The 72,089-nt window shown below is 44.2% G+C and overlaps 1 protein-coding gene across 1 annotated transcript; it reads left to right on the top strand.

Moving 5' to 3' along the window:
* The first annotated feature begins 24,629 nt into the window (after window positions 1–24,629).
* On the top strand, window positions 24,630–34,875 carry CISH (cytokine inducible SH2 containing protein). The gene is made up of 3 exons (XM_050957910.1): window positions 24,630–25,485; window positions 30,817–31,043; window positions 31,572–34,875. Exons 1-3 carry the CDS (start codon window positions 25,439–25,441, stop codon window positions 32,072–32,074), a joined length of 777 nt encoding a protein of 258 aa, XP_050813867.1. The 5' UTR covers window positions 24,630–25,438; the 3' UTR covers window positions 32,075–34,875.
* Window positions 34,876–72,089: the final 37,214 nt, after the last annotated feature.

Here is a 72,089-nt window from a genome sequence, read left to right as displayed (position 1 = left end):
CTTAGATACAAAATTTTTCTGCATCTGCCTCAAACTCTTTACAAAGACAAGAAAAAATAAAACAAAAAAACAAAGTGAGTAGTTTCTCTTACCCACAGATTCCATGGAAGCCTATCAGCAAAGCTTGGCCCCACTTCTGTTCAGTGGCAGTAACACAGGTTGATATGATGCAAAAATCTTAGCTAATTGGAAAATTTATACCCTTCCCAGCATGCCTGGCCCTGGACTAGAACTATGTTTCCTGGGATCTCAGGGAAGACTCTGACTGGAAACTGAGGAGAGTCAGAAGTGCCAGCCTACTGAATTCTAGCCTTTTGTCCTAAAAACAAAAGCTCAGTACGAGCTGTTTTATGAACTCCACGCTGCTTCTTCCTGACCACTTCTTCCCCATCAGCGTCCATATTCACATTCACACAGCTATTTGTCACAAGCTCACCTGAGCCAGTGGAGCATCTCCCAAAGTATGCTTCCCTAGTCATACAACAGTCAAATGAATATTCAACTCAGGGTGGCACACCTAGGCTCTTTCTTCCACCAAGTAGTCTTTCACTGAATGAAACAAAGGTGCAGTTGGAGATTAGCCCTGACTAGGCCAGGCTTGTTTGGTTAACAGGGAGCAAGCCTTCCTCCCTGGTCCTAGCTTTGCTGAGAACTCATCCTTTAGAAGCAGCAGCCAGCCTTTTTTATCCTTCTAGTCCCTGGAGGACCAATTCTCATTGGTTCCACCTACATCTGTCCTGGGTGGCCTTCCTAGGCAACTCCTAAACTCAGGGAGTTTTTCTCCCTAAAGGATGCTTTGGGGTAGGATCCGTGAAGGGGAGGAAAGACACCTGGTACAAGGCATCACAATATTATTCTAGGAAAACCTAAGACAGGGTGGTACTATCTTAGGAGATTTCCCTTTATAACTCTGGGCTCATACACTCTATTAAAGGCAGGCCCACTAGTCATCCATAAGGCTCTAATATTTCCCACTCTTGCTCCTCTATTGATGGCTACCCCATTCTGAGGTCAGAGATATCTCACACCAACTGCAACATCTGTGAGGTAGCTATCTCACGTGGTTGGGTTGTGGGGCTACGGTGCTGACACGGGCTTGTGCCTGGGACCATGCTAGTGTTCACACCTTGCTGCAAAAGTTATGGGACCTGGAAAGGCACCTGTGCCATGGCAATCACACATATCTAGTCAACAGTACCGGTAATGGAAACGGCATAGGAGGAGGCCTGAGTGTTCAGTTCAGAAACATCACCACGGAGGACAGCATAACAAGCTGGCCTTCTGCCCCACTGGCAAAGGGCCGGTACCGTACCCAAAGCCTATTTCCTGGTAGTTTTATTTTCCCCAATACAGGTAAAGTTAACAAAATCAGTTCCTCAGTCCACCCTGGGCTATGGCTCCCAGAAGGTTTTCCCAGTACCACTCAGCCTTTCCTGCAGGAAGTTTCAATGTTCTGTTCACACAGCACCATCCCCAGGGCTCTCTACCTAGAAGCTCCTTTCCCCCGCAGGAAGTTCCCATTGCCTCCGCTCCCAGGGAACAACCTGCTGCTTCTTGCAGCAACCTTGCTCTGATTCATCAGGTCTCTCTCAACAGGCTCCCGCTGCTTCACCTCCCAGGGGACTCTGGCAGTCACGTCAGGGAATTTTTCAGACCTGTCTCCCAATTCCCAGGGAGCTGGCAGTTAGCAGCCCCTCATCCACTCTCTCAGATATAATTCACTCACACTTCCCCTCTGCAAGGCCCAGATGCCTTCTCTTATAGCCCAACCAGGGGTCAGCTGGCCAGGCACAGTTGCAATGGCCCTGCTCCCTCTTACAGGGCCAGTGCCACTCTGTGATAATTTACATGGGCGAAGGAAAATGGGGGTCAGGAATTGAAAGTAAGGGTCATACTTCACCATTCCCTCCTGTTTTCCTGCCTGAGGTGACCCAAGGGTTAATGCAAGCAAAACTTGGCCTCCTGTTACCAGGATCAAGATTTAAATGTACAATCTGACGTACCTCCATCCCTCACCCACTTGCCCTAAACACCAATGCCAGCTGAGGAGCTTTAATCCCATTGGGGCAGAAACAGGGGGAGACAGGCTGCAATATGTGTCCAGCAGATCTCTAGAGGAAAGGGCCCTAGATTATAAATCAAGAGATGTGGGTTCGGTGCCTGCCTCTGCTCCATGGTACTGTCTAACCTTTCGCAAATCACTGCCTCTCTTTCTCTTCACTTTATCTTGTCTATTTAGACTCAAACCTCTTTGGGGCAGGGACTGTCTCTCACAGTCTGTGTACAGCACTTCGCACACTGAGGCCCCAATCTCAGGTGGGGTCACTGGGTGCTACTGTAGCAAAATTTGTATGTGTGTTCATGGAGTGAGCTGGGGTAGAGGTGGGGGCATTATATAGTTCCAGTTAAAAAGAAGGAGCAGCTGGGAAACCAGCAATAAAGGGGAAACATTTCCCAGGGGTCTCAAGTGATCCTCACAAAGCTCCCAGTCAAACTGTAGCAGCTTGTGCGTCATACCACACACTAATGGAGCATGAGCAGTGACTCACAGCAGCATCAGCCTGCCCCTGATGAAGTGGGGCTATGTGCTCCATGGGACTGTATAACTGAAGGTATGGCAGCACTGTTTGAACAGGCTTGGCATGGCCTTCTGCATCCTCCTGAATTTGTTTCTTTAGAAACTGTGATTCTTGTATGAGATTAACAAGAGGAAAAGTTTCTGGAGGGGTGGTTTCTGTCATTTCTTGTGTCGTTAGCATTATCTCTCCTGATTTCTGTCTCCTTGGATTTTACTCTGTCTCTAACCTCTTTCTGTCTTGCTTCGATCTGTCCTCTCCTATCTTCTCTTCCAATGGCCACCTCATCTCACTACCTTGTCTCCAACCCATATAACAGGGGTGGCCAAACTTAGTGACCCTCCAAGCCATATTCAATAATCTTCAGAAGTTTGAGAGCTGGGGCGTGCCCCATGAGGCTGATACCCCTCTCCCCACTGGGCAGAAGCCCCTACTCCACCACCCTGCTGCAAGGCAGAGTCCCGAGCTCCCTTCCCCCCAAGTCTGGTAGGTGGAGAATAGGTGAGGGCCCCCTCCGTGAGCAGCACTTTAACTGTAAAAGAGCCATATGCGGCTCACAAGTCATGGTTTGGCCACTCCTGCCATATAATGTTAGTGGTGTTTTTAACAGCAGACAATAGCAGCACACTGCGGTCATCTCTCAGATTACATTGTATGCCAAGCTTGCCCAGAGGAACTGAATGTAAATTCTGCACAGATGGTTGTGGCGCAGTACAGTAGGCTGAAATGACCCAGTTCCTGTGACTGAGATCTCACATTCATAACCTGCAGGGATGCTCTGCATCACAGAGAGACATCTGTGAACAGGCTGCCAAACATGTATGTGCATCTATCATGTCCAGAGCTGTGCTAACATGCAGAGGCTTCCATCTCCTTGCCACCTCACACTACTAGACCACATGGCAAATGTGCTGACCTACAGAGCCAGCTGACACTTTTGGCATCTGCCACACACAGCCTGCAGGACTTTTGTGCTGGCTCCAGCTAGCCTCAGTGCAGTGGCTGTCTCTCATCTTCGTCTGCAGAGATACTGGACAGGCAAGAAACTCAAACAAATGGGATTCTGTTCTCATCGTCTGACAGGACAACTATTACAGAGTGACTGCTATTCACTCCACAGTTACGGTTGCAGCTAAGTTTCTGTTTAAAACTGAATTTTTGCATCCTCTCTAAAATCCACAGGAAATTTAAAATCAGCTTGAAAATTGGTAGGTCGGGTCTGGAGCAAGGGAAACTTAGAAGTCCTTTGACCAAGAGGTTACCAAGATAAGGCACTCTAAAAATCAGCTGTTTTAAAGGTAGAAAATTCTTTGAACACTTTGTGTGAACAGCTATGGAAAAAACAATGAGTAGGAACACAGCAAACATATCTCATTAGATTCTCCTTGATAAGATCCAGTGTGTGGTTGCAAAAGCAAGGTCTACCATTTGAAATATAAAAACCTACCAGATCTTGTTTTTGGAACTAAAAAGCAACATAATTAGGGGAACTACACAAAAATGAGGAGGTTAGTGAAACAGAAATTTAAAGGTACAGTGCTCAAAGTGAAATCCCTGCAAGCTGCGTGGAAATGGTTTAAAGACACCATAATAGAGGCTCAACTCAAATGTAAACCCCAAATTAAAAAAACACGGTAAGAGAACTAAAAAAGTGCCACTGTGGCTAAACAACAAAGTAAAAGATGAAGTGAAAGGCAAAAAGGCATCCTTTAAACAGTGGAAGTTAGATCCTAGTGAGAAAAATAGAAAGGTGCATAAACTCTGGCAAATGAAGTGTAAAAATATAATTAGGAAGGCCAAAAAAGAATTTGAAGGACAGTTAGCTAAAGACTCAAAAAGTAATAACAAACATTTTTTTAAGTACACCAGAAGCAGGAAGCCTGCTAACCAACCAGTGGGGCCACTGGACGATGGAGATGCTAAAGGAGCACTCAAGGATGATACGGCCATTGCAGAGAAACTAAATGAATTCTTTGCCTCGTGTTTCACGGCTGAGGATATGAGGGAGATTCCCAAACCTGAGCCATTCTTTTTAGGTGACAAATCTGAGGAACTGTCCCAGACTGAGGTGTTATTAGAGGAGTTTTTTGAACAAATTGACAAACTAAACAGTGGGGCTGTCAAGCAATTAAAAAAATGAATTGTGTGATTAATCGCACTGTTAAACAATAATAGAATACCATTTATTTAAATATTTTTGGATGTTTTCTATATTTTCAAATATATTGATTTCAATTACAACACAGAACACAAAGTGCATAGTACTCACTTTATTTTTATTACAAATATTTGCACTGTAAAAAACAAAAGAAATAGTATATTTCAATTCACCTAATACAAGTACAGTTGTGCAATCTCTTTATAATGAAAGTTGAACTTACAAATGTAGAATTATGTACTAAAAATAACTGCATTCAAAAATAAAACAATGTAAAACTTTAGAACCTACAAGTCCACTCAGTCCTACTTCAGCCAATTGCTCAGACAAACAAGTGTCTTTATATTTGCTGGAGATAATGCTGCCCAAGTCTTTTGCATGGCGTTTGCATGGCACAGTTGTAGCCAGCATCGCAAGATATTTACATGCCAGATGCACTAAAGATTCACATGTCCCTTCATCCTTCAACCACCTTTCCAGAATACATGCGTCCATGCTGATGACAGATTCTGCTTGATAACGATCCAAAGCAGAATGGACTGATGCATATTCATTTTCATCATCTGAGTCAGATGCCACCAGCAGAAGGTTGATTTATTTTTTGGTGGTTCGGGTTCTGTAGATTTGGCATCAGAGTGTTGCTCTTTTAAGACATTTGAAAGCATTCTCCAAAACCCGTCACTCTCAGATTTTGGAAGGCACTTCAGATTCTTAAGCCTTGGGTCGAGTGCTGTATCTATCCTTAGAAATCTCACATTGGTACCTTCTTTGCATTTTGTCAAATCTGCTGTGAGTGTTCTTAAAACAAACGTGTTGGGTCCTCATCCGAGACTGCTATAACATGAAATATATGGCAGAATGCAGGTAAAGCAGTTACAAATTTAATTAATGCATTATTTTTTTAATGAGCATCATCAGCATGGAAGCATGTTCTCCGGAATGGTGGCTGAAGCATGAAGGGGCATATGAATGTTTAGCATATCTGGCATGTAAATACCTTGCAACGCCGGCTACAAAAGTGCCATGCGAACATCTGTTCTCACTTTCAGGTGACACTGTAAATAAGAAGCAGTCAGCAATATCTCCCATAAATGTAAACAACCTAGTTTGTCTTAGCAATTGGCTGAACAAGAAGTAGGACTGAGTAGACTTGTAGGCTCCAAAGTTTTACATTGTTTTGTTTTTGAGTGCAGTTATTTAACAAAAAAATCTTCATTTGTAAGTTACACTTTCACAATAAAGATATTGCACTACAGTATTTGTACGAGGTAAATTGAAAAATACTATTTCTTTTGTTCATCATATTTACAGTGCAAATATTTGTAATAAAAAATAATGATATAAAGTGAGCACTGTACACTTTGCATTATGTTGTAATAGAAATCAATATATTTGAAAATGTAGAAAAACATCCAAAATATTTAATACATTTAAATTGGTATTCTATTGTTTAACAGTGTGATTAACTGTGATTAATTGTTTTTAATCATGGTTAATTTTTTTGAGTTAATTGCATGAATTAATTGCGATTAATCAACAGCCCTACTAAACAGTAATAAGTTACCATGACCAGATGGTATTCACCCAAGAGTTCTGAAGGAACTCAAATGTGAAATTGAAGAACTAATAACTGTAGTCTGTAACCTATCTTTTAGATCAGCTTCTGTATCAAATGACTGGAGGATGGCTAATGTGATGCCAATTTTTAAAAAGGGCTCCAGAGGCGACCCTGGCAATTACAGGCTGGTAAGCCTGACTTCGGTAGCGGGCAAACTGGTTGAAACGACAGTAAAGAACAATATAGTCAGACACATAGATTAACATAATTTGTTGGGGAAGAGCCAACATGGTTTTTGTAAAGGGAAATCATGCCTCACCAATCTACTAGAATTCTTTGAGGGGGTCAACAAGCATGTGGACAAGGAGGATCCAGTGGATATAGTGTACTTAGATTTTCAGAAAGCCTTTGACAAGTTCTCTCACCAAAGGCTTTTAAGAAAGTAAGCTGTCATGGGATAAGAGGGAAGGTCCTCTCATGGATCAGTAACTGGTTAAAAGATAGGAAACAAAGGTTAGGAATAAATGGTCAGTTTTCAGAATGGAGAAAGGTAAATCGTGGTGTCCCCCAGGATTCTGTACTGGGCCCAGTCCTTATCAATATATTCATAAGTTACCTGAAAAAAGAGGTAAACAGTGAGGTGGCAAAATTTGCAGATGATACAAAATTGATCAAGATAGTTAAGTCCCAGGCAGACTGCGGAGAGTGACAAAAGGGTCTCAAAATCGGGTGACGGGGCAACAAAATGGCAGATGAAATTCAATTTTGATAAATACAAAGTAATGTACATTGGGAAAACATAATCCCAACTATATATATAAAATGATGGGGTCTAAACTGGCTGTTCAACTCAAGAAAGAGATCTTGGAGCATTGTGGATAGTTCTCTGAAAACATCTATCAACAGTCAAAAATGCAAACAGAATAGATAATAAGACAGAAAATATCATATTGCCTCTATATAAATCCATGGTACGCCCATATCTTGAATACTGTGTGCAGATGTGGTTGCCCCATCTCAAAAAAGATATATTGGACTTGGAAAAGGTTCAGAAAAGGGCAACAAATATGATCAGGGGTATGGAATGGCTGCCATAAAAGGAGAGATTAATAAAACTGGGACTTTTCAGCTTGGAAAAGAGATGACTAAGGGGAAATATGATAGAGGGCTATGAAATCATGACTGGTGTGGAGAAAGTAAATAAGGAAGTGTTATTTGGTCCTTCTCATAACACAAGAACTAGGGGTCACCAAATAAAATTAATAGGCAAGAAGTTTAAAACAAACAAAAGGAAGCAATTTTTCACACAACACACCATCAACCTGTGGAACTCTTTGCCAGAACATAAGAACAGCCATACTGGGTCAGATCAAAAGTCCATTTAGCCCAGTATCCTCTCTTCTGACAGTGGCCAATGCCAGGTGCTCCTGAGGGAATGAACAGAACAGGTAATCATCAAGTGATCCATCCCCTGTCACCTAGTCCCAGCTTCTGGCAAACAGAGGCTACGGACACCATTCCTGTCCATCTTGGCTAATAGCCATTGATGGACCTATCCAAAAGAGCTAGATAAGTTCACATGTTAAGTCAATGTTCAGTTGCAGGAACTTAGCAGGGCTTTCTCTGCAATTGATCCCTCAGGCTGCCAGGCCTGCTGTGGCATCAGGCACCAGAACTGAGAGCAGGGAAACAAATCTCTTCTGTGCTCTTAATGCTCCCCCTGTTGGCACCCAGGTGGCATGGAGAAGGAGAATTCAGCCTGATTCCCTAATGCAGAGGAATGAAGAAGACAGTGACAAAGGGGAAGAAATGTGGGGGGGAGGAACCTGAACCCCAGGGGAGGAACGAAGATAGGAATCTGGGGAAAGGGGGTTAGGAGCAGGAGGCAGGGACAGAAATTAGTGGGTGCTAAGCCAAGCTCCTCCCCACTCCCTCTCCCCCCAGCGCCTCTCACCCACCCATGGTCCTGCTGATCAGCTCCTCCATCGCCCTCCCAGCGCCTGCTGGCCCATGTGATCTGCTGTTCTGTGGTATGCAGGAGGTGCTGGGAGGGAGAGCAAGGAGCAGGGATGGGGCGCAGTAAGAGGAGAGGGTGGAAAGAAGCAGGGAAGAGGCAGGGTGGAGGGGGGATGGGAGAGGTGGGGCGGGGGCCTGGGAGAAGGGATGAACTGGGGGTAGGGCCTGGGGCAGAGGGGAGGGGTCGAGCACCCTCCCCCTTCCTGGTAGAAATGAAGTCAGCACCTATGAGTACAGGTACAAAGTAGAGACAGGGGCAGGAGCAGAGAAAGGGAGTAGGAGTCAGGTGAAGAGACAGGAGCAACTTTTCCTATGTCATATAATCCATGTAGTCTAACTGGGTGCAGTAGGATATATTTCTGTACCTGCTCATTGTTTACCCATATCTGTAAAATAAACATTTGCTGACTAGCAGGCAGCTTCCCCAGTGTTCTGTGACCTTATTATTGAAACAATCCATCACAGCTCAAGCATAAGAATGGTCTTCCAACAATGGCTAGTGCCAGATGCTTCTGAGGGACTGAACAGAACAGGACAATTTTGAGCGATCCATCCCCTGTTGTCCAGGCCCAGCTTCTGGCAGCTGGAGGTGGGACTGCATCCTGGACCATCCTGGCTAACAGTCATTGATGGACCTATCCTCCATGAACTTATCTAATATTTTTAATCCAGTTATAGTTTTGGTCTTCACAACATCCCCTGGCAACAAGTTCCACAGGTTGACTGTGCACTGTATGAAGAAATATTTCCTTTTGTTTGTTTTAAGCCTGCCGCCTATTAATTTCATTTGGTGACCCATACTTCTTGTGGTATGAGAAGAGGTAATAACACTTCCTTATTCACTTTCTCCACACCAGTCATGATTTTATAGCCTTCTCTCATATACTCCTTTAGTCATCTCTTTTCTAACACGAATAGTCCAACTCTTTTTAATCTCTCCCCTTATAGAAGCTGTTCCATAACCCTGATAATTTTTGTTACCCTTCTCTGTACCTTTTCCAGTTCTAATATTTCTTTTTTTGAGATGGAGTGACCAGAACTGCATGCAGCATTCAAGGTGTGGGTGTATCATGCATTTATACAATGGCATTATGATATCTACTGTCTTATCATTAAGGCTGCATCTCTGTCACAAAGGTTGCAGAACTCATGGATTCCATGACTTCTGTGACCTCCGTGACCTCTGCAGCGGCCAGTGTGGTTTACCCCAGGGCTACCCAAACAGTTGGCCCTGGGGCCAGCTGATCAAGTGACCCCCAGGGACAGCCACACAAGTTGCTGCTGGAGCAGCCCCGCAGCCAGCCACTCAGGTGGCCCCAGGCAGCTGGTGCCATTGGCCCTGAGGATCGCCTGAGCAGTGGCCTCGGAGGTGGCCAGAGCAGTGGCCCGGAGGGCGGCTGCACCAGCCGCTGGCCCCTGGCCCCGGGGACCACCCAAGTAGCAGTCAGTGGGGCTGGCTTTGGGGGCCTCCCAGAGCAGTGGCACTCAGGGGCCCCACAACTAAGATTTAGTCAGGAGTATTTATAGTTAAGGTCACGGACCGGTCACAGGCCTTGATTTTTTGTTTATTGCCCGTGACCGATCCATGACTTTTACTAGAAATACCCCTGACTAAACTGTAGCCTTACTTATCATCTGTATCTTTCCTAATGGTTCCTAACATTCTGATAGTTTTTCTGACTGCTACTGCACATTAAGCAGATGTTTTCAGAGAACTATCCATGACGACTCCAAGATCTGTTTCTTGAATGGTAACAGATAATTTACACCCCATCATTTTGTATGTATAGTTGGGATTATGTTTTCCAGTGTGCATTACTTTGCACTTATCAATATTGGATTTTATCAGCCATTTTGTTGCCTAGTCACCCAGTTTTGTGAGATCTCTTTGTAACTCCTTGCAACCAGCTTTGGACTTAACTATCTTGAGTTATTGTGTATTGTCTGCAAACTTAGTCCCCTCACTGTTCACACCCTTTTCCAGATCATTTATGAATAGATGGAACAGCACAGGTCCCAGTAAGGACCCCTGTCATAAACAGATAGTTAAGGGTTAATGCCTCTTTTACCTGTAAAGAGTTAAGAAGCTCAGTAAACCTGGCTGACACCTGACCAGAGGACCAATAAGGGGACAAGATACTTTCAGACCTTGGTGGAGGGAAGTCTTTGTTTGTGCTCTTTGTTTTGGGGGTTGTTCGCTCTTGGGACTAAGAGGGACCAGATGTCCATCCAGGCTCACCAAATCTTTCTAAACTAGTCTCTCATGTTTCAAAATTGTAAGTAACAGCCAGGCAAGGCAGATTAGTTTTATTTTTGTTTTCTCAACTTGTAAATGCCCTTTTTTGCTGAGAGGATTTTACCTCTGTTTGCTGTAACTTTGAATCTAAGGCTAGAGGGGGTTCCTCTGGGCTATACAAATTTGAGTACCCTGTAAAGTATTTTCCATCCTGATTTTACAGAGATGATTTTTACCTTTCTTCTTTAATTAAAAGCTTTCTTTTTTAAGAACCTGATTGATTTTTCCTTGTTTTAAGATCCAAGGGGATTGGATCTGGACTAACCAGGGATTGGTGGGGGAAATGAGAGGGAATGGTTAATTTCTCCTTGTTTTTAGATCCAAGGGGTTTGGATCTGTGTTCACCAGGGAATTGGTGAAGCCTCTCAAGGCTGCCCAGGGAGAGGTAGGTTTTGGGGGGGACAAGAAGTGCTCCAGACACTGAAATTTCTGGATGGTGGCAGTGTTACCAGATCTAAGCTAGTAATTAAGCTTAGAAGTGTCCATACAGGTCCCCACATTTGTACCCTAAAGTTCAGAGTGGGGAAGGAACCTTGATATGGTGAGCAGCGGTGTGGGATTTTTTTAGGAACCAAAAGCCAGCAGGATTTTTCTCTTTCCTTTCTAGCTGCTTGGAAAGCAGCCTGAAGGCAGAGGTGTTAAGTTTTTTAACAAAGGTCTTTGTTAAGAAGAGGCTTCAAGCTGTGAGCAAGCAGCCAGCAAAAGGAATTTACAAGCTGAATTGTTTTCTTTCTTTCTACCTCTCGGGTATAGCTAGTTAAAAAGTCTCTGTTAACCAAGCAGCCCTGAGCTGAGTACATCCCAGCTTCAGTGAACTGCAGAGGGGTGTGGCCAGCTTCAGAAAGCAGGAAAATGAGTACCAGTGGAGCAGCTAACAAACTAGAACTGGCTAAGCTGGAAGAAACAGAGAAAGACAATGAACATAAGAGACAGATGGAACTAAAACAATTAGAAACAGCCAGAGAAGAGGCTGCCCACAAAAGAGCTATGGAGGAGAAAGAAAAAGCAAGAGAAAGAGAAGAGAAAGGCAAAGAGGCTGACCACCGGAAAGCTATGGAGATAAAAGAAAATGAGATGGAGATAAAACAAAAAGAGATGGAGATCCAGAGGGAGGCCCATCAGCAGGCCCTGGAATTAGCAAGGGTTAAGCCAGATGTACCAGCCAACCCTAACAACCCTTCTCCAGGTACTGTTTCCCATCCCAGAAAATTCCCCACCTACAAGGCAGGTGATGATACTGAGGCCTTCTTAGAAAATTTCAAAAGGGTCTGCCATGGGTACAGCATCCCTACAGACCAGTATATGATAGAGCTGAGGCCACAGCTCAGTGGACCCTTAGCAGAGGTGGCGGCTGAAATGCCTACGGAACACATGAACGATTATAACCTTTTTCAAACCAAGGCCAGAATCAGAATGGGGCTAACACCTGAGCATGCCCGTCGGCGGTTCAGAGCCCTAAGGTGGAAACCAGATGTGTCATTTACCTGACACGCCTACCACACTGGAAAGAATTGGGATGCCTGGATATCAGGAGCAAGTGCTAACTCTCTGGAAGAGCTGTCCTTCCTAATGCAAATGGAGCAGTTCTTAGAGGGTGTTCCTGAGGAAACAGAAAGGTACATCCTAGATGGGAAACCCAAAACTGTAACCGAGGTGGGGGAGATTGGAGCCAGATGGGTGGAAGTGGCAGAAAAGAAAACAACTATTAGAAGTGGGAGCAAATATCAGAGGGGGCAAACTGAAAATAAACCCTATCACCGGGGGCAACCCAAGACCCCACCTACAACCCAAGGAAAGCCCCAGACTCCCTATTGTCCCACCTCACCAGTCTCCAGCAACCCACCTCGACCCAGTGACCAGTCAGCTGGGCGATGTTTTAAATGTAATGAACTGGGACATATAAAGGCCCACTGCCCCAAGAACCCCAACCGATTACAGTTCATTACACCACAATCACACCAAAGATCCCCAGGCACAGATGCCTCTCAAATACCCTCGGAGTGAAGGGAAACCTTGAGAGTGGGCGGAAAGAAGGTTATCACGTGGAGAGACATGGGGGCACAGGTGTCAGCTATCCACCAATCCTTAGTGGACCCCAAATCAATCAACCCAGAGGCCCAAGTGACAATTCATCCATTCATGTCAAAATCTCTAAACTTGCCTACAGCTGAGTTGCCTGTCCAGTACAAGGGCTGGGCAGGAATGTGGACTTTTGCAGTCTAAGGCTATTATCCCATCCCCATGCTACTGGGGGAAGACTTGGCCAACCAGGTGAAGCGAGCCAAGAGGGTGGGAATGGTCACACGCAGCCAGGCCAAGCAAGCTTCCACACCCATCCCTGTTCCTGAGCCGTCCACAAGGGCCCCGTCTGTGTTACCAGAGACTCAGACAGAGGTGGTGGAACTGGATCCCCTGCCAACGACTGCAACAGCCATAGTGAATCCAGTCCCAGAACTGGAACTGGAAAAGCAACCAGCACCAGAACCGTTGCCAGCACTGACTCCAGCGCTTGCAAACTCATCTACAACTCCAGCGCCAGAGGGCACCAGCGGGCCTGAACTGGCAGAAGCAGCAGACAACTCTACTCAAGAGGCTCAGCCAGAGCCTGAAATATCACATAGTGCACCAGCGGAAACCGGTTCACCATTAACGAAAACAACCCCATCACCTACATCACTTCCAGAGGGACCAAGCCCAAGTCCACAGTCTAAGGAGGAACTGATGTCTCCAGCTTCAAGGGAACAGTTCCGGTCTGAGAAGGAAGCTGATGACAGCCTTCAGAAAGCTTGGGTGGCGGCACGGAGCACCCAACCGCCTCTCAGCTCTTCTAACCAATCCTGGTTTGTTGTAGAACAAGGACTTTTATACAAGGAGACTCTTTCTGGTGGATACCAGAAAGACTGGCGTCCTCAAAGACAGTTGGTAGTTCCAACTAAGTACCGGGTAAAGCTCTTGAGTTTAGCTCATGATCATCCCAGTGGCCATTCTGAGGTGAATAGAATCAAAGACCGATTGGGGAAGTCCTTCCACTGGGAGGGAATGGGCAAGGACATTGCTAATTATGTCCAGTCTTGTGAGGTGTGCCAACGAGTGGGTGAGATTCTGTGGCCTGCCTTGTGCAGGAGGTCAGACTAGATGATCATATTGGTCCCTTCTGACCTACGAGTCTATGAGTCTATGAGTGGGAAAGTCCCAAGACCAGGTCAAAGCCCCTCTCCAGCCACTCCCCATAATTAAGGTCCCATTTCAGCGAGTAGCTGTGGATATTCTGGGTCCTTTTCCAAAAAAGACCCCCAGAGGAAAGCAGTACATACTGACTTCCATGGATTTTGCTACCCGATGGCTGGAAGCAGTAGCTCTAAGCAACACCAGGGCTAAAACTGTGTGCCAGGCTTTAGCAGACATTTTTGCCAGGGTAGGTTGGCCCTCCAACATCCTTACAGATTCGGAAACTAATTTCCTGGCAGGGACCATGAAAAATCTGTGGGAAGCTCATGGGGTGAATCACTTGGTTGCCACCCCTTACCACCATCAAACCAATGGCCTGGTGGAGAGGTTTAATGGAACTTTGGGGGCCATGATACGTAAATTCATAAATGTACACTCCAATGATTGGGACCTAGTGTTGCAGCAGTTGCTTTTTGCCTACAAGGCTGTACCACATCCCAGTTTAGGGTTTTCACCGTTCGAACTTGTATATGGCCACGAGGTTAAGGGGCCATTACAGTTGGTGAAGCAGCAATGGGAGGGGTTTACGCCTTCTCCAGGAACTAACATTCTAGACTTTGTAAGCAATCTACAAAGCACCCTCCGACACTCTTTAGCCCTTGCTAAAGAAAACCTAAAGGATGCTCAGGAAGAGCAAAAGGCCTGGTATGATAAACATACCAGAGAGCGTTCCTTCAAAGTAGGGGACTAGGTTATGGTTTTGAAGGCGCTACAGGCCCATAAAATGGAAGTGACATGGGAAGGGCCATTCACAGTCCAAGAGCGCCTGGGAGCTGTTAACTATCTCATAGCATTCCCCACCTCAACCCTAAAGCCTAAAGTGTACCATGTTAATTCTCTAAAGCCCTTTTATTCCAGAGACTTAAAGGTTTGTCAGTTTACAGCCCAGGGAGGAGATGACACTGAGTGGCCTGAAGGTGTCTATTACGAAGGAAAAAATGACGGTGGCGTGGAAGAGGTGAACCTCTCCACAACCCTGGAACATCTGCAGCGGCGACAAATCAAGGAGCTGTGCACTAGCTTCACCCCAATGTTCTCAGCCACCCCAGGATGGACCGAACAGGCATATCACTCCATTGATACAGGTAATGCTCACCCAATTAGAACCCCACCCTACCGGGTGTCTCCTCATGCCCAAGCTGCTATAGAACGGGAGATCCAAAGCATGCTACAGATGGGTATAATCCGCCCCTCTAACAGTGCATGGGCATATCCAGTGGTTCTAGTTCCCAAACCAGATGGGGAAATACGCTTTTGCATGGACTACCCGTAAGCTAAATGCTGTAACTCGTCCCGACAATTATCCAATGCCATGCACCGATGAGCTATTGGAGAAATTGGGAAGTGCCCAGTTCATCTCTACATTAGACTTAACCAAGGGGTACTGGCAAGTACCGCTAGATGAACCTGCCAAAGAAAGGTCAGCCTTCATCACCCATACAGGAGTGTATGAATTTAATGTGCTTCCTTTCGGGCTGCGAAATGCACCTGCCACCTTCCAAAGACTTGTAGATGGTCTCCTAGCAGGACTGGGAGAATCTGCAGTTGCCTACCTCCATGATGTGGCCATTTTTTCTGATTCATGAGCAGAACACCTGGAACACTTGCAAAAAGTCTTTGAGCGCATCAGGCAGGCAGGACTAACTATTAAGCCTAAAAAGTGTCAAATAGGCCAAAACAGAGTGACTTACCTTGGACACCAGGTGGGTCAAGGAACAACAACTCCCCTATAGGCCAAAGTGGATGCTATCCAAAAGTGACCTGTCCCAAAGTCAAAGAAACAGGTCCAATCCTTCTTAGGCTTGGCCGGATATTACAGGCGATTTGTACCACACTACAGCCAAATCACTGCCCCACTAATAGACCTGACCAGAAAAACCCAGCCAAATGCAGTTAAGTGGACTGATGAGTGCCAGAAGGCCTTTAACCATCTTAAGGCAACACTCATGTCTGACCCTGTGCTAAGGGCCCCAGACTTTGACAAACCATTCCTAGTAACCACAGATGCGTCTGAGCGTGGCGTAGGAGCAGTTTGAATGCAGGATGGATGAGAAACTGTCTGAGAGGGAAAGCCACTGGTCAATCAGTGAAAAAGAATGCTACGCCACTGTGTACGCCCTGGAAAAGCTACGCCCATACGTTTGGGAACAGCGTTTCCAGCTACAAACTGACCATGCTGCGCTAAAGTGGCTTCATACTGCCAAGGGGAACAACAAGAAACTTCTTCGATGGAGTTTAGCTCTCCAAGATTTTGATTTCGAAATTCAACACATTTCAGGAGCTTCTAACAAAGTAGCTCATGCACTCTCCCGTGAAAGTTTCCCAGAATCCACTGGTTAAAAATTGTCCTTAAAATGTAGAAAACCTTGTAGTTTTACATAATTAGTAGTATATGTAAAGGTGCATGTGTTTTATTAATCTGTTTATTCTAAAGTTCTAGGAAGAAATCACCGCCAGTGTGGTTCCACACTGTCTGAGATTTGGGGGGCATGTCATAAACAGATAGTTAAGGGTTAATGCCTCTTTTACCTGTAAAGAGTTAAGAAGCTCAGTAAATCTGGCTGACACCTGACCAGAGGACAAATAAGGGGACAAGATACTTTCAAATCTTGGTGGAGGGAAGTCTTTGTTTGTGCTCTTTGTTTTGGGGGTTGTTCGCTCTTGGGACTAAGAGGGACCAGACGTCCATCTAGGCTCACCAAATCTTTCTAAACTAATCTCTCATGTTTCAAAATTGTAAGTAACAGCCAGGCAAGGCAGATTAGTTTTATTTTTGTTTTCTCAACTTGTAAATTTCCTTTTTTGCTGAGAGGATTTTACCTCTGTTTGCTGTAACTTTGAATCTAAGGCTAGAGGGGGTTCCTCTGGGCTATACGAATTTGATACGCTGTAAAGTATTTTCCATCCTGATTTTACAGAGATGATTTTTACCTTTCTTCTTTAATTAAAAGCTTTCTTTTTTAAGAACCTGATTGATTTTGCCTTGTTTTAAGTTCCAAGGGGATTAGATCTGGACTCACCAGGGACTGGTGAGGGAAAGGAGGGGGAATGGTTAATTTCTCCTTGTTTTAAGATCCAAGGGGTTTGGATCTGTGTTCACCAGGGAATTGGTGAAGCCTCTCAAGGCTGCCCAGGGAGGGGAAGGTTTTGGGAGGGACAAGAAGTGCTCCAGACACTGAAATTTCTGGATGGTGGCAGAGTTACCAGATCTAAGCTAGTAATTAAGCTTAGAAGTGTCCATGCAGGTCCCCACATTTGTACACTAAAGTTCAGAGTGGGGAACGAACCTTGACAACCCCGCTACATACCGCTCTGCAATGGGAAAACTGACCATTTATTCCTACCCTTTGTTTCCTGTCTTTTAACCAGTTACTGGTCCATGAGAAGATGTTCCCTCTTAGCCCATGACTCCTTACTCTGCTTAAGAGCCTTCGGTGAGGGACCTTGTCAAAGGCTTTCTGAAAGTCCAAGTACACTATATCCACTATCAGAGGGGTAGCCGTGTTAGTCTGGATCTGTAGAAAGCGACAAAGAGTCCTGTGGCACCTTATAGACTAACAGACGTATTGGAACATAAGCTTTCATGGGTGAATACTCACTTCATCATCTGAAGAAGTGAGTATTCACCCATGAAAGTTTATGCTCCAATACTTCTGCTAGTCTATAAGGTGCCACAGGACTCTTTGTCGCTTTCTATTATATCCACTGAATCACCTTCATCCACATGTTTGTTGATACACTCAAAGAATTGTAATAGATTGGTGAGGCATGAAATTTCCCTTTATAAAAGCTGGATTGACTCTTCCCCAACATATTGTGTTTATCTATGTGTCTGATAATTGTGTTCTTTCCTATAATTTCAACCAATGATCTGGAGAAAGGGGTAAAAAGTGAGGTGGCAAAGTTTGCAGATGATACTAAACTGCTCAAGATAGTTAAGACCAAAGCAGACGGTGAAGAACTTCAAAAAGATCTCACAAAACTAAGTGATTGGGCAACAAAATGGCAAATTAAATTTAATGTGGATAAATATAAAGTAATGCACACTGGGAAAAATAACCCCAATTATACATACAATATAATGGGGGCTAATTTAGCTACAACTAATCAGGAAAAAGATCTTGGAGTCATCGTGGATAGTTCTCTGAAGACATCCACACTGTGTCCAATGGCAGTCAAAAAAGCGAACAGGATGTTAGAAATCATTAAAAAGGGGATAGAAAATAAGACGGAGAATAGGTTATTGCCCTTATATAAATCCAGGGGTACGCCCACATCTTGAATACTGTGTACAGATGTGATCTCCTCATCTCAAAAAAGATGGCATTAGAAAAAGTTCAGAAAAGGGCAACTAAAATGATTAAGGGTTTGGAACGGGTCCCATATGAGGAGAGATTAAAGAGGCTAGGATTTGTCAGCCTGGAAAAGAGGAGACTAAGGGGGGATATGATAGACGTATCATGAATGGTGTGGAGAAAGTGAATAAGGAAAAGTTATTTACTTGTTCCCATAATATAAGAACTAGCGGCCACGAAGTGAAATTAATGGACAGCAGGTTTAAAACAAATAAAAGGAAGTTCTTCTTCACACAGCACACAGTCAACTTGTGGAACTCCTTGCCTGAGGAGGTTGTGAAGGCTAGGACTATAACAGGGTTTAAAAGAGAACTGGATAAATTCATGGAGGTTAAGTCCATTAATGGCTATTAGCCAGGATGGGTAAAGAATGGTGTCCCTATCCTCTGTCTGTCAGAGGGTGGTGATGGATGGCAAGAGAGAGATCAGTTGATCATTACCTGTTAGGTTCACTCCCTCTGGGGCACCTGGCATTGGCCCCTGTCGGTAGACAGGATAATGGGCTGGATGGACCTTTGGTCTGACCCAGTACTGCCATTCTTATGTTCTTATGTACTGAAATTAGTCTTACCAGCCTATAACTGCCAGGATTGCTTCTGGAGCCTTTTTTAAAATTAGCCGTTACATTAGCTACCCTCCAGTCATCAGGTAGAGGGGCTGATTTAAGTGATTGGTTACACACCACAATTAGTAGTTCTGCTATTTCATTTTTGAGTTCCTTCAGAACTCTTGGGTGAATATCATTTAGCCTGGGAACTTATTATTGTTTAATTTACCAATTTGTTCCAAAACCACCTCAATCTGGGCCAGTTCCTCAGATGTGTCACCTAAAAAGAATGGCTCAAGTTTGGGAATCTCCCTCAGATACTCTGCAGTGAAGACTGATGCAAAGAATTCATTTAGCTCTTAATCATCCAGTGGCCCCACTAACTGTTTGGCTGGCTTCCTGCTCTTGATATACTAAAAAAAAAAATTGCTGTTACTTTTTGTATCTTTTGCTAGTTGATCTTCACATTCTTTTTTGGCCTGCCTAATTATACTTTACACTGGACCTACCAGCATTTATTCTATTTTCCTCGGTTGGATTTGCCTTCCAATTTTTAAAGGATGACTTTTTACTTCTAACCACCTCTTTTACTCTGTGATTTAGCCATAGTGGCATTTTTTTTTGATCCTCTTACAGTGTTTTTAATTTGGGGGTAAACATTTAGTTTGAGTCCTAAATAGTTTCCATGCAGTTTTCAGACATTTCACCCTTGTGACTGTTCCTTCTAATTTCTGTTTAACTAGCTTCCTCATTTTTGTGTAGCTCCACTTTTTGAAGTGAAATGCTTGGTGAGTTGCCTTAGTATTTCCTGCTCCCCCATAAGGATGTTAAATTTAATTACATTACGGTGGCTATAACTGAGTGGTTCAGCTATATACACAATGTGGACCAGATCCTGCCCTCCACTTGGTAGTAAATCAAGAATTGTCTCTCCTCTTGTGGATTCCAGGACAAGCTGCTCCAAGAAGCAGTCATTAATGGTGTCTAAAAATGTTATCTCTGGAACAGATATGGCAATAGTTGAAATCCCCTATTATTAAAGGGTTTTCAGTTTTTGTAGCCTCTCTAATCTCCCTAAGCATTTCACAATCACTGTCATCATCCTCGTCAGGTGGTCAGTAGTAAATTCCTACTGCTATACTCTTAATATTCAATCATAGAATTTCTATCTATACAGTTTGTATGGTACAGTTTGAGTCATTTAGTATTTTTACTATATTTGACTCTTTGCTTTCTTTCACATATAGTGTTACATTTCCCACCAGCGTGACCTACCCTGTCATTGTTATATATTTTGAACACTGGTATTACTGTGTCCCATTGATTATGATCATTCCACCAAGTTTCCATGATACCTATTACATCCATATCCTCATTTAATACCAGGACTCAAGTTCATCCATCTTAGTATTTACACTTCTAGCATTTGTACACAAGTGCTTAGTTGTCTGCCTTCATGTGATGTAACTGAATGGGACTCTTTTTCATTTGACTGTTTCTCTTTAGTTCCTACTGTAACTTTATCAACTTCCATTCTCTCCTCTTTACTAGGATACAGAGAATCCCCTTTAATAAATCCTCACCTAAGGGATATGTCTGTCTGAACCACGGGCTCCTCCGCACCAGTTGGCTTTCTCTCCAGCCCTTAGTTTAAAAACTCCTCTATGATCTTTTCAATTTTACATGTGTAACCCCCAATACCAAAAAAGAGAAAAGATTCACCCTGCTGAGTGGGTGGCGGGATCCAAAAGAACCCAGACCTGTTCATCAAAACCTGTAAGAGGATTGCCATTAAAGGAGGTAACCAGGTGGAGGGGGGCGCTACACATGCCAACCATCTAGTTTTGTTTCGTTTTAGGTAGAGCCTATTCTTCCTGTACAGGCTCCTCCTTTCCCAAAAGGTTCCCAGTTCCTAATAAACCTAAATCATTCCTCTCAACACCCCTGTCTCATCGACACATTGAGACCCTGCTGTTCTGCCTGTTTAACTGGCCCTGCACATGATACTGGAAGCATTTCAGAGAATGCTACCATGGAGGTCCTGGACTTTAATCTCTTACCTAGCAGCCTAAATTTGGCCTCCACGACCTCTCTCCTACCTTTCCTTATTTCATTGGTACCTACGTGTACCACAATCGCCAGCTCCTCCCCAGCGGCAGCACTAAACATAAGTCTGTCCAGGTGTCTTGAGAGATCTGCAACCTTCACATCTGGTAGGAAATTCACCATGTGGGTCTCCTGGTTATCACAAACCCAACTATCTATATTTCTAATAATCAAATTCCCCGTTACAACTACCTGTCTCTTCCTAATAACTGGGGTTCCCTCCCCAGGAGAGAATCTTCAGTGCGAGAGGCTACAACGACATCATCTGGGATCATTTCCCTCCGTGCCAGCTTGATGTTCTCCTTCCCTGAGACTTTCATCATCCTCAACAGCAGAGAGGCTGTCAGACTGGGGGTCGGACCACACTACTGTGTCCCTGAAAGTCTTGTCTATGTGCATCTCTGTCTCCCTTAGCTCCTTTAGTTCAGCCACTCTGGTCTCAAGAGCCAGTACTCTGTCTCTGAGGGCCATGGGTTGATCGCACCAAATGTTCACATATGCCATCTGCTCACAAGGTAGGAAATTGTACATGCTGCATTCAGTGAAATAAACTAGATAGCCCCCATCTGTTGTTGGATTTCTGCCTGCATTATTTTTTACTATTGTGGGTTTTTTTGTTTGTTCTTTGTTTTGGGGGGGGGGGGGAATTATTGGCCTAAATTTAGAGTGTGTTTTTTGGACGTGTCTGGCTCTCACGCTCCCTCGCAAAACTCTCCTGTTTCCTGCTCCTGTTCACTAGCACCTCTGGTGGCTTGGGAGGTGGCTTGTTAAATTTAAGTTCTTCCTCAGTTAGCTCTGCCCCATTGTCAAGGGATCCTACAGGGATTAAGGATCAAATGATAGCAGACTTGAGCACTTGGGTTAGATTTAAGGCTGTTGTGAAAACATGACCTATGAATTTCCTGTCCTTTGTGGGTATAACATTTTACATTTAGGGGTAAATCTAGCACATGAAACATTTCTGGGCCTGATTCTCATTTACAATAAGGCCACTTTACACCCCTCTGGCAGTGTGAAGGGACTTTAAAGTGGACAACAATTATATTTAAACCCACTTTAAGGGCCATTTGCATGACTAGTGAAAGTGTCAGTGAAAAGGAGAGTCAGGACCATTTATCTTTTCGTATATACAGGCATTTACCAGTAGATGGTGATAGTGCATTGGTGGAATTTTGTAAGGGATGCTGTCATCTTATTCACTTTTATATTTTTTACTTCCCATTATCATTACTGTAAACCTTCCCAGAGCTCTGATATCCTTTGAAACTCTTAAACAAATTCTCTTTCATTTGGTCAGCAGTAAGTAATGCTGTGTCTTTTAAGTCTCAATTCAAAGTCCTTCTCCATTGACTTGTACCTTCTGCAGACATTTACACAGGGAGCGAAAGAGGGTATAGAACGCTACCTTGTCGGAATGGCAGTGGGTTACACTGGCTTTGCACAGGGTAGATGACTACACAAGGTGAAGGACAATGGTGAATCGGGTGCTCTGTTTTGTTTATCTTTTTTGTGCATTGGTGCAAGCATCAGGCATGTCAGGAGTGGGAATGATAGACAAGAATCTCAGCTGATGTACCATGACGTAGAGCTATTGAAGTCAATGGAACTTTGAGGATCTGCCCCACCATCTGTAAATTAAATACAGACAGAAGAGGGAGTGTGTGTAGATCTGACTAAAATGTAGCTGTTCTCTTTCCATATTTTGCTGACAGGTTTTAGTAATAGATCCAGTACTTAGAAACAGGACATTCACTGGAACACATTTACCCACCACTTTTCAGGGGATTACCAAGTTGAGTTATATATACACGCCAGTACACTTCTTTACTGATGTGCACACCCACCTACCACCACTCCCATAGCACCAAAGAACTGAGTTATCAAATTGAGTGCATTTGTTGATTTTTGGCTTTTGCCACTCCGTACTTAGTTATGTACGAAGTGGCAACTTGGAGAGAGAAGTGTTTTTCAGAAAATGGCCACTAGATAAGCCTGATTACAAATCTAAGAAATCTGTGAAGATGCCTTTTCCATGACCCTACTGAGCCGCCGTGCTCCTGCCTAAGATATAATAACTGTATTACCTCAATAAACTCCCCTTCATAACTGAAGAGGAAGATGCACTGTGAATGTAAAGGTTAATTAGCCATTGCCAGAGACTACTACCTGGAAAGTCAGGAAGATACACATGGAATTTTTTGGCAGCTTGTAGGGGACCTGCTCTGTTCTCTCTCTCTCCCCTCCCCACCCCCCAAGGCCACATGGCTATATTAAAAATGACTCTGAAGGTAGGCAGAAGCACTGGTTTTATATACCTTATCCAGAGGCTAGGATGGTCTTCAAAGACTAGGACATTCGCAGGTTACGAGGGCACTTGGCCAACTACATAGCCCAACGTCTACTGTTCAGCTGTCTTTTCTGACTATAAGGGACTCCTCACTGGCACTCTTGTAGACAGTCCCAGTGGAGGTTCCAAGGATTCCATTTCTCTAGAGCAGAGGTCCTCTGGGGGACATAGAGGAACATTTGGGGGGGAGGGCGTGGCTGGGGCTAGGCCAACCCTGACTGGGTGGGGGGGAAAGGAGCACCACCCAGCTCCACTTCTGGCCCTGGCCCATGCCTGAGGCTACGCCCCCTCCTCCATCTTCAGCTATGGCCCCCTTACTCCTGTCTGCATCCTCTTCCCCCTCCCCCCAGAGCTGCGGCCCCACTCCCGGCCCTGGGGGAGAGGCACAGACAGGACTGAAGGGGAGCGTAAGGTAAAAAGTTTGGGGACCACTGCTCTAGAGCTCAACCTGCTCACTGTCTTATCCCTTAAGGTGGTCCCTACAGATCAGTGACTGAATTGCATTGGCCTGGGTGGTATGGAATTTATTCATTTAGCCATTAATAAATCTAAGTGGGACAGTAGAAAAAGGTTTCTAACCATCAGAGAAGTGAGGCTCTGGAACAGCATCCCAGTAGGAGGAATGGGGGCAAACAAGCTAATTAGTTTGAAGAGGGAACTTGATAAATTTAGGAATGGGATTATAGGATGGGGTTGCCTGCAATAGCAGGAACTGGACTCAATGACCCAGGAAGTTCCTTCCAGTCCTACCGTCTATGTTCCTTGGAAGGTGTTTGCTCAGCTGTTGCCCCTGCAGTCCTTGTTCTGTGAATTAAAGAGAAATTATCTCTGGGGCTCTCAACTCAGCACCTTTCACGTTCACCAAATCCACTTAGAAAACATGATTCTCAGTGTTGAAATCTCAGCCTGTCTGGCCAGACACTGCCGGGTTGGCGAGGAACGGGAAAGATTGTTTTTATGAGAAAGCAGGGGGAATTGGCAAGTTTGGTGCTGCAAGTTAAAGCTAGAGGAGGGGAATTTTCTTGATCCCAGCCTTATGGTACAAAGCCTAACAAGGAGGCTACTTGCCGATATTTGGAGCAGGGGGTGCATTACAGCTGCTCTCTGGTTTCACATAGCCATCTGGGAATGGCCAGCAAGGTTTCTAATCTCGCTTTTTCCTAATCACATGGTCAAAGGGCCCCTGGTGATTGCAACTGATGCCTGCATTTCCCTCCCTCTTCTGCTGTGTGCGTGTGTTTCTCTGTGACTGTGGGGGCTGGGCTCATTACAGCTTGTAGCGTCAGCCCAGCCTCATTCACCTCTGATTGGCAGACCTCTGAGGTCCTGCCCAGCCTCGGTTTGCTCTGATTGGCAGAGTTCTGTGGTCCAGCCCAGCTTTCCTGGAAAGTTCTTGGAAATCTATCAAAGGTATTTCTGTGAACACATAGAGGGGACAGCAGCCAAATGCTTTATAAAACAGAAAACAACTTACAACTTTTCAGCTGAGTCCCTGGAAGGAGCTGACCAATCTGACCTGACTCTGCCTTTTTCCTTGGGATTTTGGTATATTTTGGAGGCTCTCCCCTCACCCTAATTCTCTGGAGTGCAGTGCTGACATCAAGATGTCCATTTCGGACACATCTATTTATACTTTTTGTTTTTTAATGTCAGAACAGTGATGTGAATACAATACAATTCCAGGAATCCGTCACTTCCTGGAACAGATTAAAAGGGGCAAACAAAAGATTACTTAGTTGTGTTTTTTCCCAGAGCTTCATTACTCCTGGAGCCAGCGTCCAAGTAGGTTGCAGCTCTCCCAGCTCCACATTCAGGGAGAGATTATTTATTGATACCTATTTATTGTTATTTCGGAGGTGCTTTATATCCTGACTTGAAAGGTCATTTTGAAGGAGATTTCATTCCTTCTTTTAAAATCGTTTTTCCTTTTCTCTGATCATTTTTATTTTTTTCTTTTTAATCAGAGCAAGAATATATTTTATTATCTTGAGAAGTACCAAGACTGCGCACATTTTCCTAGCTAAAGTTGCTCAAAAATCAGTAAAATCTTTCTCTGGGCAGCCTGATTTGCTTTCTGCTTGGCTTCTCCTGGTGTGTGAACTCCAGAGTGCCGTGGAAGAGGTTTGTTGGGAGCAGTCCAGTCTTTTTCTTCCTGTGAATTCCTAACTAAAGATTTGTCCTAGCTCCTCTGGGGAACAAAGAAGGCGGTAAGAAAAAAGGGAAGACCATTTCCCATCCTATTGAAGACTTAATGCGTTTTTCTTGGTCCTGGAGTGACATGATCATCTGTGTTCAGGGGTAAGATTCCTTGCAGCCTTCATTTTAAACGCTTGATTTGAGAATTGTCAATAACAGACTCTGGGGCAGATCCTCAGCTGGTATAAACTGGTGTAGGTCTATTCAGGTTAATGGGGCTATGCTGATTTGCATCAGCTGAGTATCTGGCCCTCAGTACATGTGAGTGTCTTTGGTTTCTGGGGGTTTTATATCTTTTGTCTAAGAAGGGCATGAACAGACACCCTGATATCCATGCTCTCTCTATAGCTGAGAAATCACATGGCACTCAAGGTTCTTACAGGTAAAAATTAGGGGGAAAGTCTGACTATGCTATACAATATATCATATGTAAAACTAGAGAGGAGAGAAGCACAGAATAATAGGAGCTATCTGATTTCTCTATAGAAACAAACTACTTACAGGGAAAAGCTTTTCAGGAATTTTTTTTAAAACTGTCTATGTCTAATTCCAAATGAATATATAGAATTAATATATATTTCTTTTTGCATAGCTTTTCTATACAAGGTTATGTGTGTACACATGCATGTGTATACACACAGTGCATTATAAAAATTAAAGCTGGGGAAAGCCCTAGTGCCCCAGATAGCCAATAAGGTGCAAATAAATTCTTGTGCATGCCTAATTTTATCATATAAGTACCCGTGGCTAGTGCATGCATATTGGTATTTGCATGCTCACATGGTCAGTTAGGCACTACATGGGTCATCTACATATGTACGTACCTGATCTGCATGAATATATTAAGCATTTGTGCTCTTGGAAATATTTGCAAGCTCTCACCTTCATTAATGGCTGGCCATGATGTCATTTTAACCATCCTGTTTGCCACTAGAAGATTTTCCTCACAGCATTATACTTTTGCTCTGTCTACTTTTAAGTGACTCAAGTCTGGGGATTTCCACCACTTCCCCTGAGAGCCCCCAATGTCTCATAGAGCTCACTATTACAAATATTTTCCTGCTGCTCAACCTGTGTCTTCCTTTGCTTGACTTCACCCATGTTTTCAGCCCACATGATAGTGCTCATAGCCAAACTGCTTGAAATTAATTTTTCAGTTTAGGCTTTGCAGGACACTATCATATGCTTTATTGAAGTGCAAATATATCATCTCTACAGCCTACCTATCATCTATACCTATAACCTGTCCCTCATTCAATTAGGGCACGTTTGTCCACTGTTTGTCTTTATAAAGCTGCTTGTTCCATTGTCCTCTAAGATTGTATGCATTTTGGACCCAATCCTGCCCTTCTTACTCAGGCAAAAGTCCTGTGGGAGTTGATGGGAGTTTGCCAATATAAGGAGTGTAGGACTGGTCTTCCTGTACTATTTCACTATGTGTGTTCTTATGAAGTTTGACTTATCACAGAGGAAATGGTAAAGATCACTCTAATTGATACCACCTGTGTCTGCGCTCTTGTATCTTCTTAATTCTCCAGGGCTTTTCTCGAGGAGTCAGAAAAAGTTTGTTTGCTGCTTCTTTTAGGACAAAAAGATGGATCTCAACTGGACCTGCTGATTTTTATAAATACACTTTCTTCCACATAGTTCTTTATCTGGTTCATAATAGCAGCTATAGTCACACGTATTCTGTTCATTCCTGATCCTTGACCTCTTTTCTATATTTGTCTTGTTTAGTAGCTCTGCCACTTTTGAATCATCATTAATTAGACTCCATTAATGGGTCCACGTTCCTGCCACACATACATTTTAAAACTTTCTTTCACTGCAGTGTGTTCATTAGAGGTTCTGTAACCCCAGGCTTTTTTATATGTATGGAAGGGGAGCAAAATCCATGCAGCATCCTCTGTTACCTTTCCCTGGATATTGTGGAAGAACCCGACTGGAAATGCACGGGGGTTTGGGCTCCATGGATTTTAGGTGGCAGAATAGTCAGGGAGCAAATGGGAGCCAGAGGATGACCACTGTAGGTGAACTCATCTTTCTCCAATCCACACTGGCCCCACTTCACAAGAGCTTTTGTGACTACGGAGAGGGGATTGTACATAGTGGTGTTAGAACAAGTTTTATAGTGGGGGTGCAGAGAGCCATTGAACTGAACTGTAAACCCTGTATATAATGGAAACCACTTCAAGCCAGAGGGTGCAACAGCACCCCCTGCACTCCTAGTTCCAGCACCTACGATTGTACACAGAGTTTAAAGACTTGAGCCCTTTCTACATCTCTGAAGTGAAATGTGAATTGATTCACAGCTTCCTTTAGTGAAAGGGGAATGGCCTCCCCAAGGTGGCTTCAAGATGAGTCCTGGAGGTTCAGAGTCCGCATTCCATGAGACAATGGAAGTTACAGAAGCAGCATTGTCAAAGCAGGAGCAGAACTTTCTAATAAATGATCAGTTAAGGTACCCAGTGATTGTCTAAAGATTCCATTCAAAACCGCTTCCTGGTCTCTCCATCTCCCCCAGACAAATCTTAATCCCCTTCCCAAATCTAGTGTCTAAAAAGCAAAATGGTTCTCATGCTAGCAACAAGAAAACATTTCTTTAAACAAAAGGCTTTGCCTGAGGGCGTAGCAGAAACATTTCCAAGAAGAAGCAAGCTCAATTCTGGAATCCAAGCTGCAGCATTATTGTTCTCAAGCTGGGAATGAGGTCTATGCACCATGGGATCCCTTCTCCCCTACCTTTCACCTTTGTCAGTCATTCATCTCTGTGCAGTGCAAACTGCTGGTGTAGAAAGCTACCAAAACTGAATCCTCCACTGAGGGCAGCATTTGACACCCACTTTTCACAGTGATTACACAAGGTGCAAGGCAGTGGAGGATCAGGACTGTACTACTTCTTTTTGAAAGAGCACAGGCAGTGCCCAAAAGCTATTGAATATAACCCAGGTCAGACTTTTCTTGGAGAAAGTGTCTGTGCTTCCTTCACGACAGTGCTACCATGGAAGGGAATCTTATCCAGAGCCGTTGCCTGCAAAACAAGAGCCACAGAGAAACACTTTGTACACTAGATATCAGAGAATACTGGTGAAAACCAGGGGCTAAAACAAAGATTTAGCAGGTAAGGTCTTCTGGGATAGAAATTAATAGGCAGGATTCAAAGTCCATGCATGTCATATCTTGCTTTTCCTAAAGTAGAGATTGGCTGAAGAAGACCAGGGATGTATTTGGCTGATGTTTTAACTCACAACAATCTCTTCTGAAAGTCTGTGGAGCATTTGATTTTGTGGGATCAGTGTGTCATCCTTGACTGCCCGTCATTGTTTAAGAATACTGAGTGTCCCTCACTTTAGAGCCAGATTTACCTATGGCCCCATAAATGCAGAACTGTGCAACTCTGACTGCAGCTCGCTTTCTCTCTCACAGGAAAAACTCCCCTTCAATCCTCTGTGCTATTGTTCTTCATGTCTCTCCTTGTGGGTCTTTGTCCCACAATTGGGACACAGCAGGGCAAGAGGGCTGGAGAGAGGAGTGGGCCAAGTCAAGGTAGGGTGAGGAAGATCAGTCTGTAGCCTTACCCCTGCCTCGTCCACTTTTATGTGCCCATTAAATGTCACTATCTATACAAAGGACAAAGTTAAGATTGGAGGAGAAACGCCAGGGACATCCGTCCTCTCTCCTCCTCTTTTTCCTATGACGTGGGAGAATGCTGCAGCTGCCTTTTAAATCTCCATTAGCTTCAGGCAGTCCCTATGTCTCAAGCTGGGGATGGTACTGCATTTCCCTGGGAACACATTTACCTTATTTTTTTGACCCTAGAGAGGTCACCTTGGTGCCAGGTGCAGTAAGGATAAACATTTGAGATGTGCTGCAGCACAGGGTTGAGTGAGGGTGAAGAGTGACAGAAGGCCTGAGCCAGGCCCAGTCAGACCCTCCTGTCAGCTGCTCTCTTTTTATTCTCTTTCCTTTAATTTTGCATTTCACTCTTGCCAGCTCTGTAGGATTTTCACATGCAGGAGCAATACAGGTAGGGTGCTGCTCACCTAGAGCACTGACACACATGCTGCTTATTTTCAGCCTCCTTCTGCAGGACATGCAGCTTTGTACATTCCCCTGGCAGTGAAAACTCTGGGCTACTTCCTCAGACTCAGAAGTCTGACTGGCAATGAGAGCTCCTTCCTTACACTCAATCATCCTGTACTCTCATCACAGGTTAACATTCCCCATAGTACAGAGAAGGACTTGTCACAGACCACAGGGCAACGGGACACATTGCAGCTAGTTGCTAGAAGGCTACAATCCTGCTCCCTTGAAAGATTTATAATCACACTGAACAATGCTCACCATGGCACTACCTTGTTGAAACCCTTCTACCATTATAACATGCCAGGGCTGGGTGGTTCCACTTTACACTAAGTTTCCTTCATGCCATTTGAATGCCAGGGCCTGTGTAGTGCCAGGGATTAGCTAGTTATTCTGCTGTGATGGCATTTCAAGATCAGCACACACTTAGCTTCTAACAGACCTGACAAGATCAGGCCAACCTGTAGTGACAGGAAGATAACGGGGGAGGGAAGGGGACGGTGATTCTCCTCTCAGACACACTGTCATAAATCTGGAGTAACGCCACCGAAGTTTAAACCAGTGAAACAGAATCAGGCCCACTGCATGTCATCAGGAATCCTATCTGTATCTCCTCCCCACAGCCTTATTAAAAATGCAATATCCGATATATTAGTGCAGTGGCTCTCAACCTTTCCAGACTACTGTACCCATTCCTTGAAGGACTCTGATTTGTCTTGCGTATCCTGAAGTTTCACCTCACTTAAAACTACTTGCTTACAAAATCAGACATAAAAATGCCCAAGTGTCATAGCACACTAATACTGAAAAATTGCTGACTTTCTCATTTTTACCCGTATAATTATAAAATAAATCAACCGGAATATAAATATTGCACTTACATTTCAGTGTATAATATATAGAGCAGTATAAACAAGCCTTTGTCTGTATGAAATTGTAGTTTGTACTGACTTCGCTAGTGCTTTTTATGTAGCCTGGTGTAAAACTAGGCAAATATCTAGATGAGTTGATGTACCCCCTGGAAGACTCTGCGTACCCCTCAGAGGTATGCATACCCTGAGTTGAGGACCTATGGATTAGAGGAATGTCAGACTCTTGGTAGAGTTACACGGTGTTTGAACTAGTGTCCCTTCCAAGGTGGAAAAAGCCACCCATGCCTCCCTGCATCGAGGGGTTCATCTTTAGCTCTGTGATGTTTGTTTTTTCCTTTTCTACTTCTGTTGGAAACATAACCATAGTGAGGATCTGTTTACAGAACATGTGCTGTAGCACAGCAGAGCAGACGCTGAGCTGATAATGCAACTTTAGGCAAGACAAGCTAAAAATCACACAATACATCCTTCATTTCAGACCCCATCCTTTGCTGGCAGAGGAGAAGATCAGGAGACAGTCGCTCAGAGGCATTGCAGTGGATTTGTCCGAGCAGATCATGCAACCTCGCTCTGTTATGGTCTTCCAGGGAGAATCTGCTCCTGCCTTCATGGTACCTGCTCCTGAGAATAACCTGCCTCGGATGCGAGATCCTGAAGAAGACTTGCTATGCATTGCAAAAACCTTCTCCTATCTGCGAGAATCCGGTAAGGCTCTACCCACCAGCATGAGGTCACTGGGTGAGGAGGCCACAGGGTGTGGGGAAGAACTCTCTGTGAGTCACCTCTAAGAAGAATTTCCTCTCCTAGGAAGGTCGCTGGGCACTAAGGTTGGTCTGCTGTAAGTGTCTTGCCCCAGAAGCTGTCACAGCAGAAACTTATCAATGCAACGAGTGATCCTGGTCTCAGCCACCACACAGTCAGTGTTTATATCACAAAGTAGCCTACCACTAGCATACACGGGAGCTTTGCCTTTAATAGCTCAATTGACAGAAAGGGGAACTGGCTCCTCTGTCTGTGTAAGCCCCAAACACTGCAGAAGTGGCCTCCCCTCCTCCATCCTAAGCACACTGATGAAAAATGTAGGCTGGAAACCTTGCAGGGCTTGGCTATGCCATCTCTACTGTATTTCCCATGAAGCCTGCTCCTGCCTCCCTGATATGAGCAGCCTGTGTTTTCAGTCTAGTGATGATTCTTTCTTTCTAAATGAAATCTCTCTTTGGGATTCCTTTCCAGGCTGGTATTGGGGGTCTATCACAGCCAGTGAGGCCAAGCAGCATCTTCAGAAGATGCCTGAGGGTACCTTCCTGGTACGGGACAGCACCCACCCCAGCTACCTGTTCACACTCTCCGTCAAGACCAACCGGGGTCCCACCAATGTGCGCATTGAATATGCCGACAGCAAGTTCCGGCTTGACTCGAACTGCCTGTCTAAACCCCGCATCTTGGCCTTCCCAGATGTGGTCAGCCTTATCCAGCACTATGTCATGTCCTGCACAGTGGAGAACAAGAATGAGGCCCCTTACCCACCGCCTTCGCCCCTGTCCTCCATGCAAAAGGAGATGGTGGCTGCGGCAGTGCACTTGAAGCTGATACGGCCACTCAGCCGCAAGGACAGTGTCCCCAGCCTACAGCACCTGTGCCGGCTACAGATTAACAAGTTGACAGAGGAGGTGGACCAGCTGCCCCTGCCGAGGAGGATGGGGGACTATTTGAAGCAATATCCCTTCCAGCTCTGAGGTACAGCTAACTGGCCTCAGACCAACAGACTAGAATCTTGATGTCTTTTTGTCTCGTTGAAGCATGGCATCAAGGGGGTACAGTAAAGACATGGTCATCAGCAGTGATTTCATCCACTTTTCCTCTCCCCTCCCCCAATTCCATGTCTACACCAGGGAGGGGGTTGATGGTACCTGTGAACTGTGGGGCACAATCCAACCTCTGAGCCACAGAGGCTTGAAGGAAATGCTCTTGACACGTGCACACTACTTGAATTTTAGAGCTGCCGTGACATTAGGAGTATTACCATTGTTCTTATCACTATTTATTTCCTTAGTAGCCTCTCTCCTGATATTTTAAAGCACCTTTTAGTCCATTGTTTTTGTTTCTTTTCCTTTCAAGAAATTAGGGATGGACCTGGGCTGGAATGAAGGATCCCAACCCAGACCAAACCCGGAACTCCAGGGCAGTTTGGATCTGGATTCAGAACTGGATTTGAGTGTCACCTCTTTGACCCTGTCTTTGAAGTAGGCCACGCTAAATTCAACATCCAAACACCCCTGGCAACATGGGGGAAACTGAGATTCAGATGAGAGTTTGGATCCAAACTTTGGCACCTGGGCCTTATCTCTGAAACATATGGTCTATTTCCTAAATTCACAAACTAAGAAAGGGCTGGAAATGCTGTGACCTCCGAGAGGTATGTATGGCAGGCATCTGTATATTTCACTGGGATGTCACCAAGGTTGGAAGAATTTTTGGACAAAAACACCTCTCCTCTGCAAGTTCACAGGTTCTGGATATTGAGTTTGGGGATAAGGAAGCCCCGCTCTGTTCCCCTGCCCGCCCCCATCCTCTTTCCCATTTCAAAAGGAAGTTCCCAGTAACACTTTAACATTAACCTTGGCAATCCAAGTCCCAGGCTGATTATCTTGAGGCAGTGTGGGGTTGTGGGCATCTCTCCCACATGGCTTGTGTTTTCTTCCCATCAGTGTCAATCTCTTGACACTGCCCTTGCCTTGGTGAAGCAGGGAGAAGGGTGGTGGCATCCTGGCCTTGGCTCAAAGCCGGCTCTGCTGAGCTGCAATGATGACACATGGTTTGAGGTTATTTATTTATTTATTCTTTCAGTGGCATAGGAAAAAAACCACACCTGTCCCTGCTCCATAATCACCATGCTGCCAAATAACCAGCCCCTCTGCCCTGTTCAGCACTAAATAACTAGCCAACCACCACCAGGCAGCTTCAATCAGAATTGTGTATGATTTTGTTATCCCCTGCTTAATTTGCTGGTAGCATCTTCTCACTTGAACAAGACTTAATCTAACTGACACCAGTATTGCTTTTGCATCCCATAGTAGAAACAGCACTTGGAGCTTCCTCCCCTTTGCCAGTATCCACACCCTACAGCCCTGCCTTCTCCCTGCCCCAGACCGCTATCTGTGGAATCTTTGATCAATGTCTTTTCTGACCCTTAGGTGCCAAAGTGAAGCTGTTACCCCCAGTCCCCTGCCTCTGCCCTCACACAGCAAATCAGTCACAATGGGCCACATTATTCCCTGCAGAAAGAGGGGACAGAGAGTGGGTGAATTCTGCCCAGCAATGAGCACGGAAGAGGGAAGACTGCCTCCTCTGAACCATCATTATCTCCCACCACTTGCCCAACCTCATGGAGACCAGTTCACAGGGCTGTGTGGGAGTGTGTGTGAGGAAGATGCAGCTAGGAAGGGGACACATGGGTCTAGGGGGTGCTGCTCCTCTCCACAGCATCTTCCTTCACCTCTGAACCCTCAGGACTTTCGCAGGCAGTAGGCCCTGGCCTTCATTGGTCCCAGGGCTGGGTGTATTTGGGGAGAGAAATCCCAGCTTGTTGAGAGAGCTGGAATGGGAGGAAGAGACAGGACAAAGCTCCAGGGGATAATAGTCTGATGGAAACCAGTGGAGTTTCCTCTTCCCTAGATAGGAGTATCCTGCCTATGGGACGACATGGCCCAGTGTTTTTAGTTAACGCCCATTTCTTGTCACATTTTTACACACTGATAGTATTGCTGCCTTTGTTTTCCATACTTTGATGATTGACAGCGTGCGTGTGTGAGGTCAGGTCTCCCTGTTACTGCACCCCTGCCCTCAAGCAGGGGCTGTGGAAAGGCAATCAAATGAGAATAGAACATTAAAAAACAAATAGAAAATACATTAAAGAAAACCTATAAGACCACTGAACAAGGCTTCCTTTAAGACAAGCTCATCTGTCTGCTGGAGGTGTGTGTGTGGAGATCAGGACAGCCCAGCTATGGAACGCACAATAATGATCTTGGAACACCCGAAAGACTTGCCAAGCAGAGCTGCATATGTGGCAGGGCTCTGGGAGAGACTCAATCACCATAGTAATGTGTGTAGGGAGTGGGTAGGTGGCTCTGCTTTCTGTACCATCCCCTGGTGACCCCCATTCAGTTGTGTTCCAACAGCCAACCATTTTTCTTTGTGGGGCTGGTGCGGGAATTGAGCCTGCAGGTTTCAGAGCTCTTGCCCAAAAAGCTCCTGGGTAGGAAGAGTGGGTGGGAGACGAGGGTAACAATGTGGCATGCTTGGTCCATCTGACAGTGAGTGAATGCACAGGGAGAGCTGAAGGCTGTAAGCTCTTATGGGCAAGGGCTCTCTGTGATGTTTGTACAGCACCTAGCACATGGGGCCTCTGGGTTCTATTGCAATATAAATAATAATATACACAGACTCCAAAAAATCACTTTCTTCTACCTTGAAACAGTTTTTTTTTAAATCATTTGACCTGGATTTTAAATAAAAGTCTGATATTTTAAAGCCATTCAATCTAAAAATCTCTGGTCATATCCAAGTGGAATCATCAAACAGTGACTCTTCATTTAATCTTTTCAAAAAATGAGTCTGAGAACAAGGGACAAGCTCTCAGCCAGCCTCCCCATTCTGCTAAATACACACAAACCCAAGTTTTTATTTTGTAGATATCAGGAGAGTTCAGAGTTTTAGACTATTCTGAGCTGAACATCACAATGTAGGTGAACAGGAATCTGATTTCCACTCCTTATACAATAGTTATGGGCAGCAAACTCACAGGTCTCCAGTTGCCATGGAAGGAATGCTCTCAAATAGTTTATGAAAGCATCTCACCCATCTTAACATTGCTAGTACCTGGGAAAGAAAACCCTCCAGAGTCTAAAATCTGGGTGTAAGTAGGTGCAATGCAACTAGAAGTCTTTTGAAATGCACCCGTTTACATCAGTTTTGAATTTGGCCCTACTGTAGGCTATACATCTCTAGTACTCCCTTGGGGAGATGGTAGGCTCCTCTTCTGTATTGGAGTCTGGGGCATAGCCCTCTGGCAACGCTGTCAGGGTCTCTGCTCCCTTGCAGGGGGACCTAAAGTAATCCAAACAAAAAAGAGAGCAGAGTCCTAGGCCTTAGGGAAGCCAAAGAGAGGGGAAAAAAAGCACCAGCCCTTCTTTCTGAGGTGGCCAGTGCGCTCAAGGCATTTCCCTGGTTAGCAATCCCTGCTTCCAGGGGCAGGGGGAGCTCTGACTTTCAGTCCTGCTCCAGAGAGCTACCTTGCACCAAGCAGGGACCCTTCCTTTTAGGGTATGTCTACACTGCAGCTGGGCGGTGTCGTTCCCAGCATGGGTAGACAGACTCATGCTAGCTCAGATGGAGCTAGTGCACTAAAAATAGCAGTGGGGACGTTGCAGTGCGAGTGCCGGCTCAGGCTTGCTGCCCAGGCTTGGACCCAGGAGGCTGGCCAGGCTTGGGCTAGCTAGCCTGAGCCACAGCCCTTACCACAATGTCCACACTGCTCTCCTCTGCACTACCTTGAGCTGAAATGGCACACGTCTGCCTGCCTCTGCTGGGAATCACATCTCCCAGCTGCAGTGCGCACATACACTTCAGGACCTGCCCATCTCAAGCGTCACAGGCACGCCGGTCTGAGGCTGATTGTGCCTAGAGGAGCTCTTTAACTCCTTCCTCATGAGAGTGGGGACCTGCCCCACCACAGGCCCCAAGGATAAAGCTCTGCTCTCAGTTACATTGATACTGATCTGGAATAGCTGCATGCACTTAAATGGAGTTACAGTAGAACCTTGCAACACCTCAGAATGGAGGTTGGTTGTAACTCTGACAAAACATTAGGGTTAGGAGCAAAAGTTTCAAAAGTTTACTACTGAACATTGACTTAATACAGCTTTGAAACTTTACTATGCAGAAGAAAAATATTGCTTTCCCTTTTTATTTGTAGTAGTTTACGTTTAACACAGTACTGTACTGTATTTGCTGTTTTGTTTTTTTTTGGTCTGCTACCTGATTGTATACTTCCAGTTCCAAATGAGGTGTGCGGTTGACTGGTCAGTTCATAACTCTGAGGTTCTACTGTACTCCAGATTCACCCCCATGTAAGGAAGTAGAATTTGGATCCCAATCTGGGATTTTTTTCCTTTTTAAAATCCACTGTCTAAAAGTCAAGAATATTGGCTTCTGTTTTCATGGGCCCCCAAAATCCACACTTGGTTCTCTCTACACTGGCCCTGGAATGGGTATTCACTAAAGAACACGCCTGCCAGTACCACACACATGAGACTTCCACTGCACACCGAGGACATGTGGGCAGAACAATGCTGTTGCTCAAGCTGAAGTTGTTAAACACAAACAGATGTGTCTCTGTTGGTTCCATTAGAGGCATGGAGGGGTGGAGGGGTGGGGAAATCAAGGCAAGTCATATGGAAAAATAAAATCAGGAGGGAAGTTGTGAACAGACTTGGAAGAAATATTTGCAAACAATGGAAAGCATTAAAAAGAAAAGAAAAGCGCTAAGAAATTACTTGAATATGATTTTAAATACTCTGAAGTCAAATTCTTCCCTCATTTAATGTATGCAACCCCTTGAAGTTGGAGGTAGGTCATCTGGAGTATGCATATGGCCAGCTAACACACAAAGGTAGTCGTGCTGACAGGTTTTTTTACTGACACCCTATGTTATCATAATTATTATTTTCCACTCCTGCATCTTCAGGACATTTTGCCAAAGAAAATGTGTTCATGCTCTGGGAGCCCACGTGCCAAGTTTCGACCCAGATTTAATTTATTTTTACAGCTGAGTTATACATCTCTGAAAATAGGGGTGTGAATGAAAACGCAGACAACACTTTAATTATAACATCATGAAAAGCCTGCTTTAATATCTCTCCTTGAGACGCTAATGTAGTGTGCTAAGTATCATTGCTGCCGGGCCAGCGTATGGCATTCTTTCTGCATGTGTATAATTTCTGGCTAGATACATACAAATGCACACAGAGCATTTGAAGCAGATCTCTAAGCAGGTCGGAAGGGTATATGACAGATCCTCCAATCCACATCTGAAAATGTGCTACAGAAATGCCCTGCAGTTCTTCACAATGAAATAAGCAGGTAAAGTGTGTTCCACACTAGCTTCTACAGTCTCACTTCACGCCTTAAGAAATCACCCTTCTGAACAGACAGCAGGGCCGGCTCTACACTTTTCGCCACCCCAAGCAGCATGCGGAATTGCTGCCGCAAGCGGTGGGGGCAGTCCATGTGCTGTTAGGGTGGCAGGCGCGTTTCCGTGGGGACGGCAATTCGGCGGCAGCTTCTATGTTTAGCTGAAGCTGCCCCTGACAGCTAAACATAGAAGCTGCTGCCGAATTGCTGCCACAGCTGAAACTCGCCTGCTGCCTTAAGGGCACACGGACTGCCCCCACCGCCTGCGGTGGCAATGCGGTGCGCTGCTTGGAGGCAAAACAACAGGGACTGCCGCCCCTTGCAGATTGCCGCCCCAAGCACCAGCTTGAAATGCTGGTGCCTGGAGCCAGCCCTGGCAGACAGCATGTGTGTGTGTGAGCGGACACCTTTCCCACCCTGCTCTCAAACACAGTGAAATCTCACCTTGTCTCCTGGGGTTTAGCTTTATTATTAACCAGGAAACCAATTATACATTAACATGGTTTAGTTTCAACCTTCTTTCTGGGTTTCGCTGCTCAAGGGTTCCTTCCCCTGGACTGCTCAGCCCATGCCCAGGATCCTCTCTCTGAAGATGCACTGCCTTACAGGCAGATGGGTTAATTAGTCAGCAAAACTCTCAATGAATCACCACAATCCACTTAACTCTTTTGCAGCAGAACCAACACTTGCAGATGCCGTGGGGTGTTTCTAGCAAACCCTGCTGACCTGTTACACTGCATTTCTGGGCCACTGTCCATTTATTTTCACCAGTTATCAGAGTAAATGAAGACTCAAAAAGCAAAATAACTGGATACTCCACATACAGTTCTTCCACTTGGCCCAGCAACTTACTAATGCTCAAGTCTGTGGAAAGCCTGTCTATCACTGCTGCTTCCCATATCTCCTTAGCCATCATTGGTGCATATACAATGGATGGCACCACCATTAATGTCTCCTTCCCCCACTTCACCTGCTGTCCAAGGGATTGGAATATGGAGGAGGGGAATAGTGAGTAGAAGTGGGTTTGAACAATCCCCAGCTTTGGATGCTGATCAGAATTTTGCATCTCATCCCCATCCCTAATTGCAAAGTTAAAATGTTTTGTGCATCGACTTTAACAAGCCCTGCCCCCTAGCACCACAGGTGGGAAATTTTTAAAACCATTAAACTTGGCAGCCCCTAATTAGAGGAACCAGCCAAGAGCAAAAAACAGGAGATAATTAAAAAATAAGATCAAATCTTCCTGAATGTATAATTATCCAAGGAATGGAGCCTTCCCATTGCAGATCCTTGCCAGTGCTCCATTCCCAGGGCTACATTCCCAGAGTATGCCCTGCCATTCTGCAGAGCACCTGAGCACCTCCTGACTTGTTAGATTAGCAGCAGCATGGTGTTTCATGTATAAGAGCCAGACAGGATGTGATTTGCAGCACAGGGAGAACAGGGCAACCTGATGCTGCTGTCCTGCACCAAGTAACTTTTCCCTCATAGCAGGATACCAAAAATGGGGCCATGGAGCTAAAGATCTTGATAATACACTGAGGATCCTGCTCAAACCCATTTTTTCTCAGCCGTGTCTATTCTCCACCAACGCCCAGTCCCACACCCTTTTTACCAAGTGCATTTCAGTGTGTGGGGGGGAGCGGGAATAAAAGGAGGCTTGAAACATACTCTCAGTCACTGTGGAACATCATCGTTAACCTTGCTTGAGCTTCACGTGGATCCTCCACTCACAACTGTGCTGGAACAACAAAACTTGTCCCTTGTGCTGCATGCTAGGCAAGGAAAGAGGCCATTGGAAAGGGAGTAGGTGTGAAGTTGCAAAACAGCTGGAAGAGACAGAAGAGGAGAAAGACTTGGATGTACTGGCTAATCAGAAGATGACTATGAGCCGCCAGTGTGATGCGGCTGTGAAAAAGGCTAATGAGATCCTAGGATGCATGAGGCAAGGCATTTCTGGTAGAGACAGGGAAGTGTTAGTACCATTATACAAGGCACTGGTGAGACCTCATCTGGCATACTTGTGCAATTCTGTTCTCCCGTATTTAAGAAAGATGAATTCAAACTGGAACGTGCAGAGAAGGACTACTAGGATGATCAGAGGAATGGAGAACCTAGCTTATGAGAGAAGATTCAAGGAGCTTGGCTTGTTTAGCCTAACAAAACAAACATTGAGGGGAGATATGGTTGCTCGCTATAGAAACATCATAGGAGGGAGAGGAGTTATTTAAGTTAAGCACCAATGCTGACACAAGAACAAATGGATATTAACTGGCCATCAGCAGGTTTAGGTTTGAAATTAGATGAAGGTTTGTAACCATCAGAGGAGTGAAGTTCTGGAACAGCCTTCCAAGGGGAGCAGTGTGTGTGTGGGAAACCCTAATTGGCTTCAAGACTGAGCTTGATAAGTTTATGGAGGGGATGGTATGATGGGACTGCCTATGATGGCATGTGGCTTATCTGTGACTGCTTGTAGCAATATCCCCACCGGCCAGAGATAGGGCAATAGGTGGAGAGGGTTCTGAGTTACTACAGAGAATTCTTTTCCAGCCCAGGTGTCTGGCTGAAGGGTCTTGGCCACATGCTCAGGATCCAACTGATCACCATATTGGGGTCGGGAAGATATTTTCTATGGGGTCAGATTGCCAGAGACCCTGAGGGATTTTCACCTTCCTCTGCAGGTCATGGGTCACTTGCAGGTTTAAACTAGTGTAAATGGTGGATTCTCCGTCACTTGACGTCTTTAAATCATGATTTAAGGACTTCAGTAACTCAGCCAGATGTTAGGAGTCTATTACAGGAGGTATCAGAGGGGTAGCCATGTTAGTCCGGATCTGTAAAAGCAGCAAAGAGTCCTGTGGCACCTTATAGACTAACAGACGTATTGGAGCATGAGCTTTCGTGGGTGAGTACCCACTTCGTCAGATGCATGTATTACAGAAGGGAGTCGGTGAGGTTCTGCGGCCTGTGATGTGCAGGAAGTCAGATTAGATGATCATAATGGTCCCTTCTGGCATTAAAGTCTATGAGTCTAAGGGTATTACTACACTATGAAATTAGGTCTATTTAATAGAAGTCAATTTTTTAGAAATTGATTTGATACAGTCGATTGGCCACTGGATGATTAAGGTCCTAAAAGAGCATTCAGGAAGACAAGGCTGTTGCAGAGAAACTAAACAAATTCTTTGTATCAGGTCTTCAATGCAGAGGATGTGAGGGAGATTCCACATTTGAGCCATTCTTTTTAGGAGGAACTATCCCAGACTGAGGTCCCAAAGGAGATTTGGGAACAAATTGATAAATTCAACAGTAAGTTACCAGGACCAGATGGCATTCACCCAAGAGTTCTAAAGGAACTCAAATATGAAATTGTAGACCTACTAACTGTGGTATGTAACCAATCACTTAAATCAGCCTTTCATATCAGGGTTGGAAGGGACCTCAGGAGGTTATGTAGTCCAACCCCCTGCTCAAAGCAGGACCAATTCCCAACTAAATCATCCCAGCCAGGGCTTTGTCAAGCCTGTCCTTAAAAACATCAGTGTACCAGAGGACTGGCGGACAGCTGATGTAACACCTAATTTAAAAAAAAAAGGCGATCCTGGCAGTCACAGGCTGGTAAGCCTAACTTTAGTAACAGGCAAACTGGTTGAAACTACATATATGAACACAATATGTTGGGGAAGAGTCAACATGGCTTTTGTAAAGAGAAATCATGCCTCATCAACCTATGAGAATTATTTGAAGGGGTCAACAAACATGTAAACAAGGGTGATCCAGTGGATATAGTGTACTTGGACTTTCAGAAAGCCTTTGAGAAGGTCCCTCACCAAAAACTCTTAAGCAAAGGAAGCAGTCTTGGGCTAAGAGGGAAGGGTCTCTTATGGATCAGCAACTGGTTAAAAGACAGGAAACAAAGAGTGGGGATAAACTATCAGAATGAAGATTTAAAAATAGCAAGATCCTCCTCCCAGTGGCACATCAGGAAAAAAAAAAGAGTACTGTATACTACTGCATGTGCAGATCATCTGGCTACATTCTGTGATTGTCTGGCACACAGATTCTCAATGCACAGCAAAACCCTGCTCTTAATGCAGAGCCAAACCAGCAGACTACATCTGGATTGCTGCCTGGAGGTGCATGAAGGATTCCACGTGTCAGATGGGTGTGAGCTGGGTGGAGCTGGGTAATAGGCAGTGCAGAGTGGTTTGTGGAAGTAATTTATTAGATCTGGTCTATGCCACCAGAGTGATTTTCACTGAACATGAAACGTAAAATAAATACAGTGCCTTTTCAGTTGCGTATTTTACAACAACATCAACATCTTCTGCAACAGGGTGCTTCGCTGCTACTTTAATGACCAAACTACTCTTCCCAGCTAGTTCACACACCCTGAGGCACTGAGGTTATTACATCAGCTCGGAACCAGAGTATGTGAGCACCCCTGGATCAAAAGCCTGTCACGGTCACTCTGTAATACTCTGCCCTTCTGTAGTAAGGACTGGATGATAGATCCTTGCACTGAGGAAGGACTTAGATGCCCTCTAGCTTATTCCTCAGTGTCTAAAATGGATTAAATGTAGTGTGGAGGCAGCATATTCAGCTCCTGGTGAGAACTTCACACTTCTTAGGGGTATTTTACCCAGCCCGACTGCGCCAGAAGGACAGCCTCCATGACACAGGGCGGGGAATAAGCTACAAGCAAATGGGAGGTGGGTGAAGGGCAAAGGGATCCTTGGGGTCTGGGAGGCATGTGAACAATAACCTGAAGACAAGAGCGTTGAAGCATTTGTTTTGAAACTACACCTTGCCCCTTGTGCATCTTTCGCATACCCTTATATAAAGCGTTACCTGGATTTTGCAAAAAAAGAGACAAGAAAATAATGAGTCAGTCACATTTTAGGTTCTCCCAGAAGGGCAGTGTCCCAGTCTGATAGGTACCACAATAGCATGTTTGCTAATAGTTAAGTATTTCAAACATATGCTCTGTAACACACACCGCATCTGCTGTGCGAAGTGCCAGAAATAAGTGTATATGGGCTTACATGTAGCACTTTGAACTCTGTTTCTCCAAGGTTTAGCATCTGGCAATGAATGTTAAGAGGTTTACGTGATGGGAGGGATCGTGACCAAGCTGAGTAACTTCTGACAAGCACCATATCCCAAGGGTACTGCCAGCTCTCAACCTGATTTTGAATCATGCTGCTGTGACAGAGGAAGTGAGCATACGATTCTCACAAGACCATCCTTATGCTTGAGAATATTAAATCTTCCGAATCAGGTAAGGGGTCCCATTCAGTGAGTCTACACAGAGCTAGCAACAAGGGTCCAACAAATAAGAAAATATGGGGGATGCCCCAGGAGTTTTAGAATGGGTCTTAGGTCCCCAGGTCACTGGCGCAAATATAGCCCAAGTCAGTTTGTCTAGAGCGGTCATCACCAAATAGCTCTTTACTGGCCTGTGAGAAATGAGTTTGATTAGGATGACCCAGTGCCCAGTCCTGTCCATCTAATTCCCAGTGGGCAAATATCTGCATCAAGAACTGACATTAAAGGTAGTGCTAACTGGCATCTTTGTGGGCAGTTTCAGCAGAGAGGCCAAAAATTAAATAGACAATGTGCAATGAGTGCCTCTTTCTCCCTTAGTGATGATCCCTCCAGATCATGGATTGTGCACATTGGAGGGAGGGGACCAATGAGTGGGGGAAGCTTGCCCTGTCCCGGCTGGTTTTGTACCTATACTGGGAACTGAGGACTTAGTATTGAGGACTGGCAATCCAGCACCTTTCACCTGCCCTAAACGCTCACAAATTCAAATGGCGGTAAAATACCCACTAATCTTTATCTCAACCAGTCACTAATAATCGATGTATCTCTGATGTCAGACTGATAGATGTTTATTCTGATGTGCATGCTGTACATGTCAGTGTATATATTTGTGTAGCCACCTCTGTACTCCTGGCAAATTAACCCACAGTAAAGAATAAACTATACATCGTAAAGAGAACATTTTTATCAGATTCCTGAATACCATGAGTCATAAGAATGTAACAACGGCCATACTGGGTCAGATCACTGGTCCATGTAGCCCAGTGGCCAGCACCAGAAACTTCAAAGGGAACTAACAGAACTGGGCAATCATCAGGTGATCCAACCCCTGTTGCCTATTCCCAGCTTCTGGCAGTGGGGGGTTTAGGGACACCTAGGGCATGGGGTTGCATTCCTGACCATCTTGGCTAATGGAACTCAGTTATAGCTTTGGCCTTCACAACATGCCATGGCAATGAGTTCCACAGGTTGACTGCATGATGTGTGAAAAAATACTTCCTTCTGTTTTTTTTAAATCAGCTACCTATTAATCAGGTGATATCTAGTTCTTGTGTTATGTCAGTGGGCAAATAACACTTCCTTACTCACTTTTCCCATACCATACATGATTTTATAGCCCTTTATCATATCTCCTCTTAGTCTTCTTTGTCCTAAGATGAACAGTCCCAGCCTTTTTAATCTCTTCTAGTATGAGCGGATGTTTTCAGAGAACTATCTACGATGACTCCAAGATCTCTTTCTTGACTGGTAACAGCTAATTTAGATCTCATCATTTTGTAGATGTAGTTGGGCTTATATTTTCCAATGTGCATTATTACTTTGTACTTATCAACACTAAATTTCATCTGCCATTTTGTTGCCCAGTCACCTAGTTTAGTGAGATCCCTTCATAACTTTTTGCAGGCAGCTTCGGACTTAACTATCTTGAGTAATTGTGTATGATCTGCAAATTTTGCCACCTCACAGTTCACTCCCTTCATAATATCATGTATTAATATGTTGAACAGTACAGGTCCCAGTACAGCTCCTTCGGGGACCCTGCTATTTATCCCTCTCTGTTGTGGAAACTGACCATTTATTCCTACCATTTGTTTCCTGTCTTTTAGTCATTTACTGATCCATGAGAGGGCTTTCCCTCTTGTCCCATGACTGTTTAGTTTGCTTAAGAGCCTTTGATGTGGGACACTGTCAACAGCTTTCTGAAAGTCCAAGTACACTATATCCACTGGATCAACCTTGTCCACGTTTGTTGATACCCTCAATGACTTCTAATAGCTTGGTGAGACATGATTTCCCTTTACAAAAGCCATGTTGACTCTTCCTCAACATATCATATTCATATATGTGTCTGATAATCGTGTTCTTTACTATAGTTTCAACCAAGTACGTTTTAAATCAATCCTATGTTGCAAGTGGGTTCACCTGACACAGCTGTGTTTGGAGGGTAGAGGGGTCTGGAATTATATGATTTACTCCTTTTAGCTACAAACAGTTGAAAAACTAAAAAAAAAATTTTAACGGGATGAGTTCGTGTCCTTTTCCAACTCTGTCAGCATTGTGGCAACAGGGTGTCCAGACTCTGTGGGGTCAACCTTCTCTAGCTGATAGAACCTAACTCCTTAATATGGAAGACCTCCATCCAAGCCAACTGTATGGATCTAGGAAACCAGTTACTCTTCCTGGAAGATCTCTTTGGCTTGAGTATACCTTGCTGTCCAGGCCCTAGCTGTTCTCTTGTGTCCCTGTGAGCAGAATGCCTGCTGACAAGTAAATGGGAATCTCACCTAGCTAGAGTGTGGCTGACATACTACAAATAAGCTTCTTATGGCCTAGTTGACAAAGGTAGACATCCTTACTGAACTAAATAAACCATCAAAATATATAAGTGATTGTCTCTCCTCTTAACAGCAGCAAAGAGGAGAAAGAGGACGGTACACTCTAGGACGGGGTAGGCAACCTATGGCACGGGTGCTGAAGGTAGCACGCGAGCTGATTTTCAGTGGCACTCACACTGCCCGGGTCCTGGCCACCAGTCCGGGGAGCTCTGCATTTTAATTTAATTTTAAATAAAGCTTCTTCAACATTTTACTTTACTTTTACTTATTTACTTTACATACAACAATAGTTTAGTCATATATTATAGACTTATAGAAAGAGACCTTTTACAAACATTAACATGTATTACTGGTATGCGAAACCTTAAATTAGAGTGAATAGATGAAGACTCGGCACAACGTTTCTGAAAGGTTGCCGACCCCTGCTCTAGGAATTAATTCAGGGAAGTTCTGTGGCCTGTTTTACGCAGGAGGTCAGACAAGATGATCACAAGTCTCTTCTTACTTTATAGTCTACAAATCTAGGGCATGGTTGATGAGCGATAAGTAGCAGGGGCAACTCTGTCTGCTAGTGTTAAAGAGATGCTATTTGCATAAAGAAGAACCTAGCTCTGAGTCTTTGGACAAAAAAATTCTTAAAAATAGATTAAATAAGTAAAAAAATAAAAATACCAGCAAAAATAAGCTTTCATTTCCACACAGATGAGTGGTGCTTGGACCTTCTACAACTGAACAGGGTACCCACCATATCCCTTTGCATGTCCTGGAACTCAGGAATACCAGAAGATAACAAAAGCTTGTTCCATTATCCATCAGAATCAGAGTGATGCAGGAGCTTCAGTTGGGGAGATAAAAACCAATACGAGGATTGAACGTACATCTCCCACATACTAATATGAAGCAATGCAGAGATGGGGTGAGCTTTCATGTCATGCATTGTCCATGTCTCCTGCACTGGTAATCTATCGTTGTATCTTTAGAAAATGATCTGAGAGATTTACCCATCCAAATTCCTCATCTGGTGACCTGCTTCATTTCAGCCTGACCTTGAGATGCTACAAAATTGAGCAACTGAGAAGGAAGCAGAAATATTAAGGTGCCTAGAGTTACCAAGTATCAATTTAACAACATGTTTGCTTTAAAATGACAGCTCTCTCTGCAGAAAGTAGGTCATTTCTTCAACATCAATTTCAGTGTGATGCAGAGCATAGCTATGTTTATTTTAACTGGTTATTCCAGTTACTAGGCAATTCCTATGTTGTTTTAAATAAAATAATCCTTTGCAGTGAATAATCCTGGAACAAAGGGTGCGGTTAAATCATTCCTTTACCTAAACAGGTAACAGACGTCTAAGACGGCTATTCATATTTCATCTGTTTAATATAACACAGAACATAGACTAGGGCCAGTGAAAGGATTACAATCAGCACATTTCATATCCTACACCAATCACTACTGGCTGCAAAGGCCAGGAACCTCCAGATTCTTGATATATTGCACATTTGTCAGACACCAAACAAATGGATGGAGGGGGCCTGGGAATGGCTAAAATATATGGGGGCATCTCCAGCCCCTGCAGCAGTTCAGGCTTGGGAGAGTACAAGGGTGGCTTGAAGGCTCCCTATACTCTTACCACTGGGCTACGAGTTCTGTGCTGTTTCGAGTCTAAAGGTACATCTACACAGCAAAGAAAAAACAAACCCTGCAGCAGCGAGTTTCAGTGCCTAGGTCAGCTGACTCGGGCTCGCGGGGCTCAAGCTGTGAGTCTAAATAGAGCAGTGTAGAGGTTTGCACTCGGACGGGAGCCTAGGTTCTGAGACCCACCCCCTGCACCGCGTTTCAGATCCTGGGCCCCAGTCCAAGCCTGAACATCTACACTGCTATTTTTAGCTTTGCAGCTCAAGTCCCATGAACCCAAGTCAGTTGACCTGGACTCTGAGATTCCCTGCTGCAGGGGTTTTTTTGTGTTTTTTTTGGTGGCTGTGTAGACGTACCCTAAGAAGTTCAGCACAGCATCCCACCCAGAGATTTGGGCTGGGAACAAAGTAAGAACTGAAGCAACCGGGACACTTTCTGAACACATTGGTCCAGATCTCTAGCTGGCATAAACCAGCCTGGCTCCTGTGAAGTCACTGAAGCTACATCATAGGTTCTAGAACTGGAAGGGACCTCGAGAGGTCATCGAGTCCAGTCCCCTGCCCTCATGGCAGGACCAAATACTGTCTAGACCATCCCTGGTAGACATTTATCTAACCTACTCTTAAATATCTCCAGAGATGGAGATTCCACAACCTCCCTAGGTAATTTATTCCAGTGTTTAACTACCCTGACAGTTAGGAACTTTTTCCTAATGTCCAACCTAAACCTCCCTTGCTGCAGTTTAAGCCCATTGCTTCTTGTTCTATCCTTAGAGACTAAGGTGAACAAGTTTTCTCCCTCCTCCTGATGACACCCTTTTAGATACCTGAAAACTGCTATCATGTCCACTCTCAGTCTTCTCTTTTCCAAACTAAACAAACCCAATTATTTCAGCCTTCCTTCATAGGTCATGTTCTCAAGACCTTTAATCATTCTTGTTGCTCTTCTCTGGACTCTCTCCAATTTCTCCACATCTTTTGCGGTGCCCAGAACTGGACACAATACTTCAGTTGAGGCCTAATCAGAATGACTTCTCGTGTCTTGCTCACAACACACCTGTTAATGCATCCCAGAATCACATTTGTTTGTTTTTTTTTGGCAACAGCATCACACTGTTGACTTATATTTAGCCTGTGGTCCACTATAACCCCTAGATCCCTTTCTGCCATACTCCTTCCTAGACAGTCTCTTCCCATTTTGTATATGTGAAACTGATTTTTCCTTCCTTTCCAAGTTTCCTGTTACTGTTTCTCCCTCCTCCTGAGCAGTGGGCCTACCCTGTCCTTGATCTTCCTCTTGCTTCTAATGTATTGATAAAAAGCCTCCTTGTTTCCCTTTATTCCCGTAGCTAATTTGAGCTCATTTTGTGCCTTTGCCCCTCTAATCTTGCCCCTGCATTCCTGTGTTGTTTGCATATATTCATCCTTTGTAATCTGTCCTAGTTTCCATTTTTTTATATGACTCCTTTTTATTTTTTAGATCATGCAAGATCTCGTGGTTTAGCCAAGGTGGTCTTTTGCCACATTTTCTATCTTTCCTACCCAGCGGAATAGCTTGCTTTTGGGCCCTTAATAGTGTCCCTTTGAAAAACTGCCAACTCTCCTCAGTTGTTTTTCCCCTCAGTCTTGATTCCCATGGGACCTTACCTATCAGCTCTCTGAGCTTACCAAAATCCACCTTCCTGAAATCCATTGTCTCTATTTTGCTGTACTACCTTCTACCCATCCTTAGAATTGCAAACTCTATGATTTCATGATCACTTTCACCCAAACTGCCTTCCACTTTCAAATTCTCAATGAGTTCCTCCCTATTTGTTAAAATCAAGTCTAGAACAGCTTCCCCTCTATTAGCTTTTTTAACCTTCTGAAATAAGAAGTTGTCTGCGTTGCAGTACATCAGCTCAGGGTCTGGCCCAGTGCAACCTAAAAACAATCTAATTCTCAAGGAAGGATTCAGTTTAGCAGAGTAAAACAGAGGGTCCAATTTTCCACCTTGTTCCATGCCAATGGAACTCCACTGATATTAAATGGGCAAAAGACAAGGCAACAGGATGTAGAGTCAGGCATAAAGCATTTTATGTCAAGGTGAATACCTCTGTAGCCCTCTACCAAACGAACACCTAGGGCCATTGGCTCAGGTCCTAGTGGGGATTATTCATTGTAGAACCTCTGGACCCTGTTTCTACCCTTGATTACACCTGGTCCAAGCCCACTGAAGGGGAACAAGGGAGCAAAGGGATGGAAGAGGAAAGAGAGAGCACAAGGGACTTTGCTAAATTTTGTCCTCTCTTCTTGCTGAAGGAATCTGCTGCATATCACATGGAGAAAAAGTCACTCTCCCCAGCAATGGCTTTAGAATATTCAGGCAATAAAGCTACTACAGTGGCTTCCTTAAACACAGGGTTTCCTTCTGGTTCTTTCCTGTAGAATGGGGAGAAAAATCAGGCGGTGCCTCCCCTCTATTAGGCAATCAGACCATGAGTTGCCATGATTACTTCAGGAGCCCTTCTCCTGACTGAATTTAAAACTCAGCTCTGCAATCCCCAATCTTTTGGCAGCTAAGAGCCAAATACAATAAAATGTAATTGCTGGTTGGTAATCCATTATTATGCGAGGTGGCTGGAGCAGCACTCCCTGTTTACAGAAACAGAATTCCTAAACAGGGTTAATACCTATCCTGGTTAACGAGCTTTTCGTGGAAAACTGGTCCTAGCTACACCCTTTGGTCCTAGCTACACCCTTTTTATATGAGACAGAGAACACCTATTCCAACATGCCTTTAACTGCTAGATGGGATCACTGTAAGGTAGTCAGTTACACTAGAGTCTCTTTCTCCTGCTGTTTATGTTGCAATTGATTAGTTTCAATTAACTGAGGTATTAAATGTCAAATTTGTTATTTACATATTTATATTTGGAGTCTCTGAGACCTGTTGCAATAGCCAGTAAAGAGACTTGGAATGAACATTTCTCTTTTTATTGTGTTTGATCTTGTCTAGTTGGCAAACATTCTTTTTCTCTTTCTTATGGCGTGGAAGCCCATTTTAATTCCCTGTTGAATACCTTGAACCTCAGACCCCTCTCATGTACACCAGTGTAAGTCAGAAGTGGCTCCACAGAAGATGGTGGAGCTTCACGGATATGAAAGTAGGGTGAGTGAGAGGCGAGTCAGTCCTCTGAGTATGCACCACAGTCAACAATGACTGTGAGAACATAAGAGCCAGCAGGGTGAACTTATGCATTGCTGGGTTGCTTGTGTAATCTGTGGGAGAAAGAAGTGTGTACCTTTTTCAGACTTCTCAGTGGCTAAGTGGAGAATTAATATTTGCATTTGAATTTAGTGTTGAGAAAAAGTTTTGGCTTGACAGCCCTGAAGTTCTTTATCCATAAATGAAGTATAACATGTTGCTCATGCTAAATCTGGAGGGAACACCTCTGGAGGCAAGAAGATAATTTCATTTTTTATTCATTTAGTCCTTGACCAGAGACTAACAGCGATGATACTGACACCAGATTGCTAGGAATAGGAATGAACTCACCAAGTAACTTCTGAAGCAGCCTTTGCTCGGTTGGTGACAGCTTTCATTCACTACCAGCCTAGTGGTGCTCTCCAGGAAAAAAAGCTTCATGCACCGTAGCCTCAGAGCCAGAGAGTGCCTCAGTTTTGGTTTTGAAATACTGTACAGTCAGTGAGCCAAATTAATCCCTGATATAACTTCACTGATGTCAATGGGAGGTTCACCAGGGATGAATATGACCTCCTGTATTTAGACTCCAGCTGCATTCCTAAAGTGTGTCTAAGTAAGGGAGCCTAAATTGTAGGTGCCAGCTGTTTGATCACTTCCTCATAAGCCACACAGTGTTCTGAGTCATAGGAGTTTGCTTTGGAAGCAGGAGAAGAGAATGACTTCCATCCTTCCCTGTAGTTCCCCCACAGGGAATAGGAAAGATAAAGATGCAAGATGTGCTTGGCAAGAAGATAAAGAGATAGCATGTAGGCTAGAGAGCAGGTTTCAGCTCTCCAGTTCCATCTGCCTGTAATTCCAAAACCAGAGTATATATTGCTTTGTTATTTAGTGTTACATTTCACATACCTGCCCAGCCCTCAGATGAGGGGCTATTTCTCCATTCTCTGAAATGACAGGTGGAATTTGTCTCCACCCATCAGTTAAGAGACATTTGGATTTTAGAGGCAAGAAACTTGATATATGCCTGAATCACCCCTCACCCCCCATATCCCAGCATTCATCAAAGTCTGGGTGCTGGTGAGGATGGAAACCAAATCCTCTTTCCATAATGGGCCAGATCCAACCCTACGATCAGAACACCTCAACAGTATAAGGACACTAGGGGCCGAAAGTTGCAATTCAAAGTCTGTCTGTTAACGAACCAAAGATAAACACATGAAGAGAAATATCCCAAAAACAAGAACAAAATGTATGGTGTAGGTAAGAAAGAGAGAATGTGGAGTGGGGTATGGAGTGTGTGACCTACAGGGTTTAAGGTGGTCAGAACCAGGCTGAAGTATCTCTTGGATCTCCCCCAAGAATACCCCTGGTACAATGTCTTTACTGAAACACGGAGTAGTTAGCTGGTGTCTTTGACAAGCAGGAGGCTGGGAGCTCCAGGAATCAGATGATGAGTGACCTGGCAGAAGCTGTGTGCAGCTTTCCCCTTCTCTCCTTTTCTCTGTCAGGCTGCAGAAAAGAAACAAAATGAGCTTCAAGACCTCTCTCCTCTCAGCCAGCTCTTTCTGCTACCGCCCATTCCTCCCTGGAGTCATTTTCACTGGCAAGCAGCTTCTTCCAGGAACCCAGACATGCAGCAGGCCAAGTCACTCCTATGCCAGCAGCCAATCAGATGGCAGGGAGTGGAGATTTTTAAGAAGAAGCTAATTAAACATGTTTTATTAAAAAATCCTCATTTTATGAGTGATTTCAGTGACGCATGAGAAACAAACACAATACAGGGAGTTGCCTGGGCATGAGGGTAGTGCAGGCGTTGTTCTGATGAGATTCAAAAAGAGATTAGTGACATATTCTTGGCCTGCATTCTACAGCTCATCTGTTGGATCTCAGCTGAAGACCTGGGAAAACGGTGGTAGAGTTTTACTTTTAGGCTTCACTGTGGACTTCATGAGTTCACACTGGGAGAGGGGTTACTGTTGCATGCACACCTCATTTGGCAGTGGTGAGCACATCTCAGCCCCCATTCTCCCTGGGCTTAGAGGCACAGAATCACACTCCTAATGTTTTGCCATACACAAAAAGCAGCCATATACTTTCAGTCTCAATGACTTCTTATTTGACACTTAGGGAAAACCAACAAAGGAAAACCTCCCTGAGAGAGCCAAGTGTGCATCTCTCCCCTCTGTAGCATGATGCATCTGGACTCAAAACAAAATAGCAGATGCCTGCTGGAGATACCTAGTAATATAAAGATGCAGTAGATAGGGCATATGGTCATAGCTATGATACACACCACATAGCTCATTCTAGTAGGAGGAGGTAGCTCCAGTGTCCTAGTCAAATTCCCTTGTACTTATAATGGACTTCTATGGAGCCTTTCAGCTGAGGATCTCAAAAGGCTTAACAAAATATGGACCAAATTCATCCTTAATGTAACTCCTCCACAGTTTGAATGACCCAGCCAACCAGTTCAGGGGTGGCACCTCTCTAGCACTGTTTAGTCTCAGTGACTCACCTTAATCAAGCCCCACTGTTTTTAGCTCCTGTAGGTGCTATGGTAATCCTCTCTCCATGGTACAGAATGCAATTACATATTCATAGATTCCAAGGACAGAAGGGACCATTGTGACCTCCCGTATCATACAGACCATAGAACATCCCCAAGAACTGATCCCTGAGAGACCACACTGGCAACATACCCACTCAATGATGATTCCTCATTTCCAATTACACACTAAGACCGATCAGCCAGTTTTGAATCCATTAAAACCATTCTGAACCATTCATAACTATGACATTATTGGCATTACTGAAACTTGGTGGGATAATACACACGACTGGAATGTTGGTGTGGATGGGTATAGTTTGCTCAGGAAGGATAGACAGGGGAAAAAGGGAGGAGGTGTTGCCTTATATATTAAAAATGTACACACTTGGACTGAGGTGGAGATGGACATAGGAGACGGAAGGGTGGAGAGTCTCTGGGTTAGGCTAAAAGGGGTAAAAAACACAGGTGATGTCGTGCTGGGAGTCTACTACAGGCCACCTAATCAGGCGGAAGAGGTGGATGAGGCTTTTTTCAAACAACTAACAAAATCATCCAAAGCCCAAGATTTGGTGGTGATGGGGGACTTCAACTATCCAGATATATGTTGGGACAATAACACCGCAGGGCACAGACTATCCAATAAGTTCCTGGACTGCATTGCAGACAACTTTTTATTTCAGAAAGTTGAAAAAGCTACTAGGGGGGAAGCTGTTCTAGACTTGATTTTAACAAATAGGGAGGAACTTGTTGAGAATTTGAAAGTAGAAGGAAGCTTGGGTGAAAGTGATCATGAAATCATAGAATTTGCAATTCTAAGTAAGGGTAGAAGGGAGTACAGCAGAATAGAGACAATGGATTTCAGGAAGGCGGATTTTGGTAAGCTCAGAGAGCTGATAGGCAAGGTCCCATGGGAATTAAGACTGAGGGGAAAAACAACTGAGGAAAGTTGGCAGTTTTTCAAAGGGACGCTATTAAGGGCCCAAAAGCAAGTTATTCCAATGGTTAGGAAAGATAGAAAATGTGGCAAAAGACCACCTTGGCTTACCCTTGAGATCTTGCGTGACCTACAAAATAAAAAGGCGTCATATAAAAAATGGAAACTAGGGCAGATCACGAAGGATGAATATAGGCAAATAACACAGGAATGCAGAGGCAAGATTAGAAAAGCAAAGGCACAAAATGAACTCAAACTAGCTATGGGAATAAAGGGAAACAAGAAGACTTTTTATCAATACATTCGAAGCAAGAGGAAGACTAAGGACAGGGTAGGCCCACTGCTCAATGAGGAGGGGGTAACAGTAACGGGAGACTTGGAAATGGCAGAGATGCTTAATGACTTCTTTGTTTCGGTCTTCACTGAGAAGTCTGAAGGAATGTCTAGTATAGTGAATGCTTACGGGAAGAGGGTAGATTTAGAAGAGAAAATAAGCAAAGAGCAAGTAAAAAATCACTTAGAAAAGTTAGATGCCTGCAAGTCACCAGGGCCTGATGAAATGCATCCTAGAATACTGAAGGAGTTAATAGAAGAGGTATCTGAGCCTCTAGCTATTATCTTTGGGAAATCATGGGAGACGGGGGAGATTCCAGAAGACTGGAAGGGGGCAAATATAGTGCCCATCTATAAAAAGGGAAATAAAAACAACCCAGGAAACTACAGACCAGTTAGTTTAACTTCTGTGCCAGGGAAGATAATGGAGCAGGTAATCAAAGAAATCATCTGCAAACACTTGGAAGGTGGTAAGGTGATAGGGAATAGCCAGCATGGATTTGTAAAGAACAAATCATGTCAAACTAATCTGATAACATTCTTTGATAGGATAACGAGCCTTGTGGATAAGGGAGAAGCGGTGGATGTGATATATCTAGACTTCAGTAAGGCATTTGATACAGTCTCGCATGATATTCTTATAGATAAGCTAGGAAAGTACAATTTAGATGGGGCTACTATAAGGTGGGTGCATAACTGGCTGGATAACCGTACTCAGAGAGTAGTTGTTAATGGCTCCCAATCCTGCTGGAAAGGTATAACAAGTGGGGTTCCGCAGGGTTCTGTTTTGGGACCGGTTCTGTTCAATATCTTCATCAACGATTTAGATGTTGGCATAGAAAGTACGCTTATTAAGTTTGCAGATGATACCAAACTGGGAGGGATTGCAACTGCTTTGGAGGACAGGGTCAAAATTCAAAATGATCTGGACAAGTTGGAGAAATGGTCTGAGGTAAACAGGATGAAGTTCAATAAAGATAAATGCAAAGTGCTCCACTTAGGAAGGAACAATCAGTTTCACACATACAGAATGGGAGGAGACTGTCTAGGAAGGAGTATGGCAGAAAGAGATCTAGGGGTCGTAGTGGACCACAAGCTTAATATGAGTCAACAGTGTGATACTGTTGCAAAAAAAGCAAACGTGATTCTGGGATGCATTAACAGGTGTGTTGTAAACAAGACACGAGAAGTCATTCTTCCGCTTTACTCTGCGCTGGTTAGGCCTCAGCTGGAGTATTGTGTCCAGTTCTGGGCACCGCATTTCAAGAAAGATGTGGAGAAATTGGAGAGGGTCCAGAGAAGAGCAACAAGAATGATTAAAGGTCTTGAGAACATGACCTATGAAGGAAGGCTGAAGGAATTGGGTTTGTTTAGTTTGGAAAAGAGAAGACTGAGAGGGGACATGATAGCAGTTTTCAGGTATCTAAAAGGGTGTCATCAGGAGGAGGGAGAAAACTTGTTCACCTTAGCCTCCAATGATAGAACAAGAAGCAATGGGCTTAAACTGCAGCAAGGGAGATTTAGGTTGGACATTAGGAAAAAGTTCCTAACTGTCAGGGTAGTTAAACACTGGAATAGATTGCCTAGGGAAGTTGTGGAATCTCCATCTCTGGAGATATTTAAGAGTAGGTTAGATAAATGTCTATCAGGGATGGTCTAGACAGTATTTGGTCCTGCCATGAGGGCAGGGGACTGGACTCGATGACCTCTCGAGGTCCCTTCCAGTCCTAGAGTCTATGAGTCTATGAGTCTATAACTGCAATACAGTTGGTCCCTAAAGACACTGCATGGGATTGCAACATCTGTCACATTGGCCCCATAAGGAAGTGGGTGTAACTAGGGGTCTTGTCTGCCAACCAAGGGGAACCTAGTGGTTTATTCCCTGGGTGGTGTGACAACAAGCACCTTTTATAATTTCCAGTAACTACCAAGCAAGCAAACTGCACAAGAATTTAAAATGTGCATGCAGGGGATGAGCCACTTCCTTATTTTGTGCTAATTTAAGATCAGATGGAAGCTTCATATGACAGAACGGAGGGGGAAGCTCATGTTCCTTGCTCCTAGCATAGGTCACAACAAAGACAAGGGTCTTTTCAGTGTTGTGCTGCCACCAATATTCACTTCTGTCTAGCTGCCAAATTCCTCCCTGTGCCGCCACCATGTTCACATTGTCAAGGGGTCCTGTCACCAGTGTGCAAGTGCCATTACACACATTGGGTGAGATTCTGTGTTGCGTTTCCTGGTATGCTCTGAGCAGAACTCAGAGCATAGCAGGAAGCAGGGCAAAGGCAGTGTCACTCCACATTTGATTCCTGTGCCCCCCAAATTCCAGGCTGCTCCAGGGACTGAGAGGGTCCATGGAATACTTTAGTTAGCTCAAGGGGCTCCTCTGAGTTATGTAGCCCAACCCAGGTTGCCTACAGAATTATACAGCGTCCATCCCCTATTCAATGCAATGCCAGTGAAAGAGGAATGCTTCCTTGGCTGCCTAAGGTGCTTTTATAACAGTACAGAGGGGTGAATCCTTGCCATTTCGAACATCTGTTCCTTGTAGGAAAGGATGCAAGCTCTCCTCTGCTTTCTCTGAGATTAAGCCACTTACTTTGAAGATGGTCACTCGGTAATCCCAGGAATCACTGCACAGCTTGTTGTAAGAACCTGCAGAAAGAGACGAATTTTGCTAAGTGCTCTGCACATCATCACCTCCCAAAGCAGGCTACATATATCCTTCATACTGTATTCTTCCTACGAGGGACTCATGCATGTGGGGATATACGATAAACATTAGAACAATCCCAGCTTTCCCTCTCCTGAGTTCGAGCAGTATGCCAGGTTCAGGTACTCACCCTGGTCCTCATCCCTGAGGGGGCAAAACCACCATCCTTTCAGTTAAGAGCCAACCGTGTAGAACAATTTTATCAACTCCATGCCCAAGATTTAGCACCCTCGATTCATAAAGAATTAAATGAAGGTAATATAATTAATGCCAATCAACATGAGTTTATGGAAAATACATCTTGTCAAACTAATTTGATATCTTTTTTTGATGAGATTACAAGTTTGGCTGATAAAGGTTATAGTGTTGACACAATATACTTAGACTTGGTACCACATGCCATTTTGATTAAGAACCATGAAGATATAAAATAAACATGGTAGACATTATATGGATTAAAAGCTGGCTAACTGATGAATCTCAAAACATAATTGCAAATGGGAAATCAGCATAGAATGAGTGTGTTTCTAATGGGGTCCCACAGGGATCGGTTCTTGGCCCTAGGCTATTTAATATTTTTATTAATGACCCGGAAGAAAACATAAAATCAACACTGATAAAAGTTGCAGATGACACAAAAATTGGGGAAATGGTAAATAGGAAGTTCACTGATTCAGAGCTATCGCGATTTCTTGGTAAACTTGGCACAAGCAAACAATGTGCATTTTAATATGGCTAAATATACATGTATACTTGCAAGATAGGGAACTCTGTCCTGGGAAGCAGGGACTCTGAAAAAGATTGGGGGTTGTGATGGATCATCAACTAAACACAAGCTCCGAATGTGATGCTGCAGCCAAAAGGGCTAATGCAATCTGTGGATATATAAACAAGGGAATCTTGAATGGGCAGCAGAACTGGACACAGTTCAAGGTCACTGATAAAATGGAGAGGTTTCAGAGAAGAGCCATGAGACTGATTAAAGGATCAGAAAACATGCCTTATAGTGACACACTCTAAAAGCTCAATTTGGGTTAACAAAAATAAGATTAAGGGGTGACTTGATTACAGGCTATACGTGCCTACATGGGGAACAAGGATTTAATAATGGGCTCGTCAATCTAGCGGAGAAAGGTATAACATGATTCAATGGCTGGAAGTTGAAGCTAGCAAAATTCAGACTGGAAATTAGGTGTAAATTTTTAGCAGTGAGGGTAATTAGCACTGGAACAATTTATCAAGAGTTGTGGCGGATTTTCCATCACTTTTAACTTTTAAATCAAGATTGAATGATTTCCTAAAAGCTCTGCTCTAGGAATTATTTTGGGGGAGTTCTCTGGCTGTGTTATACAGGTCAGACTAGATGATCACACTGGTTCATTCCAGCCTTGGAATATATGAATTCATCACACTGATTGTCACTTCATAGCTTCTGTCTGTTTTTAGTTTGCCATAAAGGCAAAAAGTTTTCCTTTAAAAAAAATCACTATTGAAGACTTTCTTGAATGTAAATAATATCTGAAGCCTTGATGGATTCTTCACCAACATGAGCATTAGCTACTAATAACTTTGCATACTACTGAGCTGATTTGTAATATGTGACACCTGCAACTACTTACACCAGCAAAAGGAACTGAAACACAAAAAAACCTGGACTTGGTTTGCTTTTAAACTCAGTATGAAATTGTTTGACTCGCCTGATCTCCATCCTGTTCTTTTCTCGAAAGGAAAGAAACAAGCAGCAATGGCAAATTATTTCAAACACACCCACACACACACTCAGGAGAAAAAAAGAGAACAACAAAGAAAAGAGGGTGAGGGAAATGCAGAGAAAAAACTGAGGTAAGAAATGAAAATAAAGACGCTTGAAGCCAGGAGGATATGAAAGGAGATAGAGGAGAGGTTACAGATCTACAAATTAACAATGAAGAGGTAACTTTATGGGAGATATTCTTTCTCCTGCTTTGGCCTATGTACACCATTTCAGCCACATATATGCACTGTGAGGGGCCTAGAAACAATTTCCCTAGCACGAACATCCCTACATTGCCTGTCTCACAAGCAGGGGTATAGGGGATTTGCTGGAATGGAGGGGCCATGCCAGGGATGGAATGAAGATTCTAGTCTAACACAGTCCACCAGCAGCTTTTGTGATATAGGTGAAAACAGCCCCTTATACTGGGTACTGCACCAACTCAGCAGCAGCACAGACTCAGGAGAGGTGTGCCACAAAGGAGGTGCGCCACAGAATCGTTATCAATCAAGCTCACATCACTGTGGTATCTGAGCACATTAGGGAGAAAATAATGAAGGGGAAAGAGGGAAGACCCATAATGCATGAGCTGCTTCTCCTGACAGCAGCTCAGCATGGCTCCTACTGGCATGGCCTTTTGATTCACCTCATAAAACTGCTGCCTAGGATGCCACAAGAAGCCTGGGTTCTCATTTAGCTGCAGTGAAATGCCATCCCGAGGCCAGAAGAGACCACTCTGATCATCCAGTCTGACCTTCTGTATAGCAAAGCCCAGGAGCGGTGCCAGGGTTTTTGCCGCCCTACCAGGTGTCCTTCCGCACTCCCGGTCATTGGCGGCAATTCTGCAGCTGGGGGCTCCTTCTGCACTCCTGGTCTTCAGGGCACTTCAGCGGCAGGTCCCGGAGCTAGTGAAGGACCCGCCGCAGAATTGCCGCCGCTGACCCAGAGCGCAGAAGGACCCCCTGCCGCCGAATTGCCACTGAGGGTGGCAAAATGCCACCCTCTCAAATCCTTGCGCCCTAGGCAATCGCCTAGGTTGCCTAAATGGAAGCGCCGGCCCTGGCAAAGCCCACAGGACATCCCCAGAATAATTCAATTCAAACTAGAGCAGATCTTTTTTTAAAAAAATCCAATTTTAATTTAAATATTGCCAGTGATGGAGAATCGACCACGACCCTGGTTAAAATGTTCCAGTGGTTAATTACTTTCACTGTTACAAATGTATACCTTATTTCCAGCCTGAGTTTGTCTAGCGTCAGTTGCCATATCATAGCAAACCCATGCCATTATGTACAGACACACAGTGAAATGCAAGAAGCAGGTTAAAGTCATAGTTTGGATGTGAAGTCTCCAAAATCTGTCATCTGACCTGCAAAGGGTGACTGGGGGCAAATCTAAACTAAAGAACAAGTGCTGAGTGGAAACAGCCAGGTTAAATGAATAGATCCTTCAATATTAAGGCCTTAAGGGACTATTCTGAGTATCTAGTGTGACCTCTTGCATAACATAGGCCAGAGAATTTCAAACCGTAATTCCTGCTTCAAGCTCAATAATTTATGGCACAGCTAGAATATCTCTTTCAGAATCTGTTAAGTGGGGCTGCCGATCATTTGGGAGTTAAAACTTGTAAGAGAAGAAAAATAGGTACTAATGTGTACACTTGTAACAGGGCTGCATGTAACCTATGACAGTATTTTTGAGCTGAATGCCCACTTGTCAAACTTTTTCCCCCTAATGTCGCTGCTGATTTTAAGTCAAACATGGTGCCTAAGTGGTGCTGCACAGAAGGGAGATGGACTATTAAAATAACTCAGGATGGTGAGAACACTCCTCCCTCAGCCTGAGGAGCAGATGTGGATATGGCTGCCGACAGTGAGGAAAACAGGGTTACTTTGTACATGCCATGCTGAGTCTGTTTCCTTAATTGTTTTTCAGGGTTACTGGAGAAATCTCCCCATCATTTCCTGTTTGGAGAGAGCAAGTGACAAATCCCTGACTGGGCTGAGAATGGGTGAACAATTAACAGAGGCAACATAGTGCCAGGTGGCACCTGCTGTCTTGAGTTACAGCTTAAACAACAGCACTGTTTTCTGTTGGTGGCTTTCTGGGTCCTTTTATTCAAGGCCCTGTGGTTGTGTGAGGTTGGTTAGGGTGTCTCCCAGGTCTGACACAGACACTGACCTTTCACAAAGAGGTTGTGGCTGATGGCTAAAAACTCTGACCTTTTTACTGTACCTCCCTTTTAAAAATTCCTGTGGTCACTACTGCTGTCTTCTTCTGTCTGTGTAGCGAGCTCTCTTGCTCACTTTCTGATGCCAGTTGCCCGGACATTAAATAAAGTACAAAAGCCAAACAACCTACTAAATTACAGGAGAAAAATATTAACCCCTTCTATCTCTGCCGCCTCCAAACTCTTGCTCCTAAGTCTTTAGGAGTTTAAGGTCACTGAAATAGTTATTTTGCTTTCTTTCAAATGGCAGAGAGAATTCCAGGAAGTTTCCGCCAGGACCCACAACTGCAATTCCTAGAACTGGAATTCACAGCTGCTGACTCGGCTTGAGCTTTTCCTGGAACAGCTGGGCCTCTGGTCGCCTCATTCGAAAGGAGGGAAGAAAACAAAAAAAGATTTAAGAAGTCACGGGCTGGGGGGCTGGAAGTGGAGACAGAGAAGAATCACAGAAAACGGGCAGCATTTCCCTTATCCTTTCACCACGCCATGTTCCAAGGATACCAGAACCTCTCCCTCCCTTTTTATTCAAATCCCAGCAGGACTGAAAATGATTATTTTACTTTTGTTCTTAAATATCAAAGAGTGCATGAACCTGAGCTGTGAGCCCAGCTGCGGCCTGTCTGGGCCATCCGCTCATGCAGACTGTCCCCAATTCCCACTCTTCCCATGCTGGAAGGAATTCCTCTAGCTGGTTTTGCTTCCCACTGCTGGCATGTCTTGGAGATTGCTTTCAGTAATCACATATCTCAAATTGAAGAATGACTCAGGGACAGGAGGCAGCAATATCTGGGTGTTGATGGCCTCTCAAACTGGATTTTACTTTCAGTGTTCAAAGGACGTTATGCAAAGTGATGTTTTAGGTATGAATAGTTTTGGGTGAAACAGACCCCAATGCAGCAGGGTTTAAACTGTGTGTTGGGGCTTATGTGGAAGATCTGCACTGGGATGGATTTCCCCCAAAGGATGATATGCTTTATCAGCTTTCACTTGCTGGTATGTTTCATGGTTAATGCTAGGGTGACCAGACAGTAAATGTGAAAAATTGGGATGGGGGTGGGAGGTAATAGGAGCCTATATAAGAAAAAAACCCCAAAATTGGGACTGTCCCTATAAAATCGGGACTTCTGGTCACCCTAGCTAATGCCTGTGATGTGTGTTAAAGGAAACCTGCGATTAACACAGTGAAAATCAACTGTTTTATAGAACAAACTTCCTGGCTTTTTTAAGTAACCACTTTCACATATTTTGTGTCTATATTGTGACAGATATGGTAATCTCCTGCAATATCCTCAGAAGACCTTATTGTATTAAGTTTATGTATTAAGATGGGCCGGGATTGTATGCAACTTCCCTGTGGGGAGATGTAACAGATGTCAGACCTGGGAAGTGTAAAGGAGTTCCAAATACTATTCTGAAAACATCCGGACAGGTATGGACTTCTGGGACAATAAGTGTTAAGTGGATTTCCTGGGGAATCCCCAGGGAGAGGGAATCCCCAATTCCGGTGATGAAAAAACCTAGCCTTTTGAAGCTATGCCATCAGGAGAGGGTCATTGTCTTCTGGTTTACCTGTCACAAGAGGCCAAAATCAAAGGCCCAAGCAGTATAAAATAATGGCTGACCTGACCAGCCTTTGCTCTGGTGGTGGATCTAAAACAGATGAATTTGTAACCATGGGGAAAACCCAGCTAGGGGTTCTGAGGGGCTAAAACCCACCAGAGCCCTAGACTGGAGAGGGAAGTGACCTCTGGAAAGCCTTCTAGCATGTGTGTAGGATCTTTTATTGTTTTAATGTTTTCTCTGTAATGCTTTTACCTTAAGAATATTAGAAGGAGCAGTGTGGTAACATATAACTACAGGTCATACACTAGTCATAGCCCTTGGAGAGAAGGCCAAGTGCAGGCGCTAGCCGTTTTAGGCAGTCTGGCTTGCTGGGGATATCACAGTATAAAGCAGAGAGCTGTGCAGACTTAAAATCCCCAGTCAAGAGGGAGGGCGACGTGGATTTATTCCGCCCAACGGGGCCGGCATTAGCAAGTGCGGGACCCGATTTGTATTCACCTGCTGTCCAAGAGAGGTGAGAGCTGGGAGTCAGAGGAGCAAACTGGGTGCCCTTGGGGACCATGGATGGGGAAAACAAGTGCAGTTGCCCTGAGACTGACATACAATGCATGTGTATGAATCAGAAACCAACCAAATGGAACGCTGGGAAATAAACTGGACTGTGGACCAAATTCTCTTCTCCACTATACTGGTACAACTTCATAAAAATGAGGAAGGGAGCACGTGAGAGCTAAGAGAAGAATTTGTCCCCAGATGTGACTGGCTAATGTTGTAGACATTCATTCCCTAGAAATGCACTTTACAGCCAAATGTATAATGGGATATACATCCAACTTCTATGAGTAGGGCTAAGGGCAGGCAGCTCCCATTTTAATGTATTGGAAAGCATTTATATATATACACAAAAGCATTGATGCACCTGCCGATGGGTTTGAGGCTACCAGAAAAAGGCAGTCTTGGAAGGGAAGAGCTCTTAAAATAATTAACTGACTGAAAAGTTAAAGCAAAAGATGTGGGAGGAGCCAAGAAGAAATTAGACTGGGAAAGACAGTAATAAGATAAATAGATTTCCTTGCTCCTCCACTACCAATTTCTCTTTCCAATTGTGTGCACGGTGGTGGAAGGTGACAACTCGGTTCCATTTCCTGGCCTGTCCCCAAGGTCACAACCCCGTGTGTTTATTTGGTTTATAAAAGGTTGAGAGAGGATGTTTGTGTAGCAGAGAGAAATTACTATGGACTTTCACCCTCAGGATCTCCAACTGAGTGTGCCAGTGTCCAGGGAAAATATACACTGAACAGGGGCTATGAAAGGGGATGGGGAGGAGAGCTCTCATTTTCTCTCTCTAACTTCTCTCCTACCTGGTCCCTAGCGAATTGGTTTCTGCAGGGCCAGGAAAATGAAAAAAAGAAGAGGAAATTATTCTGATCTATAGCATGAGAATATTTTCAGGCCATGCCATTAAACCTACTCAGCCACTGGTGTTATAGACAACAGGGAAGTAGTCAGCAGTATGAATTATTATGTATCTAAAAGGCTAAATTGTGGCTTTGATACAACCCTTGGGCAAGGAGCAGTACTTAGTTTCATTAACCTTAGTGTAGATCAGGAACCAGGTAGTAACTCAGACAATAACATTCTGGCCCCAGTTCCCTTTTGCTCTGGGAGCTGCCGATATCCACTGTCAAATACTGACAAACGCTGAACCATTGTAAATGCATTTTAGGCTTCAGAAAATAAATATACATTTTTAAAGACAGGAATCCAATGGCAATAATAACAACGAGAGGCTTCAAGATTATTTTGTGTATGCCACTATCCTAAAGCCTTTTAAGTCCAAAAGACAGGTTCTCTCCCCACCTCCACCAGACTCCCACTGCCAGTTTAGTTACAGTTCTTTGCCCATTTGGAGTAGCCACTGGGGTAGTCGGCCATGAGAAGCAGGATTAGGAACCTGGCATTGCTCCACATCTAGTCCCCACTCTTCCTATGGGAACCAATGCAAAGTGAGTTTAAACTAACAGATGGAAAAGCCTGTACTCTTGGGCCTCCAAAGGCCAGTATCAGGTGACTTAGTGTAAGGGAAGAATATGTGGCCACATGGTGGTCCCAGAGGTTGAGTCATGTTATCTCTGGGTAGAATAGCACTTCCACCTAACACAGGCCACCGTGGTCACTGTCAGGATGTGATGCAAAGTTTTGGAGACTGAGTCACCTACTCCCTACCAGCCAATCCCCTCTCTTGACACAAAATGGAAGAGTGCAAAAGGGAAGGGGAACAGGAAACTGTGAAAAGCCATACTGATGTCACCAGAGGCAGCATCAGAAAGAATGAGCATCCCCATGTCTGTAGCCTCTCTCACAGGTTCTGCTAAATGATGGAACAAGACAGGACTTCCTACAGTTTATGCCCACAGTGCTGGTGCTGGGTTTCCAGGAGGGAAGGGCTTAGCACATCCTCATCATCTCCTTACAATGAGACAGAATGATATAAACAACCCTTTTCTGGGGCAGCAAGAGGAGATTATCAGGAGAGCTGGTCTACAGTGTTATGAAGTTCCTTTACTCTACAGAGTACTGCAATTGGTGGTGATCAGCTCTACCTACATATGCTGTTCTCTCTATGATCGGGTCACCCTTACACAGAAGGTACTCCTTGCTTGGTTCCACCACAGATTCAGAGTGACATTGCCTCTTTAAGACCACATCCTTGAGCCTGTCTCCTTCCAGGGTTTTCCTGATTGTTACACATCTACAAACTAGATACAAATTAAGAATGTAAGAGCAAACCAAACCAAACCTCAGGAAAATGGTTTCATCAGGTTGGCCGACTGAGGAGGAAAAGGATGGATGGGGCAGCCCAGAAATTATTATTTATCCATTGTAGAAAACAGCTATTTTTCTCACTCTTTGCTCAGATTTGGCTTAAGTACTGAGTCCCAGCTGTAAAAAGCTCAGAAATACAAAACAGATTTTTTTTTCATATGAAGCAAATTGCACAAATAAAACTGAAATCTGACCTTTCTGTAAAGAGCTTCTAATATGCTCTGTACAGCCCGCTGCCAATGCCAGTTCACCAAATCAGCTCAACTTTTTGTGGAAGCTGCAGTCCTCCATAATCCCCTATTTCTGGCCTTTATTCCTTCTTATAGCCCTGGTGGTGGCAACACTCCTTCCAGCCTCACACAACTGAATGGGCTTCCATTCTTAGCCTGTGCACATTGTTCTGAGGGATTGGGCGAGATCCCCTCTTTCTACCAGCTAGCACTGCATGTGCTGCTTCTGCAGCACTCCTAGCCTGGGATCAATATTTAATTCAAATCTACATGGTGGTGGCAGCATTGCCCATCAGCTATTACATGACTGGGCCAACCAGAAACTTATATTTTATACCATTCCTACAGGAGTAAGATTCCCAGCAGTATGGCGATAGGAGAGCAGGTGCTTAAAGTTTATAGGTGGTTTTAAAGATCACACAGTGAATTGTAGAAGCGATAGTCAAGATCTCATGGCCAAAGAGAGAGCATGGAAATATTCAGCCTGAACCCAGCATTGCACAGATCTGACATGTTTTAGGCAAAGGCTGTTTTTTCTATCCCTCTCCCACTTTCATTCTCTCATTTCACTGTTTCTGTTTTCTTTCTTTGTTTACCACTCTCTGTACCATTTTCTCATTCTCTGGAAAGCAGTATCTCCTTCCCTCTTATTCTCTGCAGCCTTCCAGTCCTGTCTCTCAATCCTTCCCTATGTGTACAATCCCTCCTCAATTGCCCCATGCTTCATCCTCGTCCCATCTTGCTTCCCTCTGCCCTGGGACCTTCATCTTCTTCTATTTCCCCAGCCTTCTTTTCTTCTGGCCTTAACAGATATGCACCCATCAGTGGAAAATGACTCATACATTTTAAATTAAGTTGAATAACAAGACAGCCATTTGTTTGACATCAGATGGACCTACAGAAAGATAGTATCTGAACTGTAAAGAAGTATCTTTTCCCTTTTTTGCTGATTTTGCTTTCTTCTAAATGTTTCTGTAGAGCTCTCTTCTCCTTCACAGTATGGCCACAGGGCAGGACAGCACAACGCTCGGTCCAGCCAGCTACAGAGAGTCAGGGAGCTATTTTTCGCCACCAAGATTGCCTTTACTACCACTCAGAGATTCTATTTCCCTCTCACAGCTTAGTCTTCATCTTTTCCTGATTCTATTCAAGGCCTGTGTGAACCACAATCCTGCAGCCATAGAATTTGCCATGCAATCCACCCCTTCCCACAGAACTATGCGCCCAGATTTAAGCATTTATTAAAACAAAAGTGTTACTAGCCCCTACAGCTGAGAAGAAAATCTCAGAAACCATGAGCTAAGCGTAATCTGATGCAATGCTGTTTGTCTGAGTCTGCAGAGAGCCTGAAACAACAATGTTGTAAACTGCAGTATTCACACTGAAACTTAAAGATGACAATGTAAATATCAGTGGTAAATATCTCACTGCTGATGGTTTAAACAACCAGCTCATGTGTTCATCTCACAATCTCAAACTATGTCCCCAGGTGCCAAAAGCCCCAACTGTACCCTACCCAGATGCCAAAACATCTGGATTTCCCCCCTTCCTTGATGGCAATATGGTCTGAGTCACATCAGTGGGGGAAAGGATTCAACAGACAAGAATAAAATATATGGAGCAGAGAAAACACAGTGAAAATGGAATGGGAGGCAGAGGGGTAATAGGTCCATGATCTACAGTGTTCAAAGATGCCCAGAGCTGATGCCTTTAAGAGCTAGACTGGAATGTCTCCTCTGTGAGGATGTTCTGGTATAGATTCTCAAATGAGACTTGGAAGCCCTGAGCTAGTGCCTATTTGGGGAGGCTGTAGGGAGCTCTAACAGTGTGATGACGAATGACCTGGCACAGCCTATGTGCAGCATTCTTTCCCCTTTCTCCGTCAGACTGTGGCAATATAATGTAATGAGCTCTAAGAAATATGTCCTATCAGTCAGCTCCCCCTCTGCCATCAGCTTTCTGCAGAACAGCCTGCCCCTCCCCTCTTCTCCCCGTAGTCATTTTAGCCAATAGCTGGAATCTTCCCGGAAATCAGACAAGACAAAAGTCGAGTCACTCATCTGCCAGCCACCCAATCACACAGCAGGGTGAGGAGATTTTTTAAGAGGAAACTATTTGAAAAAATAGAAGCAGCTCTTTGCTTTTTCTCAGGACCTGGCTTCTGCGTAGTGTGACACACACAAAAACCCAAGCACTTGGATGACGCCATCCAAATGAAAACCAGGCAGAAGTAACATGGGGGACAGGGTTGTGCAAAGCTCTGAATTAGGCTTGGAACATGCACAGCCCAAAGTGCATGTCAGAACATGAGCTAAAAGCTCGCTTCAGGAACCCAAGAGAAATCCAGTCCCCTCCTCTGTCATGCTCCTGTATCAGACACAGACCGACTACAGAGCGTTTATTTCTAAGGAAGATACATACCAGGCGTGTTCATCATAAGATCCTTTAATGCTCTGCCAGGTATGGCTGAGGTTAGCTTAAATGAGGTATTTTACACACAGTGCCACCTAGTGGCTGAACAGTACAATACAGTTTCACATTCCATTACATCTCTCCATTTAAGTTCTACATTCCTACCATTTACAATAGTTACATTATCACACTGTCTCTGAAGTTCAGGATGTATCAGTCTGTTAAGTGTCTCTGAATTGTACTTGTTTTCCAGTTACACAACCAAAACACACAACCTCTTAGCCATCTGGCTGTCCATTAGTTGAAATGACTGGCTGTGGTTGGTCCTGAATCCTTGAATCGTCTTCTTCTGTTCTCCATCCATTATCTGTAGAGTTTGCTCTGTTCATTTCTCTCTCTGAGGAACAAACTGTAGATGTCAATGGTTTCTGTTGAACCCTCCACCATCAATCACATATGATCTGGGCACTGAATTCTTTTTCTTTATGACAGCTGGAGTTGTCCACACCTTTTCTCCACCCAATTTGACATGAACACAGTCACTAGGTTCTAGACCCAGCAGTTCTCTAGCTGAATGAAATCTGTTGCAAAAGAGTTCATAAGCTCTTTATGCCTTTTTAATCCAATTTGGCAATTCTCTTCATGTCTGGCCACTTTGGAGCTGGATTCCTTTCCAAAGTTGGAACAGTAGTTCTGAGTTGTCTTCCCATCAGGAGTTGTGCTGGGTTATGTCCAGTAGCTGCTATTGGTGTTGATCTGTAACTCAGAAGAGCAAGGAATGGATTTTCCTGTTGTATGATTTCTTGGCTGTCTGTACAGCTCTCTCAGCCTCTCCATTGGCTTGTGGATAATGTGGGGTGCTAGCAATATGATCAAAATCTTATTTTGTTTGGAATGACAAATTCTGCTGCAATGACTTGTGGTCCATTGCCCATCACTAGCTGTTCTGGAATAATAAAGTTTCTTGGTAACTCTGTGACATGTTATGTCTTTCAAACATATTATTTCTATATGCCTGGAAAAATAGTCCATGACGACCAGGTAATGATGATCTCTGAATTTGCATAAATCTGCAGCTAGTCTCTTTAAAGATCCCTCTGGCAGAGGTGTTGTTATTAAAGTTTCTTTGTGTTGTGTTGGTCTGTTAGTTCTGCAGTGTTCACATACAGATACTTTATTCTTTATGCTTTTGCTGGTTCCTAGCTACTACACTAACTAGTTGGTTCATTAGCAGTATTTAGTTAATCCTTGATGAGGTTTAGGATTTCTCCTCTCATTTTGTTTGGAATTAAGATGCAATTACCTTTAATTGTAAGTCCATTTTGATTCACTTAATTGTCCACGCATTGCAAAGCAGTCTCTTGTCACTCCCTCATTGTCCTTTAGATAGTTGTGCCAGCTGGCTCTAATGTAACTTAGAACTTCCTGAAGTAGCGTTGTCTGTCAAGGTTGCTTTCTATAGTTGATGTAGTCTCTTTTCTGACACTGGTCTGTACGCATCCAGAGCAGGGGTCTGCAAAGCAGTGCCCGCCGGTGCCATGGTGCCCTCGGGGGCATATAAATGCGACCGCTTCCTGGCTGGCGGTGGAGCATCCGCCAAAATGCCTCTGAATTTCTGTGGTGTTTCAGCGGCAATGCCTCTCGATGACATCACTTGTTGGCGGCAAGTGACGTCATCGAGAGGCGTCACTGCCGAAACGCCGCAGAAATTTGGTGGCGACGCCTCTCGATGATGTCACTTGCCACCGACAAGTGACGTCATCGAGAGGCGTCGCCGCTGAAATGCTGCAGAAATTTGGCGGCATTTCGGCAGGTGCTCCACCGCTGCCATGGTCCTTTGTCTGGCACTCACCAGACGAAAAGGTTGGGGACCGCTGATCCAGAGCATCCACATAAGCCTTTACGTAATATTCAAGCTCACAGATAGATGAGTGTGATGCTGGGCTCCATGACAGAGTATCTGCTACTACCAGATTTTTCCCAGGATCATATTTAGCAAAAGGGTTAAATCACATTAACCCAAACAATAGATGTTATCATCTCAGTGGTGCTTGATTCAAGTCTTTTCCATTGTTGAGGGTTACAAGTGGTTAGTAGTCTATCATCAGTATAAACTAGGGATTCTCAAACTGGGGTCGGGACCTCTCAGGGGGTCATGAGGTTATAACATGGGGGCTTGTGAGCTGTCAGTCTCCACCCAAAATCCTGCTTTGCCTCCAGCATTTTTAATGGTGTTAAATATATTTAAAAGTGTTTTTAATTTATAAGGGGGGGTCGCACTCAGAGGTTTGCTTTGTGAAAGGGGTCATCAGTACAAAAGTTTGAGAACCACTGGTATAAATGAATCCAATCCACACAGATATCTGTAATGTATGCCCATATGCTCGCCAGGCACTCCTTTTCAGTCTGTGCATATCGTTTTTCTGCTTCTGTGAGTATGGGAGAGCAAAATGCAGTTGGCTTCCACTCAGAGCCATATTGTTGCAACAATACACCCACTAGGCCATAGCTGCTTGCACTTACACTGACCATGGTGGGTTTGTTCATGACATAGTGCTAGAGAACTGGAGTTGCTGAGATAATTTCGTTTACCTTTTTGAAGGCAATGTCTTGATTTGGTCCCCATACCCAAGATGTGTTGGACTTTAACCATTCATTCAATGGTTTTGTCACTGTAGAAAGGTCTTGTGGGTATTGAATAAAGTAATTTACCATCCCCAGGGTGTGTCTCAGTTCTGGTACATTAGTTGGTGCATTCAATTCTCAAATTGCTTTTACTTTTTCAGGGCTAGGACTGATTCCATCTTTGTTTATTGTCTGTCCCAAAAATTCGCTTTGGGGTAGGCGGAAAATGTATTTTTCCTTGTTTAGCTTCAGTCCACACTGATTGATTAGTCTTAGGACTTTGTTGATGGTTTTGTTATGTTTTTCCATTGAAGACTGTTATGTTATGTTTTTGTAATGTTTTTCCATTGAAGATATCAAAATATCATCCATAAAAACTACAACTCCATTTGTGTCCAATAACAGTTCTACCTTCATTCTTTGGAAAATGTCAGGTGTACTGGTAATCCCAAATGGTGATCTTTGAAAGCAAACTCTCCCAAAGGGTGTGATAGAGCACTAAACTGACTGCATTTCTTTGGCTAAAGGAATTTCTCAGAATTCACTTGAGGCGTCCAGCTTGGAGAATACTGTAGCTCCTTTCACGTTGGGGAAGAAGTCGTCCAGTGTTGGGAGGATATAGCTTTCTCTCAAAACTGTTTCATTACATCTTTTGAGATCCACACAGATTTGTATTTTCTCATTTGTCTTTATAACTGGTACCATTGTGGCACTCTATGTTATTGGAGAGATTTTCTCGATTATGCCAATCCATTCCATTCTCTTTAATTCAGTTTTTCTTTATTTTTTTTTTTGCTTTATTGCTTTATTTATTTGCTTTATTAAGTACTGAGATTGGAATCCTGTGAGGTGTATGTACACTATATGGTTCAGCATTGCCTCTTTAGGTTATTTGTACTGGTTCTCCTTTCAAAAGTTCAATATCACTGAATATTTCATTGAGTTCTTCCACCTTTCTCACTAAGCCCATCATGGCTGCCACACTGTGTCTGAGAAGTCTGTTGGTTTAATCATAGAATTATAGAATAATAGAGTTGGAAGTGACCTGGGGAGGTCATCTAGTCCAGAGGTTCTCAAACGGGGGGCGGGGGTCAGGACCCCTCAGGGGGTTGCGAGGTTATTACATGGGGGGTCAAAAGCTATCAGCCTCCACCCCAAACCCCCCTTCGTGGTCAGCATTTATAATGGTGTTAAATGTATAAAAAAGTGTTTTTAATTTATATGGGGGGGGGTCACACTCAGAGCCTTGCTATCTGAAAGTTGCCACCAGTACAAAAGTTTGAGAACCACTGATCTAGTCCAACCCCCTGCACAAAGCAGGACCAATCCCCAACTAAATCATCCCAGCCAGGGCTTTGTCAAGCCTGACTTTAAAAACCTCTGAAGAAGGAGATTCCACCACCTCCCTAGGTAACCCACTCCAGTGCTTCACCACCTTCCTATTTTTTCCTAATATCCAACTGAAACCAACCCCCCCCTGCAACTTGAGACCATTACTCCTTGTTCTGTCATCTGCTGAGAACAGTCTAGATCCATCCTCTTTGGAACCCCCTTTCAGATAGTTGAAAGCAGCTATCAAATTCTCCCTCATTCTCCTCTTTTGAAGACTAAATAATCCCAGTTTCCTCATCCTATCCTCATAAGCCCCCTAATCATTTTTGTTGCGCTCTGCTGGACTCTTTCCAATTTTTCCACATCCTTCTTGTGGTGTGGGACCCACAACTGGACACAGTACTCCAGATGAGGCCTCATTAATGCTGAATATAGGGAAATGGTCATGTCCCTCAATCTGTTGGCAATGCTCCTACTTATACAGCCCAAAATGCTGTTAGCCTTCTTGGCAACAAAAGCACACTGTTGACTCCTACCCAGCATCTCATCCAATGTAACCCCTAGGTC

This window comes from Gopherus flavomarginatus, chromosome 6 (genome assembly GCF_025201925.1).
Source record: "Gopherus flavomarginatus isolate rGopFla2 chromosome 6, rGopFla2.mat.asm, whole genome shotgun sequence".
NCBI lineage: Eukaryota > Metazoa > Chordata > Testudines > Testudinidae > Gopherus > Gopherus flavomarginatus.
Note: the sequence above shows the minus strand (reverse complement) of the source record. Positions and strands in the feature narration are given on the sequence as shown.

What these genes read in the sequence shown, in the direction of transcription:
- CISH (XM_050957910.1), top strand. Translation starts at nt 25,439, where the DNA reads ATGCGTTTTTCTTGGTCCTGGAGTGACATGATCATCTGTGTTCAGGG. An exon ending in ATGATCATCTGTGTTCAGGG is followed by an intron (nt 25,486 to 30,816) that starts GTAAGATTCCTT and finishes CCTTCATTTCAG; the next exon opens with ACCCCATCCTTTGCTGGCAG. An exon ending in CTCCTATCTGCGAGAATCCG is followed by an intron (nt 31,044 to 31,571) that starts GTAAGGCTCTAC and finishes ATTCCTTTCCAG; the next exon opens with GCTGGTATTGGGGGTCTATC.